At 36.5% G+C, this 72,089-nt stretch overlaps 1 protein-coding gene across 2 annotated transcripts; it reads left to right on the top strand.

Annotated features, from left to right (window-relative positions):
* The first annotated feature begins 24,934 nt into the window (after positions 1–24,934).
* LOC131043992 (pentatricopeptide repeat-containing protein At3g24000, mitochondrial) lies at positions 24,935–29,763 on the top strand. Of its 2 annotated transcripts, XM_057977256.2 has the most exons (5): positions 24,935–28,304; positions 28,463–28,605; positions 28,720–28,751; positions 29,261–29,294; positions 29,408–29,763. In XM_057977256.2, the coding sequence occupies exon 1, from the start codon at positions 25,106–25,108 to the stop codon at positions 28,244–28,246; it is 3,141 nt and encodes a 1,046-aa protein (XP_057833239.2). In that variant the 5' UTR covers positions 24,935–25,105; the 3' UTR covers positions 28,247–28,304; positions 28,463–28,605; positions 28,720–28,751; positions 29,261–29,294; positions 29,408–29,763. The 2 variants fall into 2 exon arrangements, with proteins under 2 accessions (XP_057833239.2, XP_057833238.2); XM_057977255.2 differs by having other exon boundaries at positions 28,720–29,294.
* The last annotated feature ends 42,326 nt before the right edge of the window (positions 29,764–72,089 follow it).

Here is a 72,089-nt window from a genome sequence, read left to right as displayed (position 1 = left end):
TATTTAGTTTCAATTTGTGATGGACAGTCACATATTTGGGAGAAGAATTAAAGGAAATATTTGAAACATTCTTGTGAATTTAAAAGGGGTTTAGGGTAATGATTGTCTTCTCGGTACTTGATATGTTTGTGACATCCATTGAATGATGAAAACACGTGAAGAAAAAGTTAATCATGACAAAATGTAAAGATATGGGATGTATTTGAAAATGACTCTGTTATTCTTAGCTATGAGTGGTTTCAGTGACAAACTCACTTGAATTTTGTTGGACTTTAAAGTGATAGATGAGCTAATCATTGTGAAGGGTTCAAAGTGGAGAAAGGAGAAAAGATAAGTTCCAAAATTTCATTAATTCTTTTTGGGAGATGGTGAAAAATTGAAGAGATAACAAAATGGCTATAGAAGAGAGAAGTTACTTGCATCATGAGCTCTAGTAATGTTACAGATCATGAAGTACTTTACACTAAAGGGTAGGTTCCAAATGCTCCTTGTTTATCATTTTCCAATTTTATACCATCTCAAGTGTGAAAAAAAGATTTATCTACCTTTTTACTTTCTTTTGTCACTTGAGAAGTGTATTTTTGATGTGGTTTACCCACCCTTACACCAAAGGTTGTTTATTGCGCCATATAATTTACTTTGACAGTTATCCCTAAGAATAACCCTATTGCTAGGTAGTATGATCATGATGTGGAGATAAATTTGTTGGAAAATAAGAAAACCAAAAAATAAAATTGTTGAAAGGAAGTTCTAGTACCTTGACTACCCTTGCCCTTGAAAACCATAGTGGAACTATAAAGGATTAAAAAATAAGGGTTCTATGAAGTTTGAACTTGTTGCTATTAATAGTCTTTCTCCCTAGATCTAGAGTTTCAAATTAATGCTTCTAAGTACCATACCTAGAAAAGAAAAGCCTTAAACGTCTTTTAGAAGGATATTCGGGTTGTTAAAAAGACCTTTTCGAGTCTGATGTAAAATGAAAGATTGCTCAAACAACCCTAAAGGAGTCTTTAGGCAAAGACATTATATATATTTTTTATTAAGATGAAAAGGAGTTTTCTAATGAAGGTTTTGAGCAAAGAAAGAAGCAAATCTTGGGAGAAAGAATAGCTTCCAGGCTTGCTAAAGCCTATGGCACTCAAAATTTAGAGGACACAAATGGTAAGCAAATTATATTTGATGGTGAAGAGGATGATAATGTGGATGAGGATTCAATTCCTGAATTTAAAGAGAATGTTGATAATATTGATGAAGAGTAGGAGAATACTAATTAAGAGTAAGAGGATGAAGAGGATGATCAAAAAGTTGAAGAGGGGGGTAAAATAAAGGAAGATAAGTAGGAAGGCCAAGGAGAAGAAGTTAATGAGGAAGAAAGGTAAGATCAAAAAGAGGTTGAGGAAGTTATTTTGGTCTTATCCCCATGTAATGAAAGGTAGGATAATGCTTCTGATAAAAAGGGTGGTGAAGAGAGGATTTAAGAAATATAGAAGAATCAAAGGGGATGACTATTTAGAAGAGGAGGATCAAAATGACATTTTGGACTCCTTAAAATATGATGTTACTATTCTTCAAAGAAGGATAGGAAAATAGAGGGATGAGTATTCTAAAGCGGAGGAAGGAAATGATAATTTAATGACACTATAAACTCCTTAAAAATCTAGTGTTTCTATCCTTCAAAGCGCAATGTTTGAAATTGAAATAAAAATGGAAGATAAGAAATAGTGTAAAGATTGTAAAGATAAAAGGGTCTAATTAGTAAGTATTAGAAAAAAAGAAGAAGATGCATAATGCTCTCGACAACTTGTTAGTATTACTGATGGGATATGAGGAAAGTTATGATGGACAATATTTTTGACCAGTATAAAATTAAGAATTAGAGGAAGAAGTAGGCAAGAATCAATAATATAGAAGATTCAAGAAATCAAAAGAAGACAAAAATAACTCACATGAGAGGGAAACTTGGGAGGAGCCTCTTGTCTCTCTAACATAGGACTAGAAATTTATATGTTAAATTGTCTTTTGTGTTTTAGTGCTACTCTGTGTTTTTGTTAGCTATTATTTTGTTTTGTTTTTTCTTGTAGGTATGCTGTATTGGCCTAAGGGCCTACCTATGTATTCTTTTGATTTCTTTTGTCTACTTTGAAGGAATTATGTAATGGACCCTTGTAATGGGATGAAGGCCCTTTCCTTAGTAATTTAATAAAAAAACTATGATATACAATATATTACGCATCATTTAAAAAAACTATATTGTTATAAAAAAATGCACTTTTACATAGAAAATTAAATAAATTAAATTTCTTGTAGTTGATACTTTCTTTAGCCATTCTTGTTGTTATTAATATTGATAAATGATGATATATTTAAATTCACTACTTATAATTACATTAATCAAAATCTCTTATACTATTAAATATATAAGATTGTTATAAACTAGCACTTAAATGTACTATTCAATGACTCATATGAAATTTTACTTGGACCAAGTGGGATATTAAGAAAGGTAGCCCTACTACTTCTTAGTTGCATTATATTTAGCCAAGAATATAGGTGGGTTAGGTATCATGGACCCATTCACACAAAAAATTTGCCTCATGACCAAATAGATGGACAGAGCCATTGAAGTAACTTCTACATGGAAATAATTAATTAAACACCATATTCATACTACTACAATAAGAGACCCTTGTTATAGACACCTAAAATTGTCTTGTCTAATTAAATAAATATTTTTATTTATTTAATTATTTAAAGCCTAATTCTTCTATTAATTGAATAAATCTTTATTTGTTTTATTAATTCATTTATCCTCTTCTAGCTTTATTTCTCATTTAAATAAATACTTTAATTTATTTAAATTATCCTTCCCCTAAATTAAATAAATACTTTTATTTGTTTAATTGATCCCACTTCTTCTATTAATTAAATAAATCTTGATTTATTTAATTAATTCATTAGCCTTTTCTACCCATGACACATGTCATTCATCTCTTAATTCCTACACTACCCACCCTCTCATTATTTTCTTATTTCCTCTACCTACCCTTTGATCCTTGCGGACCATCTATCTTTTACACCTCTTAATCTTATCCCTGCATTTCCTACAGTGTCTTCTATATAAGGAGATACTTCCTTCATTATCAACCCTCCTAAGAATTCTAGCATTCGAACTTTCATATGCGATCAAGCTATCAACCACATTTCCATTCTTTGTTGAGCTCTTGTGCACACATAAAATATGAGAGCAAATATATCAAGCCAGATCAATGTAGATAGGAAGAATGGATATTCAAACCCTAGTAGACATGCAATGGTATAATATATGTGATTTTGTTGATTTGCATTGTCTTAGGTAATCTGCATATGTTATGGTGGATCTTTGTTGTTGTTAGGCTAGGGTTCTGTGGTTGAATCTATTTTAGTCTTTCAATATTGTTGTTTCCATTTTTTACCATAAACATTTTGGTTTTGCATTTAACATCTTTGTTGCAAATTTTGTGTTTTTGAAGTTGCAGATCTGACATTTTCTGACAACATTTAGACATTTTCGGGTCTACATCTTCTAGAACTGCATTTTTGTTTTTGTGTCACGTCTATGACCTCTGAAATTGTGTCTGTGTCATTGATAATATTTTACATTATTCCAAATTGCAGAGCCACATCTATGTTCCTAAATCGCGTTTTTGATCATTTTAACCACATGTGTTGCAGAGTTGCGTCTGTGTTTCAGAACCGTGTCTGTGGAGTTTAAAGTCACGTCTCTGTCGCGGAACCGCATCTATGTGGGATCTAATCGCGTCTGTGTTTGGTTCTTGCAGTTTTGTTTTTGTTTTAGTTTTTAGGGTTTCATTTCGTCATTTTGATTTCAGATCTGGTTTATTTGAGCTAATATCTTGTGATCTAGCTAACAAATTGGTGCAGCTTGTTCTTGAAGTGAATCGCATTGTCGAAGGCCCCTTTTTAACAAAGTCTTTTGGATCTAAAATTTACCTAACTTGTGTGCTTGCAGGAGGGGTATTATTCCAAAACTACTAACAAATCTTTGTTGTGGGATCTTGGCAAGGGTTTTTCTTTTGATTTTCATTGCTTGCTTTGTTTCCATAGACTAGCAAACACTTCAATTGGTGCACTAAAATTGAACCAGTGTCTTTTGTGTCCTAGGAAATAGGCTCTTTGTGTTTAATCTTTAGAGGGTCTGCCTCCCCATGTGATCATTAGGACTACTAGTGAGGAGGGAAAGACCCAAGTGGTAGCGAGGAAAACCCACCTCTTCCAAACCAATATAAATAATTGTATCCATGTTGAAAGTCATGGGTAACGTGTGTTGATTAGTTCATATCGACACTATGTCTCCCCATAAACTCATTTGATCAAATTTATTTGATCAGTAATAGGGTGTAACCCCTACCAGTTGGGAGCCTTTTGTATTTACAAAGCTGAAAGTGTCGCATGTATGGCCACACGAGTGGATGCCCTTACTAGCACCTTTTTATTTTAGAAAGCCAAAATCCTTCTAGTTGTTGGGGCAGGAGGTCGGACCTCTGGAGCAGCCCATGCACATACGGTTCTTAGTAGAGATACAAAGTTTGCCATAGGGAGTTTTCATGGGGGCTGGTGCTTGGTTTCCCTAGAGAAGTGAGTGTCAAGGGTGGAGCCAGTGGGGTCAAGCATTTAAGTATATATTTTGAATAGCGTAGCCTCGGGAGAAACCCCATGTGGGATCAACAACTATTGTCCTATCCAGCCATAGGAATTGTGCTTGTCTTCTTTTAAACATTCAAACATTCAAGATCAAACATCAAAACATTGTGTCTTTTGTGTCTTCAAGTGTATGCAAAACATTTTTACATCAAACAACACACTTTTCTTTGTCATTTTGAGTCCAAACACTTGCAAACATTGAGTCCTCATCAACATTGTGTCCTCTTGTCACAAAAAAGGGTCAAAAATTTAGATTTGGTCACAACCAACAACTTTACAACTTGGAAAAATTGCACTTAGATTCAGGAAACGCATCTGTGTCTGATAGAAAAACATTTGTGTCTTGTAACCGCATCTGTCTAGGACAGAAATGTGTTTGTGTTATCATAAGAAAAATTACATTCACAAATTCTTGGAAATGCTTCTGTGTAGTGTTTAATAACGTTTGTGTTGGGAAACCACGTCTGTGAAGTATACAAGCACGTCTGTGTTCACTATTGAAAAAAATCTAAAGTCCACCAAACAAGAGCAATCAGTTTCAGAATTCTTGAGCTTCCTAGGTTATTTCTCCGGGTTTTCATCTAGCATTCAACCTATTTTTGGGTCTCACAAAGTTCATCATTGCTTTACACCTTACATTACATTCACATTTGTCTAAAATTGAGTCAAAAGGTCACTTGCTTGTCCTCATCTTGCTTTGTCAACACAATACATACAACAACATTTTTCTAAGTGGTCCCTCATCAAGGTCTATCACCTTTGGGTTTCATTTGGTCTTACTTGGAGTCAAGGTCAACTTACCTCATCAAGAGATCTATCATCTCTTTGGAAGTCACACCTACTCTACTACATACATGCTTGGTCTTACACTTTGGACATTGCAAGTAAACCTCAAATTCATTTACATTCCATCCAACTCTTGGTCTTCCATACTCTTTCCATTTTCATCTAGTCTCACACATCTTGGTCACGACCTAGTTCATGGTTGAAACCCACTCCTAAAAATCTAGGAGAGAAGCTAAAGAGGCTCAAGAGTCTGGAAACATGAGTGGCTATGAGTACGACAACAATATCTTTTTAATTCTGATTGTACCACATTACCTGACATGGACATCTATAGAAACACTCAAAATGTTGAGAACATGGATACTACAAACAACAATGATACACACAATGACAATGTGGACAACATTTTAGTACATTCAGCAGAAGTGGAAGACTCTATTATGGATTCCCATTTTAATAGATTGGTTGAGGAAATCATGAGAAGAGATAGACAATATTTCTTACAAGTGATGGCACAAAGTGGAGCTAAGATACCTCATGATTTTGACATGTCTCAAATAGTAGAAAATCGACCTATGCAAGAAACTCAACTCAACATGGATCAAAGGAGACCTAATAGTGGAGGTGCTAGAGGACCACGTTTCGTGCCTGAGTCACCATCATCCTTGTTTCAAAAACCTAAGGTCCCAAATGCACATGGTCAAGCTTATGATACTCATGAAAGAGCATCTCATGAACAACTCCATCTATGCAGACCATTATGGAAATCTTATGTGGATAAATACACTCAATTGCATACCAATGCTAAGGACCAACCTCCAAAACAATTGGATATCCAGAGGCATGCTCAAAATTTGGACACAAGAAAACCCCGTGTCAAATTTGGGGGCGCTACACAAGAACAAACTCATGACATGCATGTAGACTATGATATGCATGGACAAAGTAGATATTCCATTCCTCATTATGACTCTATACCAAGTGGTTCCTATATGCAGTATCATTATAGACCTCCTCCATATGAACATGTTTACGATCAATACCATCCATATATGAAATATCCTCCTCCTCCACCTGGTGGCTCAAGCATGGGATATGGTCCAAGAAGTCGGTCTCCACCCAAAAACAATTTGGAATAATAGATAAGGGACTTACAAAAGAAAATGGAGGACATAAATACACCAAAGCCAACTTACACAATGAGAGATATATGTCCCTATCCATTTGATAAAAGCATTCCAATGCATCCTTTCCTCACATATTTTGTAACACCAAAGTTTGATAAATACAGAGGAAAAGGAGAACCTAAGGCACATATAAAATAATTTTTCACAACTTGCATTGAGGTAGTAGCAGAAGAAACATACTTGATGAGATTGTTCCCAGAAAGCTTAGATGATCAAGCTATGGAATGGTTCTCCCAACTTCCACATGGAATTAAGTCATAGGGTGATCTTGCATAAGCTTTCATACAACATTTCTCATATAACATAGAGACAGATATATCAGTTACCACTTTGTGCAACACCAAGCAAAAGGATGGGGAGTAATTTTCATCATTCTTACAAAGATGGAGGAATTTAGCCAGCAGATGCTCTTGCGAAATTCTACAAAAACAAATGGTAGAGACGTTTACACAGAATGTCAATAGAGAAATTAGTTATGACTTGAGAAAAGCTTGTTTGTCCACTTTCAAGGACGCCATTGAGAAAGGCTTAGCAACAAAGAAGGTATTAATTGAGCAAGGAGTCATCGAGATATTCAAAGAAAACAAAGAGGATTTTAAAGGAAAGGACAAGCCACGATTTTGGAACAAGAACAAGAACACAGTAAATGATGGCGTTGTCTATGCTAACACGGTGAGACCAAAAATCATTCTTTCTGGATCAAGTTTTACAAACAACCAAGTGAATACTCGAGCAACTTCAAAACCACGAAGGAAATACACCCCATTGGGAGAACCACTTGAATCAACTTTCAAGAAGCTAGTGGCAAACAAGATAATAAAAATTCTAGACAATCCTCCATATGAGTCAAAGGTCAAACCGAATTGGTGGAATGATGATGAGTATTGTGAATATCACAAGAGCAAGGGACATAAAATGGGAAATTGCCATCACTTGAAGAACATTATACAAGATCTTATTGATAGAGGTGACATTGAGATTGAGGGACATACATCCAATCAAGAACATGAGATGTTTAAGGAACCATTCCCTAAACATGACAAGGGAAAAGCCAAAGCCACAGATGAGCAAGCCAACTATACCAAAGCATCCTATAACTATGATTCAACTGTTAATTACATTTCGATGGACAACTATGTTTCTACTATTATCATAAAGGACAAAATGCCTGAAAGTTCTACCCAAAGAGCCAAAGTTGTCCTAAAAGGCATTGGACCTTCTTTTGAATCTACCTCCGAATGTAATGTCACAACTCGTCGAGGTAAGGTCACTTTGCAAGGTGCTCCAGCTAAAACCACTGCTTCCTCATTAGCCAAACCTGAGTACAACCTAGTAGAACAGTTAGGGAGGACACCCACGCTTATCTCCATCCTTGAGATTTTACGCATATCCCCCGCACATAAAGCCATCCTTGATAAAAATTTGAGAGAAACTTATGTCCCCATTGATCTGAATGTGGACCAGTTTCAAGCCATGGTGGGATACCTTTTCGTTCCACATTCTCTTACATTCACTGAAGCTAACGATGCCTTCGTAAGCCAACCGCATAATGCACCTTTACACATTGAAGCCTTCCTCCACAAACATCGAATAAAACGAGTCCTGATAGATGGAGGAGCTGGTCTTAATATATGTCCTTTAAACACAATAATACAATTGGGATATTCAGATAAAGCTATAAATGCTACAAACAAAATTACCATCAAGGCATATGATTATGAAGAGCGTTCATCCAAGGGCATAGTCACTTTACCTCTCAGAGTAGGGTCGGTTACAAAGGATGTGGTTTGTCAAGTCCTAGACCTCGATCTCACATACAACATATTGCTAGGATGTCCATGAATTCATAAGATGATAGCAGTCCCATCTACATACCATCAATGCATTAAGTTTCCTCACGAGTTGAAGTAACAGTTAATGGTGACTGTAATCCATTTATATACTACAATAATTTGAGGCCAAAAGTCGAGACAATAATTCCAATTAATAGAGAGTCTATCCCATCTTCTGCATATATTGACCCTAAATCATTAAAAACATCAACATCAAAGCAAGGTGAGCTTAAAGGGAAATATCAGGATAAGGCATGGGTGAATACACTCTAAATTAAACCATGTGATTGCGACAAGTTATGAGTTCACCAAAAGAATATGGACGACCACATCCTTATAAACGGGTATCTATCATTACGCTAAAATGGGATCCTACTATATTCCAAAAGTGGGGTGAAATGGAAGAAGAAGACTTATACAAAATGTTGTACAAAGACCCTGAAGATGATGCACAAGATCACATCAAGATACCATGTGAAAAATATGGCAAAGGATTCAAGATCCTACAAAAGTTTGAGTATGATGGTAAAAGTCCTCTTGGCTTAAGAAAAGAAGGTATCACTTAACCTTTGCAACCAGAATTGACATTTAAAAATCAATTCTCAAAAGGGCTTGGTTTCATATATTCCAAGGTAAATACTCAAAAATCAAAAGAAGCATTGCAAATCATGATTTTTAATGATCAACAAGAGAACCGCTATTCCACTGACTCTAATGAATGGTAATGGGGTTCAGACAAATCCTCCAATGATTATGAACTCACCGAGACATTCAGAGAACCAGGTGAACCCATAGAAGAAGGAGAATTTTATAGAAAATTCAGAGTTGGTCAAGAAACAACCCTTGAGGATCCCACACAGTCTTTGTTTTTAGGTTCTAGGTCGAAATCATGAAGAATGAGGACACCCATTCTGGAATGTACTTTTAGTGATGACAATTTGGAATCATTCACGATCGAGACAGATGAGGAGAGTGCCAACGATGACCTCGACAACTACCTTGACATACCCGAATATAACTGTATCTTCACCCTTACTCCCACTGACTTTGAAAACATTGAAGGCCTTCCCCTTGTTCACCACCAACTCATTGATTGGGACTATGAAGGACTTGTACAATTCAACACATTCCAAAATGATGAGGGCTTCATCGACTATTTAGGCATACAAGATGATCTTCCTCTTGGGGACCATAAGGCGGGATACACTATAGAACTCAACAATGTGGCATATTTTGGTGAGGGTGTTGGGCCTTCTAGTCGCAAAAATATAGAAATAAAAACAAATCATGGGTTTTACGGTGAAAACCATATTGTGGCACTGTCTGACCCCAAAAAAGTAAAAAGAAAGGACGTATCTGAGGGTGAAAACCTCTCTGAGGCACCCAAAGATGGAAGGCTCAACATTCTCCCAGCATCATATGAAGAAAAATCATCCATGTTAGTAGAGGAGACCATCAAAACAAACATCGGTACATAAGAGATTCCACATAACATATTCCTGGCACAATCTCTGACAAAGAGAGAAAGACCAAAATTCATAATTTTCTTCACAAATTGACAAATCAATTTTGCATGGTCATATGCCGATATGCCTGGACTGGATCCAGATTTAGTAATGCATCATTTGACAGTTAAACCAAGAGCAAAGCCAATGAAATAGAAATTAAGAAAGATGCATCCACAAGTGGCATTATTAGTAAAGGTGAAGCTTGAAAAATTGTTGGATGTCAGATTCATACGACCAATTGATTATCCTGAATAGATCTCCAACTTAGTACTAGTCAGTAAGCCAGATCGCAGCATCAGAATATGTACAGATTTTAGAGACATTAACAAAGCTTGTCCTAAGGATGACTTTCCATTGCTAAATATCGACCTGATCATAGATCTCACAGCAGGTCATGCGATGTTATCTTTGATGGATAGATTCTCTTGCTACAGTCAAATAAAAATTGCATCTGAGGATCATCACAAAACAATGTTTACTTGTCCCTAGGGAACTTTCTGTTGGAATGTCATACCTTTCGAGATAAAGAATGCAGGAGCTACATACCAACGAGTCATGACTACTATCTTTCATGATCTTATGCACATAATTGTAGAAGATTATGTGTATGACCTCTTGGGAAAATTAGTAGACAGAGACACACATTTGGACATCCTTTCAGTTATTTTTGATTGGTTGGAAAATAACAAAGTGAGACTAAATCCCAAGAAATGTGTCTTTGGAGTAACCTCCGGGAAGCTCCTTGGATACATTGTTTCAAAAAGAGGAATTGAAGTCAATCCAGCAAAAGTCAAAGCTATATTAGAAATGCCACCTCCAAGAAATATCAGTCAACTTCGATCTTTACAAGGAAGACTCCAGTCCATACGAAGATTCATAGCACAACTTGCCGATAAATGTCATCCTTTTCAGCACTTGCTACACAAAAACATCAAATTCAAATGGGATGATAACTGTCAATAGGCTTTTGAAATACTCAAAGATTATCTTCTGAATCCACCAGTCTTGATGCCACCAGTCCCAGAACAACCCCTGTTACTCTCCATATCAGCTACACCAACAACACTGGGGGCACTCTTTGCGCAACAAGATGTTGAAGGCAAAGAAAAGATAGTATATTACATCAATTGTACTTTGGTCAATTATGAGCTAAACTACACACCAATTGAGCATGCATGTCTCAATGTGGTTTTTGCTCCACAGAAATTATGACATTACATGCTAACTCATAAAACTAAGCTAGTCGCAAGGATCAATCCATTGAAGTATCTTCTCAATAAGGTGACGCTTAATGGCAAACTAGCCGAATGGGTGATGATCTTGAGTGAATTCGACATTGAATATGTGGATAGAAAGGCAATAAAGGGACAAGCTATCGTAGATCAGTTAGTAGATGCACCCATGATAAATGATGCTCCTCTAATTTCAAAATTTCCATTTGACGACTCGTACACGTAGCACGGTGCAGGAGCTGGCATCCTATTTATCACACCCCAAGGGGATTCCATTCCTAAATCATATCGATTGTCATTTCCTTGCACTAATAATATAGAAAAATATGAGGCATTAACACCTGGATTACGAATTACAGTTTAGTGGAAGATCCAGAAACTTCATGTTTTTGGGGACTCTCAACTTGTAATTCGTCAAGCAAACAATGACTACCAAACAAAGGATGAAAAATTAATGCCTTACAAGAAAATGGTAGATGGCTTCAAGTAATATTTCATAAAGATAACCTTTGAGAAGATACCAATAGAGCAGAATCAAGCCGCAGATGCCATGGCTACTATTGCCTCGCTATTTGATCTACCACAGAATGAAGCCCGCTATGAGTTCTTGGTGGATAACCTTTTGGTTCCCTCATATGAGATCACTCCTACTGAGATAATATGTGTCGTTGGTCCTGATTCCCAGTTATATGGTTCTATTTTCACATACCTTCGTAACAACACCCTTCCTCCTGACTTATCCAACAACCAACGCCGCACTTTCATTCACCAATCTTCTTGATATGTTATTTTAGCTGATATCCTATACCGTCGAGGTCTAGATTGCATGTTCTTCTTAGATGTTTAGAAGGGGACGAAGCTCAGATTGCGTTACACAAAGTTCATGAAGGTATATGTGGTCCACATTCTAGTGGTCCTACCTTAGCCAAGAAACTCATCAAGACTAGATATTACTGGCCCAGTATGGAAAAAGATTCATATCAGTTTGCTAAGAAATGTAAGCAGTGTCAAATTCATGGAGACCTTATTAATGCACCAACACAAGAACTTCAACCGATTGCGACTCCTTGGCCCTTTTGTCAGTGGGAACTCGATCTCATAGGTAAGATTCACCCTCCTTCTTGCAATGGCCACAAATCTATTATCACTACCACAAAGTATTTCAAAAAATGGATTGAAGTTGTGCCTCTTACACAAGTCACTGGAAAACAGATTGCTACATTCATTCTTAACTATATCATTTGCCAGTACGGTATTCCTCTTTCCATCATCACTGATAACAGACGTCCCTTAAAAAACCAGGATGTTCACGAACTTTGTGATCGCTTCCATATTACCCATCATTTCTCCACTCCCTATTACCCCCAAGGTAATGGTTAAGCTGAGGTATCTAATAAAACCTTTCTTAAAATCCTCAAAAAGACAGTTGATGACGTTGGCCGAAATTGGCATATCCAACTTAATCCTGCACTTTGGGCTTATCACACAAGTGTTCACACACCTACAGGAGCCACACCTTATTAACTTGTCTATGGCGTCAAAGCTATCCTGCCTATTGAGGTTGAGTTACCATCTTTACGAGTCTCTTTGCATAACATTATCAGTGATGAAGACTACAAGGTCTCTCGCTTACAAGAACTAGAACTATTGGATGAACGAAGACAAACTAATTTTAATCACCTCAAGGCTTATCAACAACGAATAAGTCGCATTTACAATCACAATGTAAAGCCTCACACATTTTAAGTGGGTGACTTAGTTCTCAAGGAAAATCCCAAAAATTAGCAAGATAGAGAGAAGAAGGGCAAGTTTGAACCAAATTGGCTTGGTCCTTACATCATTACATTAGTCTATGGATTCGGTCCATATCAACTCTCAACACCAGACAAAGAACCTTTGGAAAATTCAATCAACAACATGCACCTTCGTAGGTTTTACACATAGCTCTTCCGAATATCCTAATTCAAAAATACAAAAAAATATATCAAAAATACAAAAAAATCATAAAAATAAAAATTCGTTACTTGGTGAAAACCTGACAAACAGACACCTTGTGACACAAAAAAAAATTGAAAAAAAAAAAGTAAAGAGAAATAATTTCGTCCAACAGTGAAAACCACTTTGGTGGTACCCTGGGCAAGTACCATGGTGAAAACTAGGTTATTGGTGCCGTGTGTAGAGACATTGCTCCTCCCTCCTTTAGGATTCCATCTCATCCTTTCACTCTTGCACACACTCATAGCCTATCCATCCATAATAACCTGACCCACTCCCATCATGGCTTGTTATTGATCTACCTAAGATTGGTTAGCCATTCATAACACTCCTTCCTTTTCACCCCTTTCTGTCCATAATAAATCAACTCCTATCTGTGGCTAAGGAAAATCCTAAGTCCAGTGATGGGTGTGGAACTGAGAGCATCACACGTTCCGAGGAGTACAAATTCTTCCAGTTTTCTTTAGTCTATCCACCCACAATCCACAATAAAACAACATTGCATTGCCGATCTGCAATAAAGCTCCGTCTTCTCCGCAATAAAGTATCAGTTTCACGGATTCAGTCAGTTTCATATGAGACACAACAACAAAAACGGGCTTCAGTGTAATGGCTGCCAAAATACCCTAGAGAAATATAGCTAAATACACATTAATTTAATTTTTTTTTTACAATACAACACATAACATCACTTAAGCAATGCAACGAGCACCCAAAAACATTTAAGTGTGATGAACATAGAATAATTCATTCAAGCTAATCAAACAATTACGCAAGCGAAATACAATATATCATTACTACTAACTCCCTAGGGTATCTCAATGCCATTACTTAGTCTACCCAAAAAGCTTTTGGAGTGAAACGAAACTCACAAAATCCAAATCTGACTGGGAGAATAGTGAAAACACCAAAGATAGGCAGAACAACGCTTTTGCATTGAAGTTTAGCGCTTTTGCATAACAGGTTAGCGCTTGTGTTAAATAGTTTAGCGCCTGTGTAGATAGGGACAACGCTTTTGCACAAAGGACAACACATATACATCGAAGGACAACGCAAATGCAATAACAGACATCACAAATGCATGAAATGACAACGCAAATGAATGAAAGGACAACCCAAATGCAAGAAAAGACAACATATATGCAGAGTCAACACTTTTGCATAAAAGGGACGGAAAATACAAAACTTTCGGCAGAGATTTAAAAATCAAACTTAAAACATAAGGCTTCGAAAAACATATGCACAAAGTCGCCTAGAACGAACAAGTAAGAAGAAATAAATAGAATATAGAGGGAGAGATTCCAAAAGCACATCCACAGCTAGGAGACCCAAAACTCATTCACAAAGACTTCTTTTGAGTCTGAAATACACAGGTGACTTTACCAACAACAGATAAGGCCAAAGCTACAACAAACAAAACTCCAATCACATGATCCAGACAATGATATAGGATCTCACTACAAGCAGTCATGAATCCAGACCTTTCAATACTGTGAACAACAACATACAAGAGACGAGATATTTCTCCAATACATCTATACAAACACCCATATAAAATAAGGTTTTCTCCATATATATAAATCTGAAAACTACAATAAATCAAATATTTCATCCCCAGCTCCCGAAAGACATTTTCAGACACAGAGAATACACAGAGAAATTTTAAAGCTGAAAATAAACAAAGACAAGGAACCCAACCTACACCCTGGGTGATAGATGAGAGTTGAGGTAGAGCTCCATCCAAATCCAAGGCAAAACCAAGTAACTCCAGCAACAATCCAAGCCAAAACCCAAAGAAAATTCTTGCAGAGGTATTTTTTGCAAAAGGAGAAGCCAACCCAAAAAACTTCATGGGAAAGAAAATAAAAAGCCAAACAATAACCAAAAATCTTAACCTCAATCTCAGCTAATCAAAATATTCCAATCGATAATATATTTTACCAACCCCATCATATAATATAATTTTACCTCCCTTATCAAATTCAACCAATCAGAGAAGAGAGTAGGTAAGATAAATATAAATCATGTTTTTACAATTAGGTGGGAACATTTTATTATTTTATTTTAAAGTGAATTTATACAACCCACTTAATATAAAAGTCAACTAATAAATAAAACATAAGCCACAATTAAATAAATCAAACAAGGAATTTAAATTAAATAAACCAAAGGCTCATAAATGAATTAAAGAACTAGATAACATTAAATACCAAATAAATATTAACCCATAGGCGATTAAATAAATAGATAAATAAATAAACAATTAAATACCATTAAAAGGTCAAATCACAAATAAATATAAAACCACAACATAAGCTAAACAATAAATATCAAATCATTAGAATAAATAAACATTAAATGTCAAGTAATTAAATACCCAAAAAGGGCAAGAATCCAATAAATTAAATTAAACATTAGATAATCAAATAATCAAATCGCTATTAATCAAAATAATTAAAATAAACATTATTAGCTATTTAATCTCGCATCAATAACCAATCAGCCTCAACATAATAGGATTAACCAACCAATACTAACATACTCACAACACAGAAGAAATCAAGCTTACTAACTGACATGGTGAATTGCACCAAGACGCTGACGACTCAGAGTGAACAACTTAGACCTCGAGTATGTGAGGGGAACTTGTGCCAACTCCAAACCACATACGATTGGGATTTAAAGACACGCTCAGACCTGTGGAGCCAGGTGGAGTCAGTGTCTGGTACCTGCAAATCCTGCATCCACAAAGAAACTATATGACATATGCATATATATATTATAACAGGCAAGGGTTAGAGAATCGCAACGACACATCCCTCTCGCAATGAGTGATGCGGAATTGTCTCTATCCCGAATACAGTCATACAACCATCAAACACACCATAAGATCAACTCATCATAGATAATCATTAAATATGGTTAGTACATAAAAACATCATCAAGTGCTTGATTAGTATAATTCATGATTATAGTAAGGCATGTAAAATCCATCAACACTTATGCTCATCAAATCACATGATCAATATAATCTTTCAATAGTCAATCACATAATAAGTATATAGTGTCTAATAAATCACACGATCAATAACGATAGTATCAATATCATATAAATCATCTGAAATAGCATATGCCCAATAATGTCTATCACACATGAATTAAAAGTCAACTCTAGTCAAAACAAGTCAAGTCGAGGGTGGACCCTACATTTAGCAAATCAAATCTTTCAACAAACTCAGACAACATTATGGTTCAGTGCTATCTATCCTTTTGTGAAAGTAAGCATTGTGACCAAAATCAAATAGACTTATACAAGTGACAAGAGACGCAGTGGATGTTGGTGTCGAGTCTTGGTTTTCTTTTGATTTTATCTTTTTGGTGACATGTCTTTTAGCTTTTCCGGGATGTCTCTAACTAGAGATTTTATCTCCATGGTGTCTTTGACTAGAAAGGCGAGGATGGGGTATCATCGCTTATTTTTCTTTGTGCTCTGTGGATTGTCTCTTAGTAATGCTATGACTTGTCCAAGGATATGAGGACACTGTGAGTCTAGTGTGAACTGGGGCATTTCTTGTTTGCGATTGTCTGATCTCCATGCAAACAGGTACAATGACTTTTTGGGTCGAACATATATCCGAATTGTCATAGCCTATTTGCCATAATAAAACTCAATGATGATAATAGCACAAGAAGATCTTTCACTTCCATATCTTTTATCTTTCATCCCCCTTTCTTGATTGACCTTCATCGCCCTTCTTGAGTCTGTGTAGCCCGCTATCACATGACTGAGTATAATGACACACCAAAAATATTTGCATTTCATGTAGTTTGCACCTGCATTGCCACATATTAGCATTTCATACATACATATAGATATCACAATTGCACCATATCATGCACACAACACATCTTAGCACATTTTACATTCTTATCATGTAAATAGTTATATTCATTATCCTATTCGTTTGCATTTCATACATTCACATATGCATAACATATTAAAAACATAAAAGAACAAAAATATTGCATTTCATCATGTACATATTTGCATCCATATCATAAGCATCATATAAAAACATGCATCACATAGGTACACATGCATATAGCCGCCGCAAGGATGTTTCAACTTATATATATCCAAAATCATAAGTGTCATGATACAATGATGTCAAAATACATATGGCTACACAATCACCCGAAGGTGTCTACATCGTCACACAAAATGGTACAAAAATTGATACATAGGGAGCCCTCTAAGGCTATGATGAACTCCCTCCCTTGGAGCCAGCTGGCCTTGATGGAGTCTAAGCCCTGGAAGTCCCTGCCCGAGGATCATCTCTCCACCTCGCCTCCACTATCTGCCTCTGCCTCCACCATCTCCACTATCATCTCCACCATCACCCTTTATTGACTCCCCTAGATCTGTCAGTCATAGAAATAGATGCTCTATCCAATATGCACTATACTCAGCATGTCCCTATGTCCTCTACATCTACCCAAATATCCCAAGGCATGGGAACCATATCATGCATCTGTGTCTGATGGGGTTTCTTTAGCTTGCTCACACTTCACCTAGTTGGTGTTGCTCAATTCCACCAACCTTACCAGGTCTAGCTATGCTCCAAGACCTCCAAGTCCTTCCCAATCTCTGCTATGACTTGCTCCTTACCAATCTCAAGGTGTTTGCAACAAGTGTATGACTAAGAACCCTACCATTTCAATGTGTTTCCCATATGCTCAATCTTGCTATCTTGACAACAACTTGTCAATTTCTCACTTTTAACCCCCATATTGTTGTGAGTCATTGTAGAGGTGTGGAGGTGGCATTTACCATGGAATTTATTCCATTTTGTCCATTTGTGGTTTTGCATTCACTATCTTCCTTACCGATGTCATAATTTTGCCTAGAAATAGGGCTACAAGGATGAGCCCCAATTAGGCCTCCTAAATCCAGTTTTTGAGGGTTTTTGGTTTTATGGTCCAAAAGACCTTGCAAAAAGGCTTATTTTTCTTCAATCACTCACCCATCCCTAATAGATTTTGTTGGTTTTAGTCTTCCACCTTGCTGTACAGTGCCCTAACCCAAAAATGAGGGTTTGGTAGGGTTTCTAGGCCTTTAACCGACAGTGATTGTTCAACTTTGTGAAATGGGTATCTAAATGACTTTTCAAGGTTTCTCCTTGCTACTTCAACTCTGTATGGACCTCATGAATCATCCCAAATTATTTGGTTAAGGTATTGTATTCACCCCTGCACTATGCCTTCAATTTTCACCATGTTTTCTCTAGCCGTGTTGCTCCTAGACTCGCCTAGAACAAGGTGGTAACCATGATGAAATCCACTTCCAGAACTGCTCCCTGCATATTTACACTGTACATAGGTTTTCCTTCCATGTCCCAACAGGCCGTGATGGAAGCACAGAGGGATTTTATGGGGCAACCATTTTACATGAATTTGCTATTTACAAGCCAAAACTGGCTGTTTGGAAACAAAACAACAAAAGTACTAACACACACTATCTACAAAGCATGAAATGAACCAAATAGTACTGGAACACACCAAAGAACTACAATCCAAAACTGGATCAATGGATTCAATCCATTTGAGTTCACATTTAATGCAAAATAAGACAAAAACAGTGATAACAGTTCGAAAATGAGTAGTTTCAGATTGTCATTCACAAATTTTAATGCTTCCAACCTTGGTAACCATGCAAGAGGAGGTTTAAATAGTCTTCCCCATGTGTGGAGGCATCTTAGGTCAATATGCTAACCCTAACTCCACCGCTAAGCTCTTTAGGACCAAAGTTGTCATGACAACTTTTACAACTTTTCACATTTTGTCTCTTCAACTTAAGCAACCTATTACAAGTCATTACTCATGACTTTTTAAACATTCCTAAGACTATTCTAAACCTCTCTAATGTTCAAACCAAGTTAAGTGTCTTTTAACTATCAAGAAAGCCATTTACCTACTCAAACTACCACCTACTCACAAAGTGCAAATCTAGAAAGAAACTATCTCACCTAGGCCTACACTTGACTCAAAACAAACTTTACACACACACCTTGACCCTCCTAGAGTCCTTACTAGAAACTTGACTTGGCTAAGGTCAGTACAAGCCAAAATTGTAGAAGGACTATGAGCCTAAGTCCTAGGTGCTCCTGCATCAGTGTCACTACCTGATCATAAGACAATAATGGACCTAAATGAGCATGATCCCTCACTGTCTGTGCATACATCCCTAAACCTCGTGGCATCCGTTGTATCCTACCGAACTACCTACTCACTGTATCAATCAACTGTCGCTCAATAACATATGGTGTCCGCTCGATCAAATACCTACTCCTGAACACATATGGCAGCTCCATTGTGTCATCCTCCCACTCCTTACAATCTCGGTAAGGCCTCCATACCACATTGTCTATCTCATCGATCACTCGACGCCAATACTCTAGCCTCCCAATCCATGGTTGGGAAGTAATCATATCATACTGATGCACATAAATGCGCCCATGTCCCCTGCCTCTAAAGTGTATCGATCATGTCACTAAAAGATGCTCATATGCCCATACCTGTAGTAATGTCACTCCGCACCCCAATCCTATTGATCCATGATATACAAACTGATGCAACTCATAATACAAGTGTGCCAGCAGACACGACCCCCATGCAAACTTGGTGTGCTCAGTCACCAATGTCTCCAAAGTCCTCCCCCATCCCACAACCAACCCTCGTGTCGCCCTATCTGCACATAGGAACTCGCTGATAACTCCTGCCAGCACCGCCGATAGAGCCAATCTTGTTGCTGTCATGGTGTCCCAAGCCACATGTCCTGCCCTCATCTCCAATCCTAGATCTTGAAACACTCATCTCAGTGCATCCCTGTCTCCCTCTCGATCATAAAGAACCAATTCCCCAACGATCGGTATCTGCAGTATCCTGTACACATCCTCCAAGGTGATTGTCATCTCTCCCATCGACAAATGAACACATACATGTCTCTTAGTGCCAGCTCTCAGCTAATGCAGTCAGCAATCCCATGTTCGCCCGAAACTAAGGCATATACATAATGTATCGCAATCCCATGGCCTCAACTGCTGCTCTATCCTCGAATGTCAGCTCTACTCGCAATCCCTGAGTTGAAGGAAATCTCTCCTGTGACTCCAGCATCAATAGGTCCTCTTGCAGTCAAGCAAAATCAATTGTGTCAATCCTAGTAGTACTCCTTGTTCATCACAAAGTGTTGCTTTTTATCCTAGTGCTTATATCTATCATATGTCACTCTATCCTAGTAGTACTCCCTGTTCATCACAAAGTGCCTCTTTTTTATCCTAGTGCTTATATCTATCATATGGCACTCTATCCTAGTAGTGCTCCATGTTCATCACAAAGTGTTGTTTTTTTATCCTAGTGCTTATATCTATCATATGTCACTCTATCTTAGTAGTACTCCCTGTTCATCACAAAGTGCTGCTTTTTTATCCTAGTGCTTATATCTATCATATGGAACTCTATCTTAGTAGCATTCCCTATTCATCACAAAGTGCCTCTTTTATCTTTTAGGGCATCTACTTGAGTGTATCCTATTGAGTAGCTTATCCAATTAACAACGTATGTTCTATCACAAAATTATCAATTTCAGCCTAATCCAATTGACAACGTATGTTTTATCACAAAATTGTCAATTTCTTATGGTACTCCCTATTCATCACAAAGTGCCTCGCTATATCTTATCCTAGGGTCTATGCTTGAGTGTATCCTCTTGAGTAGTTTCCTGATTGGCAATGTATGTTATATTACAAAATTGTCAATCCCAACCCTATCTGCTATCCTAGTCTTCCCTAGAGGACCTGCTTGAGTGTATCCTCTCAGTAGCTTATCTAATTGACAACGTATGTTTATCACATAACTGCCGATTCGACCTTGAAGACATAAATGTGCATTCATGACACAAACAAGCTTACATACTTCAGAGATATTTATGCATTTCACAGACACGCCTGGATTACACAGATGTGCCTTTGTTTTGCATAGACGTGCCTGCCCTACACAGATGCATCTACATTTCACAAATGCGCTCACATTTTCCATAGACGCCTTTGAAATCATAGACGCAGTTACACTCGACATAGACGCGCCTAACCTACCCAGACGCACCTGGCACCAACGCAGACACGCCTTCCCATCTTTTGACCCACTTGACAAGTTTCTTAGACATACCTAATGCGCATTTATTTCCCTACCTAACATGCATTTATGACAATAATTAATGCACCAAGGTACAAGGAGGTTTTGTGGTACTTACCGGCTCTCCTGCATCTGCTGGCCTCTGATATCGGCGAATGTGATCGGATCTATGCACCAAAGTCATCGTTGTTGACTCCACTCTCTACTCTCTTTGCACTCTGATCTCTTAGGTGTGTGGATGATAATGAGGATGCTTTCCCTTAGAGTCTATCTTATAGACTACCCTAGCCCTAGTCGGTCTTCTTTATCCTGTGACTCTGCCACTCTATCCGGTCTTGTCAGTCCTTTCTAGCCTTTCTTTCTTATCGAGAGATTGTTTGCGATCTTTTTAGACATTTTCATCCAATCTCTCAAGGGGGCATATCACTCTCATCTTGGGGTAACTTTGTATCTGTTCATCTTATCTTCTTTGAAACAACACGACAAACTGCATTGTCTCAAAGAGGGGCAAAATGCAAACACCTAAAATTGTCCTGTCTAATTAAATAAATTAAAATATTTATTTAATTATTTTAAGCCTAATTCTTCTATTAATTGAGTAAATCTTTATTTGTTTTATTAATTCATTTATCCTCTTCTAGTCTTATTTCTCATATTTAAATTATCCTTCCCCTAAATTAAATAAATACTTTTATTTATTTAATTGATCCCACTTCTTTTATTAATTAAATAAATCTTTATTTATTTAATTAATTCATTAGCCTTTTCTATCGATGACACATGTCATTCATCTCTTAATTCCTACACTACCTACCCTCTCATTATTTTGTTATTTCCTCTACCTACCCTCTAATCCTAGTTGACCATCTATCTTTTACACCTCTTAATCTTATCCCTCCATTTCCTACAATGTCTTCTATATAAGGAGATACTTCCTTCATTATCAACCCTCCTAAGAATTCTATCATTCGAACTTTCATATGCGATCAAGCTATCAACCACATTTTCGATCTTTGTTGAGCTCTTGTGCACACATAAAATCTGAGAGCAAATATATTAAGCAAGATCAATGGAGATAGGAAGATTGGAGATTCAAACCCTAGTAGACATGTGATGGTATAATCTTTTTGATTTTGTTGATTTGCATTGTCTTAGGTAATCTTCATATGTTATGGTGGATCTTTGTTGTTGTTAGGCTAAGGTTTTGTGGTTGAATCTAATTTAGTCTTTCAATATTGTTGTTTCCATTTTTACCATAAACACTTGTAAATAGGTCAATTAGTGAGGTAAACTCCTTATGGATCCATTCTTTGAAGTCCATGGTCTGCCCTTTTAACCCTATTTGGAGAGCTTGTCAAATCACTTCCAAACGGTTGGTTTGGTATGATCATTTTCTCATAAATGGCCTAAGTTTTGTTGAATCTTTCATTTGGTGTAATCAACTTGTCCAACTTGATAACAAACCCTTGGGGCTTATCTAATATATTAAAGAAAAATATCTTTTTTAAAAATAAATTCAAACTCTTAGAGACCTATTGGATCCTAGTAGTTTCAAATGGAAATCTCGATAGCTCCTCAAACTCTAGTAAAACCTTACTTCTTCTAATAAATAAAAATAATGAATATTTAACAATTGATCTCTTCATAGCTCTATGTAGTCTTCTTTCCATTCACAATCATGACTAATTTAGCAATGACTAGAGATGGACTACCGCAAATAACCTTCATTTCTTCCCCCTTAAGTCTATTTACAAATAATTGATTCCACCTCTCATCATCTCTCCTTGCTTAAACTCACTTTGGAAGTGTTGTTTTTGCTAGTCCAAATGGAATAAACTTAGTTAACAAATTTGGAAAATGAAGGACGATGTCAATCCCAACTCCTGTCTTGGAGGGCCCTTCATGTGAAGCTCGCTGTTGGTGATCATTTCACATTTATTCACCTACTCTTTGTCCATTTTGTGCCCAAGTTGAGTCCATTAAACATGGCTTTTGGTTCTACCATCACTCTAAATAGTTGTGAATTTCTCTCTTTTTTTCACTCCCTGCTCTTTTCTCTTTTGAATTTGGTCTTAGAAAACTACTCTCATGGGACCTCTAAAGTCCATAACCTCATCTCCTAGACTTATAAGCAACTAAATTTTAAACACATTTGGAAATTCACATGTTTGATTTTTTTTTTCTAATACATACTATCCCACCTCCATTGAGCTTCACTTGATTTGTTCCACCCCTAGTCTGCATATGCTAAATTGTATTCCCCATTGCCAAGGCCTCAATCTTGAGCTAGCTAATAATCTTTATATTTAACTTCAAAATATTGAGGATTTGATCACAAATTGTAAACATTCATTGAAGGAACTATTATCTCCCTTGCCCACATGAGTTCTACTTTGGTTATCTTTGGCTCCTCCAATGCTCCAACTCATTGATATTAAGTTTTTATATATTTCTAATTTGCTCCAACTTGGTGCTATCATCAACGATGATAAAAAAATTGATGCTTACAACAATGCTCATGAAGAGATTCAACTATATGCATGTAATGATTTAGAATGACAAAATAGGCTTGCATTCTTAATAGTGCATGTTGTTTTAATCCTATCTTTTTAGCAACCATTGTTTTCAAAAGAACCATTGTATGGGTTATTGAGTTACTATGGCCAAGGATTTAGTTTGTTAAAACTATTTTAGTACAATCACCCAAGATGACAACTACTCCCAAGTCTACAATAGATTCTTCCTAATGGTTGTTTATATAATTGAAAAATGTTGAACAACCAATGTATTCAACTCTGCAACTATTGTACTATGGAGGTTTACTTTTGTCATTTATAGTTCAATTAATTCTTGCAACAACTCTTTTATACATCTAGGGGAAGCATACCAATAGCTGTTATAGCTAACTTCGTGCACCCACAGATTCTAAACGGTGCATCAGATTTTGACGATTTTTTTTAGTTGTCTCCACATGCAACTTAACTGCTTATAGCTATTGTTTTGACTTTTAGGTAATAACGATGCACACTGTGGGATCTATTATGCGAGCAAGGGTCAAAAAGTACACTTTTCAAAGTGTCGCTTGATACCTATTTAAAGATGCCCCAATAGACGTGCACTCACCAATACTTATGCACAAATGCCCTAGTAGTCGTGCGCTATGGGTATCATTAAAAGTGCACAAATGGGCCAATTATGGTCCAAAAAAGCTAAAAAATGAGCGGCTATTAGTATATGTATAATTTATTAATGAGCTTTTAGTTATTTGTTTTTTGATTTTTTTTAAATTGGTAATTGAGAAGTTGGATGTGCAAAAAGTGAATGGTTATTGGAATGAATGATAATTGATATTATTTCCCTAATCATTGATCAATTTTGATTTCTTTTCCTTATTCAATATAATATATATATGTCAAAAACATTACATAAAATAAATTGAAAACATAGATATAGAATGCTTGTCCAATATATCTATTTATATATATGCACTTCTTGGGGAAAGAGATCTTGTGTCAAGCTATGAAGAGCATTGGAAATTATGTTGATTTGGATGTGTAATGACAGAAAATCTGAGAAGGATCAATCATTTGTAACAATGTTCGAGGCAGACAGTAGTCGATCATTTGTTGCGGTAGAATGAAATATAACATTCTTTCCTACAGCTCAACCGTACAATGCCTTCCATTGCCCATGCCAATGTCAAACTGAGAGCATCCTATGCAGAAGGTCGTTTAAAGGAGGCATTACACAGACTGCTTACCACCCACAACCCTCCTGTAAACTTATCAACGTATCTTCAACAATTGCAGACCTGCGTTGCCAAGAAAACCCTTTCAGAGGGCAAACAAGTCCACTCTCTCATCAATGATCGAGGATTTGCATTTCCCTCGGATACGCTGTTACAAAATACTCTGATCAGCATGTATGACAGGTGTGGGAGTTTGGTTCATGCTCGCAAAGTTTTCGACCATATGTCTCAACCGAACGACTTCTCCTGGAATATTATTATTGCAGCCTACAAAAGACATGGCTTTCCTCAAGAGGCATTGAAATTGTTTCACCAAATGCAACTAAATACTGTTGAACCCAATAAGTTCACCTTGTCCACCATTCTTACTGTATGTGCCAATGTGGCATCTGTAAAGCATGGTTTGCAAATCCATGGAAAAGTGATTAGATGTGGATATGAATCTAATGTTTTTGTGATGAACACGGTGATAGGTATGTACTCAAAATGTGGTAGGTTGCATGATGCATGTGAACTGTTTGACAAAATGCCTCAGCGAGATGTGGTATCATGGGCTGCAATCATTGCTGTCTTTACAGAAAACGGGCTTCTTTGGAAAGCCTCGCAGTTTTTAAAGCAAATGCAATTGGTGGGTGTAGAGTCAAAATCGGCAATATATGCGAGTATTCTCGCAGGCTGCGCCAAAGTAGGATCTTTGGGACAGGGTATGGAAATACACCACAATATAACAGAAAGCGGATTTTTGTCAGATATTTTAGTAGAGAATACCCTAATTAATATGTACGCTAAATGTGGAGACATACAGAAAGCGCAAAAAGTGTTTGAAAACATGCCTCAGCGAAATGTGGTGTCATGGAATACAATGATTGTTGGGTATGCACAACATGGACTTTCTGATAAATCGTTGGAAATGTTTAAGCAAATGCATTTAGAAGATGTAAATCCAAACTCAGCAACATTTGCAAGTATCCTTACAGAGTGTGCCAAAATGGAGACTTTAGAGCAGGGTGTAGAAATCCATAAAAAAATAATTGAAAGCGGTTTTCTACCTGATGTTATAGTTGTGACTGCGCTGATCAGCATGTATGCAAAATGTGGAAGTATGCAGAAGGCAGAAGAATTGTTTAAAGAAATGCCTCAACATAATGTGGTCTCATTCAATGCAATGATTGTAGGATATGATCAAAATGGACTTGTTGATAAATCTTTTGAGCTTTTTAGACAAATGCAAGCAGCAGGTGTAAAGCCAAACTCAGCAACATTTGCCAGCGTTCTCCCAGCATGTGCTCAAACTGGAAATTTAGATCAGGGTAAGGAAATCCATAAAATTATAATCGAAAGCCTGATGTTATCAGACATTGTAGTTGTGACTTCGCTGATAGACATGTATGCAAAATGTGGAAGCATGTGGAAGGCACACAAATTGTTTCAGAAAATGCCTCACCGAAATGTGGTTTCATGGAATGCATTGATTGTAGGGTATGCACAAAATGGGCTTGTTAGTAAAACCCTTGAGATTTTTAAGCAAATGCAATTGGCAGGTGTAAAGCCAAATTCTGTAGTCTTTGCCAGCATCCTTCCAGTTTCTGCCAAAATGGGAGCTTTGGAACAGGGTATGGAGATGCATCAAAAAATAATTAAAAGTGGTTTTTTGTCGGATCTAGTTGTGAATGCCCTGGTAGACATGTATGCAAAATGTGGAAGCATACAGAAGGCGCGTGACTTGTTTGACAAAATGTCTCAAAGAAATGTGGTCACGTGGAATGCAATGATTACAGGATATGCTCAAAATGGCGATATTGATGAGGCTTTAGAGATTTTTAAAGGAATGCCTCAACGGGATGTAGTCTCATGGACTGCAATAATTGCTGGATATGCACAAAATGGATTTGTTGGTAAAGCCTTGAAGGTTTTTAATCAAATGCAATTTGGAAGTGTAATGCCAAACTCATCAACCTTTGTAAGCATCCTGCCAGCTTGTTCCAAACTTGGAGCTTTGGAGCTGGGTATGGAGATGCATCGAAAAATAATTGAAAACAAATTTTTGACTAATATGGCTATTACTGCCTTGATTGACATGTATGCAAAATGTGGCAGCATACAGAAATCACATAAGTTATTTGAAAAAATGCATAATCCAGATGTGGCCTCATGGAATGCAATGATTGCAGGATATGCAATGCATGGCTGTAGCAGTGATGCCTTAGGACTATTTGAACTAATGGAGCATTCTGGAACAAACCCTGACCGTGGAAGCTTCATTTGTGTTTTACATGCATGCAATCATGCGGGTCTAATGCCTGATGGCTGTAAATACTTCAATCTCATGAGTGACTCTTATGGCATCATGCCTACAATGGATCATTATGTATGCATGGTTGACCTTCTTGGTCGTGCAGGCTATCTTGAGGAATCCTTACATTTTATCATCAAAATGCCAATAAAACCAGATGTAGTAGTGTGGATATGTTTGCTTGGCACTTGTAGATCACATAAGAATATTAGAATTGGAGAAACTGTTGCAAAACTCCTTTTTGAGTTGGAATGTAAAGATGCTGCACCATTTGTTCTTTTGTCTAATGTCTATGCAGAAGCAGGAAGGTGGGATGATATTTGGAATGTAAGGAAATTAATGAAAGATAGAGGAATTAAAAAGATACCTGGTTGTAGTTGGATCGAAGTCTATAAAGTGGTACATGCTTTTTGTATGGGGGACAGATCACATGCGCAAACACAGGACATCTATTCAAAATTAGAGGAATTATCTTTGGAGATGAAAGCGGCGGGGTATGTTTCAGATACAAGATCAACACTGAATGATGTCGAGGAAGAGGAGAAGCAATTACTCCTCTACCACCATAGTGAAAAATTGGCAATTGCATTTGGATTGTTAAACACATCCCCTGGGACAACCATTAGAGTTGTGAAGAACCTTCGAATTTGTGGTGATTGCCACACTGCAACCAAGTTTATCTCCAAGATTGTTGCAAGAGAAATTGTTGTGAGAGATACAAACCGTTTTCATCATTTCAAACATGGGCAGTGTTCTTGCAAAGACTATTGGTGATGCTATGTGAAGCAAAGGATTGTGGGATAACAAGGTTCATGGTATCAGACTTGCAGTGGTAAGAAGGAATTAAGTTTTATTTTCAGCGTTTCTGACTGTCTACAGAAGTAGACCATACTTTTGACTTGAGAAAACTATATTGTCTTACGTATGTGTCACTTCCTAGATGTATATACTGCTGGGGTATTTTTCTAAAGCTCCGTTTCCTAATACTAGGTATTGAAGGATTCACAACATTTGAGCTGTTCATCAGGAAGCCTGAACAGTTCTGAAGTGAAAAGGTGAGGAAGGATCCAAAAGAATCAGAATTTGAAAGAGAAGAAGTACTTGAAGGAAATTGAAAGCTGCTCAGCAAGCAGGTTAGGAAAGGGTTTATTATCAAGCCCCTGGTTGAATGATAGTTGTGTACTATGACCTTAGTTATCTTATGCCCTCTTTTTCTCTTCTTGATTATGTTATCTTGTGACTGTCAGGTATGCCGTTTGAGACTAAATTATCTATGCAGGTGAGTTTTGTATCGCATACTATCATGAAATACCAGAGATTACTTGCTTCAAATTAGACAATCTCTTCGGTATGTTACCTGCTAATGACCATCGTACTTGAGTGTCTCAGCAGGGGGGTGTTCTAAATTGCAAGATTCTTCTCTCAAGGCTCCATTTTAGCATTTCATGTAAATATAATTTGCAATCTAGGCATAATATTCCTAATGCTTGTAGATTAAAATGGCAAAATAACCAAGAGTCTAAGACATCTCAAATAATGGCTGGAGATGTAGGCATCACAAGAGCAAAATATTAGTCCCTGCCTGCAGCAGGGTTACTAGTGTTTTCATTTTGCTTCATTTCATATTAGTCCTTTCCTTGAACTCCGTGCAGAACAAAAAATTAATCTCCTTCCCAAATGTTGGTGCTTATTTCCTGATTTGATTTCCTTAAAAATAGTTCTAATCTAATTTTCTGATTGGGCTGTTCATATTTTTCTGGTTAAAAAAATGTCCTTCGTTAAAAACAGGGAAAAAGCATCTCCAATTATAAAGCACATCAAGGTAAAATCTAAATCTATTTTGTTATGTATCTGTTGTTGACACCTGGGTAAAATTAAAACTAGTTTCTAAAGTTTGTGTTTTGGTCTTTGGAACTTTTCTGAAACTGGTTGCAGGGCATGTATCGGACAGGAGCAAGCATGACTGTTTGCAAGTGGACAGCTCTTCAATATATGCGCCGTTCTCCCTGTCTCAAGCTTTTAAGCAGCCACTTTTTTGGCTTTCTTCTTCATCATGTCTTGTATACATTCTCCTAATTGCCTGTCTCTGAAAGCTGTACTCATTAAACTGCAAAGCGATCCGGAGATATTTGCATGGGTGCCCAAATTGGTATCGAGACTAAGAGTGAGTTCTGTCCAAAGATTATATGGGTTTTTATAAATAGGAAGGTGTTGTAAATCTAAGCATGGACATGGTTTAGTATGCTTGTCTTCTGTAAACAGAGAGATAAAATGTGCTGCTTATTTTATTTTGTTGATTTTTCTTTTCTGTTATTCTCCTTATACTAATGCATGTAATGTAAATGTTTTTGTTAGCATCAGTAACAAAGCTTATCAGCTATGAAATATTTGTTATAATTGTGTGTAACAAGCCTCTGTATTGCCATGGCTCATATGGAATCCTATACATGACATGCAAGTAAAAAGTGAAAAATTCTGCAGCTCTATGGAAATCGATCAATTCATGCAATGCTGTTTGTTTTACACAATTCTTTACTCTGCATTTGTGTGCAACCAAATCAACCTGCATTTAGAATGACCATGATCTGGTGTGGTCCCTTGATTGTCTGGTTCAACTTTCATTTGCAAATATTTTCACTGCCTCACATATTTTCTCTGTTGTCTCTTCAGTGCCATGACCTTTTTTGTAAATTATGTGATTGCTTATTGAGCTGAAATATTTATTTCCTATTTTCACAAGATTTATAATTCAATCTAATGAAATTGGAGTAACAGAGATGATCCTAAAGTATTGTAGCTTAATATATATTTAGTCTCTGATAGTTTTTCTTTAAATTAGGCATGCCTTAGCATTTACAGGGCAAGTTTGAATGGATAACCGTCACAAAAAAATTGTTTGACAATCAATTCCAGAAACCTGATAAGATGGGATTGTGGTAAGATTGTAAGAGGTTGAGGGTGGGCCATAGTTTTCTATTTGGAGAAAACATTTTCCCCTGAAACAGGCTAAATCAATGAGCTAGTTTTCTTTTTTGTGTGAGAAAAAAATTAACCTTCACATGCTTCTAGATGGCATAAAATTTCCCAAAATTATCTGAGCCAAAGATGCAAATGTATCTTACCAACTCTGCAATAACCACAAACTCTTGTCCCCATAACTAGCTAGCTCCATTTTTATCGTAGTGATTCCTTTTTATTCTTGTGGGACTTTTCAAAACTTGTGAAGGGGCCACCTAAATCTAAAAATAGGAGCGATAATAATCTGTAAATGTGATTTTGTAATGATGATGAATGATTTCAGAACCCAGATTTGGACCTATGTGGCCCATGTTTCATGATTGGCTGAAACAAAAGTTGTAGTTTGTGTATTGACAAACCCTCAATAAGTGGAGTTTTGTGCATGTTGAAGCACACAATGGCTATGCTCCTGAGGTGTCCCCTACCAAATATGATCCCATCTCCCATATGGGATGTTTTGGGCACATGGGGATGGGTATGAAACATCCCCACCTTGTCCTCTATTTTGTTAAAAAAAGGAAACGAACTTGGAACACACAAATTGTTTTATCGGATGCTTGGGTATGTTGGAGGATGGCTAGCCATCCCGAAGATGGTCATGGGATGTCCAGATGTCCCTCAACTATCCTAGGGACAGCTAGTTGTCCCCTAATGTTCCTAGGCACATTTTAGTTGCCTGAGAAAAAAGTTTACAACCTTTGAATGCCTATTTGGTTTATGATATGGCCATCTTAGATTTACCCAAACCCTCCTTAGGGGTGCTACGTCTCAACCCTATTGGCAATTCTGCCCGTCAACCTTGTTGGGGGCATTGCCCCTAAAACCCCACCAAACTATAAGTTTGAAGGAGTAATAGACCAATGATAATCTGATAACAAAATCTATAAAATACATATCCCTTGTTGTAGATCTATACATCTTCACAATTGAAGTCACAGTTAAGGATTATTGTGTTTCATATATTGGACAACTTGTTCAGTGTACAAGGACTGCCACAAACAAAGTTGGCACAGTACAATCATTATACTGTTGAATGCAAGTTAAGTCTTAGTTAGTAGGAAATACCACTTTCATAATGCAGACATGTAGCAATCATGCCTTGCAAAGACAACAAGAGAACACACCCACCTATTAGTATCCTAGTTGAGGTGGAACTGGAACATAACCGTTTATAATTTTACATAATTGTTTTTCTTTGTTAATGAGTTTGATAGCAAACATCTAGCAGTGAAGGCTTTAGGAAAAATTCAATAATAAACCCCTTACCTAAATATACACACTAGCTAGGCATGTCTTTTTGACTCATGCTCATGCTCATGTATGCATGTATATGCGCACGTGCACACACACACATGTATACCTATGTACACATTTATACATATATACGCATGTACACATACATACATGTGTATACATGTGTATGTATGTGTATGTGTGTGTATAGAATATCATAATCCCTATTCAATCACCAATGTTCATAAAGATTCTATAATATCTATGATGAATGAATTTTTTTAAAATCAAAAGAATCAATACCTTGTGAGACTGTGAACACACACATATGTATACATATGTACACATATATACACTTGTATATATATACATATATACACATATACACATATGCACTTGTATATATATACATATATACACATACACATGTATATATATGTATATATCCCTATTCAATTATCCATGTTCACAAATGTTCTATAATGTCTATGATGAATGGTTTTCTTTTTAAATGAAAGAATCAATATCTGGTGAGACCTGTGAAGAAAAGTTCTAATACACACCACTATAACCTCCATTTGCATGAGCTACCTTCCACCCGTGTGGGGGTAAATCCAGGGGAATCAAACCTGTAAAATCTGTGGTTTCCAATGGCTTGACGGTTTGGTCCCCTAAGGGCTACATGATGAATGTTTGATCAATGCTATCATATGGATATTTTAAATTTTCTTTATATTTTAAAATCTTCACCGTTTTTAATAGACATCCCTTGCCATCCCCTAAAAATGGCCCAAAAAAAAGAATCCCAGAAGTGTGTTCCCCTATTCCCTTCTATCCTTGTCCCATAAACTTGGGAGAGCATAACACAATGACAATCTGCATTGTAATCTGTTCAGGAAGTAAATGGGTTCTTTTTGTAGTTGGTGATGAATTTAATGCTAAATTGCCTATCTATTTTTGAGTGCAGCATAAGGGTGTTGAAGTGTTTGTTCTAAGGAATAATTGGTCTATTGAGTTCAATGCAGAGTGTCGTAGAAAGAAGGATGTTTGTCAATATTAAAGAAGGAAATAAATTTGTTTTCAGTTCTCTGGGTCATCAAACTTGTGTATCCTTTATGTACTAATTTACAGATGATCATAGACCATTCTCAATGTTTTGCATGTTTTCATGAATTGTTAAATTTAAATTTAATCTATGAGTATTTTTAATCCGTAACTCTAAAACCAGATCTTTAAACTACTAGATGAAGATATTGCAGCCTCGCTATTACCTACTACACTTAGCTGGGCATAAAGTCAAATGCTTTTTGATCCTGTTAGATGAGAGAGATGGCATAAAGTACCTCAATGACAAGGATCTATTTGTGTCCTTGCTAAGGCTATGAAGATTTCTGTGTTACAACAAATTCATCTTGCCCTGTCTTTCCCATTTTATCAAAGCACCCATTTTTTAGTGAATTGTTTTCAATTTACAAGAGTGCTAGTTGTGAATTGTTTTTTGCGTAAGCTGGTCTATTATCTCTTTCAAGATTTCATGCTTTATTTTCTATTTTGGCATGTGATAATTCAAAGAAACAATGGACATAGTGTCCACCAATGTTGCTCATGGATCAATCTATAATCTTTTTTTTGAAATGCATAGTACCATGGTAGAGCAATAGAATGCCTTGCATGGTAGGTGATTTCTTTTCAAATTGGTTTTACAATATAATCCTATGTAATATACACATAAACATTTGGTGGCTATGTTTACGTCGTTTTCTCATATCTTGGTTTTGCAATTTGAAATCTTTTTGTTGCATTTTTTCTATGTTTTTCTCTAGTGTTTTGCTTACATTTAGGTTATGTGCTCCATCCCAATGATCTTTTGCTTCCTTCAACGTTCTTTACCATTTTAGAATGCTTCTTTAGATTTCTCAACAACCACAACTTTGCCCACAATGTTCAATTTTATTTACATCTACACTTCTCCAATAATCAATGCACTTGAGTATTGCATTCTTATAGTTTGTTGACAAATAGAGTTGTGCTTTTAACCCATAATTGTATGTCCCTCCGAGCAATTACTCAACACAACTCAGTGGTACTATGTATGACTAGGAACATAATTGCCCAACACACAGTAGCGTATTTTAGTCAACTTGTAAACAAACACCCAAGGATGTTAAATATGGTTAGTGAGTTTGGTTTCACACCTGTTAATTGTATTTGCTTCACATGTTCATGCAACCTTGGTAGGAACTCCAACTCCACTGCAACCCTTGTTTTTAAGTAAGCTAAAATGTTTCTTACAATTTTTATTTGATCTATTTTGATTTCAATAAGCTTTGTCAAGTCGTTATGCTTTTTTATGTTTCAACTTGTTAGAAGTTAAAAAAGAAAAACTAATCAAAACTTTATGTGTGAATGATGAGAGGATTTGTAGGTGCCTTTTCACAAGGTTGAAAAGGTTAAGATCATCATGATATTAATTAAGGTATGGACAAAAAAGTTAAATAGACTAATGTTATTATGAGTCTATCAAGTTGTAGTAATATAATTTATTATCTGTAATGCACAAAACAATAAAAAACTTAGACAAGACTAATATATAATACAATTTATTAGCAATGATTCTAGTAGGATAGGTGCTTCAAACCATTTATTATAAGCTCACATTTCTATATCATTTTAAAATACAATACCTCTAGTAATAAGGCCATAAATGAAAAGGTGAACATATCATTGAAGTTTTGTTTCACCTCATGAGAGCCAACTTTCAATCCAATAAATATCTCTAAATATCTTGATCTCCTTAATTTACAAAGTCTTTGTAGAATTTCTAACCAAAGCCAAGGGTTTCTTGTGCAAGTAAATATCGACTCACTAAGATTTTTGAACTTGATAGGCTGTGTCAAACCATTTAAAGACAACTGATTTGATGACAATGTGTTTCACTAGCTCCATTCTTTTAGTAATAAACTAAGATAGTGAGTTATTATTCAATAGAATAATATGTCTTATATAGGAAGGAAAGAAAACTGTATTTTAGTAGGATGTGAATAGCTTCTATGACAGTTACAAACACATAACTTAGAGCTTTATGACAATTAAAAACACATAACTTAGATCATGAGGGAATTCTTCTCTATAATTTTTTTATGTGGTCTAGGATCATTAAGTTCACCATTGACCTCAACTTTAGTAGAAACATCTTGAAATTGACCAATGACCATTCCAATAAATTAGTCACCCAAACTTTTTCTAACCATAAGTTCAATAAATACCCATTTAATCTTGTCACAAGGCTTCTCAAAGTCAAGCAAAGCCACTTATATCTAATCCAATTTGACTCAAATATCAAAATAGGAATAACTTTTGTCTACTGGCAAATTCTTTATCAACAATCTTATATGACATTAAAGAGCCTCACATTCCTCCATTTTTTTCTTTTATAGGAAAGTTGTCAGCCTCTTTAGGGATTAAATTAATGACTTGTTGAGCTTGTTTATGTGTAGGGTGTGCATGTGTGGTAGTGTCTTGGGTCTTGCATAGACTATCATCCACGTAATAGAGGAGAGACACTACATTGGCTTATCACACAGGTTTAAGAGAACTAAAGATCTCACTTAAGGCACAACAATTCCCCTAGGTCCCTAGAGTCCCTTACTTAGAGATGTAGAACATAAAGACATAACACATATGAATGATTACTAGCATGATTATTGTTTGGATTGTGCATAATTAGTCATTCACGAGATTACTAACAAATCCATTCATTCATTCTTAAAAGACAAAATGAACAACTAAGTACTAGGATTAAGCATTTGCATTAGATTATTCATCAAAATTCTCTCATTTGTAATGTCTTACACTCTAAATTCTATGAATGGTCATATAGAGCATATATAACACTATTCCTATCTTCCATGTTCTCTTCTCCCTTCTTGGCCTCATCCCCATCTACTTATAGTTTTCTCAATTATAGATCACGTGGTGGATATACCAATTTACTTTTATTTACCTACATAAGCTAGCTTCTTTAGTTTTTTACTAGAGATTGTTGATAATGACCAAAATGTCAAGGGCATATGAATTATTTCCAAGAAACTATTTATATGTTAATCTACTTTGATTCTCTTTTTGTTTTGTGGATGTAAATGAAACACCTCTCTTTCTCTCCTAGAGAATGGAAAGCTATGTTTGTTGTTGGTTGGGACTGCAACTCTTGTCTCAAACTAAAAAAACATGTTTTAAATGGGTTTTAGTTTATCAGTTTATTGTTGGTTATACAATGGTAAATTTTGGTTTTAGTCTTAGATCATACGACATATGAGATTTTTTATTATAATACATCACCCTAATTTATTATCTTTTTTAATTTAGTTGCTAAGAAAAATAACCTTATTGGCTAGTTTCTTTGGGATAAGTTCTTTATTTATTTGGAGGGCATTTGGACTAGATTTGTTAAATTTGTTGGCTCTTTAAAAATTAAGAAACAACCTTTTTTGAAGAAAAAAGGCTTCTAACTTCAACTTTAAGTATTGGGGGTAAGTGCACAAAGATGGGGGACCATAAAGGGGTTTTAAGTGGACACTTTCTTCCGCTCCCGAAATTAGCAAAGGTTAATCTTCGTTGAAAAATTGAAGATAGTTATGTTCAAAATTTGAAGATTCAACAAGAATAAGAGTTGTATTGCTTTGAATCTATTTTCTAAACTGCAATTTTTTTTATTGGAAAATGAGTTTAAAAAGGAGGTTGATGCAAAGTGCTCCCATTCTTATCAAAAAACATAACATAACGTTTGGTGTTATCCCTCTAAAATGTTAAATTAGGTTTAGTATTTCAAAAATCTCTTCAATGAAAAGTTAGCTAACATCATGTAGTTTATGCTTGATTTTTTTGCTAATTTTTTAATGAATATATGATTTTTTTTATTAATTTTCAAAATGGACGCATCTTGAAAACTAAAAATTTGAGTGTGATCCTCTCTAGAATTTTTGGAAACTAATTGAAATCAATTTTTTTGAGTGTGTAGAATTGAGTCTAGTTTTAAATTTTGATGAACAAGTAAAAAAAGAGACCAAACATACTATACACAAGATTTTGATGAAAAATGAAGACACTAGCAAAATAAATCAAATATGAAAATCTTAGCATATTTAAATTGTGAACAAAGTTATATGGTTAGAAAACTAAGAGAGATTAGAATGTTATTGCGATATTTTTTAAGTTTGCACTGGAAGATGTGCAAACTTGTTGGAGAGCACACTCAACATTGTGTCACTTTTCTAACATTTGTCATAAACACGTTTGCAATCATTGAAATTTTAGTCCAAGCCATTGGGTTGGATGCCAAGGAAAACCCCCAAAAAAGGTTTGGAATTTTCCAAAGTAGCTAATAATGCAAGCATATTATAATGTTCTCATGTTGCTGGGAACAAAAAGTGTGCTCTCGCACTCTTCGAAGTCTCTTCATAGAAACATAAGCACATAACAACACGCTCGTGTTTTTGTGAATAAAAATACTCTCTCTCTCTCTCTCTCTCTCTCTCTCTCTCTCTCTCTCTCTCTCTCTCTCTCTCTCTCTCTCCTTTAATTCACTCACACTCTTGTGAACATAAACACTCTCTCTCATTGAGATGGATGCATGATATTACGAACTTATGATGTTTGAGATATTAATATCGATGTTGAAATTAAATGACAACATGATTTAGACCAACTAAGTGCAATACTATTATATATGTGATATTTGAACTTATTGGGTGATTTTTCTATGCACTTCGGCTAATATGACCATGCATAGGTACACTTAATGTTTGTGGAGTGATTACAGGTATAAGAAATTTCTTCATTAGCTCCATAGTTCTAAGTTACCCAATAGTGATTATAAAATATAAAAAAGAGAAATTTTTGAGCTTTCTACATATAAATAAATTCATTGGTAAGTTAAAGAGGGTTTTATGGTTACTTGTTTAAAACTCAAATAAAAGATTATCACACACACGTGTGTGCATACAAAACATCTAAAGAAAAAAATCTAAATAATAAAAATAATAAAAATATTTTAGTATATTTTAATACCAAAGGGATATTTTTTGAAATGTAGAAAATAAAATAAATAAATAAAATAAAAGTTAAAAATTGATAAAATTAAAATGTAGGCGATAGGACCAAGACCCTTCCACCATGGAGCTTGACCCAAAACGAGCCATGGTCCCCATGGGCTTAGGCTAAGAGGGTCCATAGTCTCCATGGGGTCTTTGACCCCATTATGGGAATGACTTAGGCTCATGAGCCATAAGAGGGTTGTGGCAAATGGAAGGCTATTAATGTACCCTTATGGCTTAAACCCCTTTTGTAAATTTCTTTTACAATATTTTAAAAATATAACATGATTATATTTAAAACAATATCATATTTATTTTAATTTATAATTATTCCTCATATGTAGTGTATGTATAAAAATAGAGCATATATTTATTTATTTATTTATGCACACATACATGCATACATAATTCCTCACATATATGTATGATTATTTAATATATATAAAAAATACAACATAATGTATATATATAAATTCAAGAGTGTATGAATAATTTTAAAATATCTAAACATAAATAATACAGTTTTATAAGTATAAGTTAAGTGAAACATATAAATAAAATAAAATAAAATAAAATCATTCACTTTTGGTTTTTGGGAGAGTTGGGCTTCCAACTTCCATACCTCTATGAATCCTTGTTTTTCCTCCTCAAACTTGAAAAAAATGTTAGGATGATTTTTTTTGTCAACTTACCTTGTACTTTTTTCAACTAAGTGTGATGTCATATAAGGTAATATTGTTGAGCATTATTTGAATTTTCTAGAGTTAAATTTGGACATTACAATTGTAGGCTCACTTTGACCTATTTGTCTCCATAAAAATGACTAACATACAAGTGGTGTATTCTAAGGTGAAAGTTGGTGAATCTAAATGAGTTCAAGTAATTAAACCATCTAATCTAGACATCTGGAAGCTCTTATTTCCTATTTGCATCATCACATAATGAGCACAATCAAAGCATCACCATTGCATCATTTGCTTATATTGACATCTAAGTATATTGCAAGGTTACAAGTTTTCTTTCATTTTTAACCTTCTGATTAACTCAATAACAAGGATTTGACCTAGAAAGAATCCATATTCCTAGAAAACTCCTCAATATTGGCTATAAACATCTTTTTTTTTCCCTTTTTCTTTTTAAGATGTATGTTGAAGACATCAAATTAACCGAAATAAATAGATCAACCCATATAAAAATTATATCTCATAGAAACTTGTTCTACAATCGATTTGACATCACATATAAAATAAAAATAAATCAACATATCAAATAAAAATTGATATTTTTAAAAATATTAATTTCACATTACATAAAACACTGTTAAATTGTCAAACTAATTCTTAAAAAAATTAAATATAACATACTCTCCATTAAATATAACATTGAGATTTTTTAATTTTTATTTAATTATTAAAAAAATAATTTCATTATCATTATGAATCAGCTTCAACAAATGAATTGTTTGTTTTCTTAATTATTATTAACCTTAATATTTTATTTGAAAATATTATTTAGAAAGTCTAAACATTGACCTCACTCTGGAAGATAAATGCAATCGATAATAGATTTGTTTCTTAAATACTCATTGTTTGGCCACAATTAATTAACCATGAAATCTAGATGCCTTTATTAAAGGGTTGTCCATTTACAATAATTTTTTTTATTTGTATTTACCAAAATTTCTAAGGTTGAAATGGTCTTCCCTTGGAAAATTAGGGGAAAAAGACATCATAAGTGTTGTTGAATAATTAGTCTTTGTTATAGTAATATTTTCAAATATAAAAAAACGTGTTTTAAATATTTTATTTGTTTGAATTTTATATAAGTCTTGTTCATGTATCTATATAGATAGCATTGACACATTAAAATAAAAGAAATATTTATATATAAATTTTTTTTTATATTTCATATTTAGCTTATTAATAATTAAAAAAATATCTCAAATTTTCAAATTATATTAATTTTAATTATATTGTCAAGATGTTTTTTAAATAATAGAATCATATTTTGAAGGTCATTAACATGACAAAAGTCTATTAATTATCACTTTGGTTATACTAGACAAGTTTTCTTAGATAAGAATCAACAATCAATAAAATTTTAAATATTTTTTCTAGGTTAATGTTCCTACCCTAGACAAAAGGGTAGTAGAATCATAAGCACTAAATGTTAAGAGATTTTGTAAAGTATGGTAATATATAAACTAGTTATTTGGTTAATTTATGTGCTATTTGTTTAGTTAAGATTATATTTTTCAATCAAAAGTCTTATACAATACACAATATTTTTAAAAAATATATATAGTGGATATCCTTGTTTTATAATAGTGATAATAGTCTTGACTGCATATTTTTCTTATTCACTAACAAATGCTTGATTTATTATATTAGAAATTTTTTAATTGTAATATTATTGAAAATGGCATACATATTTATCATTTTTTAAAATAGAAATGAGATATTTATCACCAAGCAATGCATGTTGGAAGTGAAGTCCAATAGACTCCTTCCATTTTACCGCCAAAACCTTTGGTTCTTCATCTTCTGTTTGTAAAGCTCTTTAAGAGTTGGTTGAATATCATTTGTTGTGTGTATTCTGAAGCTGCTTGTAGCTGTGTATGAACAAACCAGAATTGGTCATCAATATAATTCATTCCCCTGCTTTAAGTGTGGACGTAGGCAATCTACCGAACCACGATAAATTGTGTGTCTCATTTGTCTTTGCCTGTAAATTCATTGTTTAGTTCTTCTGCTCTTCTAATTTCCTTTTAAATCCTAACAATTGGTATCAGAGTGAGGTTAGATCACTGTTAAGATTTCGGTGGTGGAAATTCCGGAATCATGGAAGAAGCGAAGATAGAGAAGTTCTCTGGTCAGAACTTCGGGTTATGGAAGGTGCAGATGGAGTCTTTGCTGATAAAGCAAGACCTTTCACTTGCGCTTGAAGGGAAAGCAAAGAAGCCAACTACGATGGTTGATGAAGAATGTGAAAAATTAGATAAGAAGCCAAGAGCGACAATTTTTCTCTCGCTGTCTAACAATGTTCTCTTCAATTTCACGGGTGAAGCAACAACGAAAGATGTATGGGATAAACTCACAACCATGTATGAAATGTCGTCGACTGCCAATAAAGTCTTTATCATGAAGCGGTTGTACAATCTTAAGATGAAGGAAGGTTGCACAATGGCAAATCACATCAATGAATTTAATACATTGATTAGTCAAGCAACTTCGGTGGGGATGACACAAGATGATGAGAGAAAGGCTATTCTTTCATTATGCTCTTTACCAAGCAGCTGGGATGGCGTTGTAACAATAGTTAGCACATCGATATCCGGTAAAAATAAGTTAGTTTTTAATGATGTAGCAACTACTCTTCTCAGCGAGGATTTGAGAAGAAAGAATGAAGAACCTTCATCCGGTGAAGCCTTAATGGCGGTAAGCACCGAAAATAGAGGTAGGAGCCATAATAGAGGCAAAAAAATTATCATAGACATTCAAAATCAGCAAGGAAATCGAAGTCTAGAAACAAAAATGGTGATTGTTGGTTTTGTGGCAAATCTGGTCATGTAGAGAAGGATTGTAGAAACTACAAAAGGGCACAAGAGAAGGTGCGAGACAATGAAGCAAATACAGTCTACGATAAAGATGATAGTGTACTAATCCTTTCAACAACTGACACTACTCCGGGTTCATGGGTGCTTGATTCTGGTGCCTCCCATCATGCTACCTTATGTCTTGAAGCGTTCATCAACTACAAAGGTCATTTTGGAAATGTTTTCTTAGGAGATAACAAAGCTTGTGAAACTACAGGCAAGGGTGATGTGTTGCTACCATTAGAAGGTGGTAAAACATGGCTTCTCAAAGATGTTCAACATGTCCCACAATTGAAGCGGAATTTAATATCCGTTGCACAACTCTTTGATCAAGGTTTTAATATGAATTTTCTTCCGGATACTTGGAAGGTAACTCATGGTACCATGCTGATTGCAAATGACAATAAATTGGGTAGTCTATATATATTTAAGATTCGTGGTGAAGTGGGAGCTGCAATGGTGATTGAGGACAACAAAGCGGATCTTTGGCATCAAAGGCTTGGGCATATTAGAAAGAAAGGGCTCCATGTTATGCATACAAGAAATCAACTTCCGGGTCTCAAACTTGTCGACTTAGCCTTTTGTGAACATTGTCTTTATGGCAAACAAAAGCAAGTCAATTTTTTGAAAGGTGGGCGTGATACGAAGACAACACCGCTGGAGCTTGTATACTTGGATGTTTTTGGGCCTACCGAGGTAACCTCCATTGGAGGAGCTAACTATTTTGTCACCTTTCTTGATGATTGTACAAGAAAAGTATGGATTTATATGCTCTCTAAGAAATGTGAAGTTTTTTCAAAATTTAAAATTTTCAAGGCTTTAGTTGAAAATCAGATTGGGCATAAGATTAAGTGTCTACAAACAGATAATGGTGGAGAATTTTGTTTACATGAATTTGATGATTTTTGTGCTGATAATGGGATTAGAAGAATTAAGGTTGTTCCTTTCACTCCTCAAGAAAATGATGCAGCCGAGAGGACGAATAGGACAATCCTTGTAAAGGCACGATGTATGTTATCAAATGCAGGTCTAGGCAAGGAATTTTGGGCAGAAGCTTGCAACACAACAATATACCTGATCAACCGAAGTCCCTCATCTAAATTAGAATTTGGTATTTTGGAAGAGGAATGGCAAGGGAAGAGGATTTCATCCTCGCATCTTCACGTGTTTGGATATGAAGCCTTCTCGCATATACCCAAGGAGAAACGAACCAAACTGGATCCCAAGTCATAGAAGTGTATTTTCGTTGGGTATGACGAAGAGAAATTTGGTTTTAGGTTGTGGGATCCGGTTCACAGAAAAATTATTCGCAGCAGGGATGTAATTTTTCATGAGACTTCTTTCCCTGCGCTGCAAGGTTCAAATAAATCAGATAAAGAGTATGTTCCTCTGTCTCCATTTCAAGATTATTCTACATCTATAGGTGATCTGCCACATATCTCTCATCAAGTGGGAGTCCCTATGTCCTCCACCACGATTGAATTTAATTCTCAGTCCTCTGACCAGACTGAGAATGATGAAGAGAGTGCTTACAATGGCTGCTCTCCGTTTAATTCTACAACAACACACTATGGTCGAAATTAAATTATACAATGTGAACCTGGGGGTCTGCAAAAAAGAGCACGTCTTCCACGGGTTAGCACTCATGTTGCATAAGATGTCCTCACACCGCCTATAACACTGCCTACATGGGTGGAGGAACATCCACAGGTTGAGCATATTGGCTCACATACTCACCGTCACGATGGGCATTCCTCACGGTGGCCTACATCATAGTCACCACAACATGCTGCGAAGTCTTCATGCCACGCAACACAGTCACCACCGCTCACTGGGCACTCACCACTACTTGCTGGGCAAACCACGCGGTTGCCCCCAAAGTCTTCCTCCGCAGGCACATTGCAGGTGCATCTTCCCATGTAGACCGTGAAGGATGCTTCTACAGCTGCATACGCTTCCTTGTAGCGTAGACAATAATCCACATGCCTCATGTGGACTTCATCCTCCCAACCTCATGCAAAATTCTGAGGTTGAACGCCCCGCAGAAGGTAAAATTCACTGTGGGCATCAATCATTAAATGTAAGCAACATTGATTTGCATAAATAGAGAACAAATGAATTGAATGATCCCACTACTCCAACAGAGAGTCAATTGAGAAAATCTACCAGGTAGAGGCGACCTCTAGTTAAGTTCTTTGACTATGAATTATTATTTTGTGAAGAAGCTGAGCCCACTTTGTTAATCTCTGATCAAACAGAGCCTGCAACATACAAAGAAGCTTGTAAAATTGCAGATTGTGATAACTGGCACGCTGCAATGTGTGAAGAAATGGATGCACTATTGCAAAATCAGACATGGGATTTGGTGCCACTTCCACTTGACAGAAAGGTATTACGAAATAAGTGGGTGTATAAATTGAAAGATGAAGCTAGTGGTCGGAAAAGATCTCGAGCAAGACTAGTTGTCAAGGGATACGCTCAGCAACAAGACCTCAATTTTAAAGAAATTTTCTTGCCAGTAGTCAAAATGACTACCATCCAAGTAGTATTGGGATTGGTTGTAGCCTGGGATCTTGAGCTTGAACAACTGGATGTGAAGATGGAATTTCTCCATGGCGACCTTAATGAGGAATTGTTTATGCATCAGCCTGAAGGATTTATTAAAAAGGGTCAGGAACATCTCTATTGTAGATTGAAACGGAGTTTGTATGGGCTTAAGAAAGCCCCACGACAATGGTATCTCAAATTTGACAAGTTTATGATTGATCACAAATTTATTCATTGTGAGTCTGATCCTTGTATCTATTTTAAAAGGCTTCCTAATGGCAAATTTGTCATACTTCTCTTTTATGTGGATGGTATTCTAGTGGCCGACACAAGCATGAAGATTGTTCGTGAGCTTAAAACTCACTTAGCTAATGAGTTTGCCATGAAAAACTTAGGGACAACGAATAAAATTCTTGGGATTAACATTTTTAGAGATAGGAAAAAGAGAGAACTCAAACTATCTCAGCAAGACTACATTAAAAAAGTATTGGACAGATTTGGTATGGCGGATGTTAAGTCTGTATGCATCCCCTTAGCCTCTCATTTTCAGTTGTCTTCTCAATTGTGTCCAAAAATACAAGAAGATAAGGATTTTATGGACAAAATTCCATACAAATCTATAGTTGGAAGTCTTATGTACGCTATGGTGTCTACTCGTTCGGATATTGCTCATGCTGTGGGAATGGTGAGTAGATTTATGGCTAATCCGGGCAAACCAGATTGGGAGGCGATCAAGTATATTTTGCGGTATCTCAAGGGTACTTCATATCTTTGCTTATGGTTTGGGAAGGGCAAGGCACACTTGCAAGGGTTTACTGATTCTGATTTTGCCGAAGATTTAAACAAAAGAAAGTCTACTTCAGGTTATGCTTTCACATTTGTTGGGGCAACGATTAGTTGGGCTTCTAAATTGCAGCATACAGTTGCTCAATCAACTGTCGAGGCTGAATAAATAGCTCTTTTTGAGGGAGCAAAGGAGATAGTATGGTTGCAACTCTTGTTCAGCGAGTTGGGTTTGAAGCAATCAAATTTTGCCTTGTTTTGTGATAATAACAGTGCCATCTTTATGACTAAGCATCAGATATCTCAGCCTCGATCAAAACATGTTGATGTTCGCAGTCATTATGTTCATCACATGGTCGAAGAAGGCAAGTTTCATGTAGATAAAATTCACACCGAAAAGAATCCAACTGATGTGCTCACTAAAGTTGTTAAGTGGGAGAAGTTCGATTTCTGTCGAGCTTCTCTCGACCTTTCAAATATTTGATAGCAGGACTGAGTGGGGGAATCTACTTGTTGCAGCAGTTCGTTGGCCTTCAAGTGGGAGATTGTTGGAAGTGAAGCCCCAAAGGACTCCTTCCATTTTACCGCCAAAACCTTTGGCTCTTCATCTTCTGTTTGTAAAGCTCTTTAAGAGCTGGTTGAATATCATTTGTTGTGTGTATTTTGAAGCTGCTTGTAGTTGTGTATGAACAAACCATAATTGCTCATCAATATAATTGATTCCCCTGCTTTAAGTGCGGATGTAGGCAATTTGCCGAACCATGATAAATTGTGTCTCATTTGTCTTTGTCTATGAATTCATTGTTCAGTTTTTATGCTCTTCTAATTCGCTTTTAAATCCTAACAATGCAAGAGCATCTGGGTCTAAGGCAATCTTGCGTCACCTTAAATTTTATTTTTTCTCAATTTTGGTTTGTGTTAGTGGTTTTAGGAATCTTTCAACATCAAAGAACCTTTGGTTTGGTCAAATTGTTAAAATTTCATATTTCCCTCTGTAGCGTCCTAAAATTGCGACACTTGCAATTTCGACTGCATTTGGGTCTTCACGATGGCGATGCAACACGGAACCTGAATGGAGACCCCGAAACTTGTTCATGACATCAAAAACTGCATTTTTCTGCACCCTGGCCTGATCCCTCCTTGCACCCTGCTGTCCCGGGAGGTGGGACCATGGCGCCCAGCGCCCTGGTCCTTCAGGACTAGGGTGCCCAGCGCCCTGGTCCCTAGCCCTATTTTGGGCCTGGTCTCTTATGGGGCTTCGGGTCTTTAAGTTTGCAAATTGGAAAATAATCTTCCTAGGTCAGCCTAAGGTCGGGAAAATCAGTCTATCAGCCCTAATTGACAAGTATATAAACTACATTTCCTCTCTCAAAAAGGGAGGAGGACATAGAGGAAAAAAAGGCGGAAACGATATTCAAGCATTCAAACATTCAAGCATTCAAGCATTCCTTCAAGCAATTGATCATTCTAAGTCTCCATTCAAGGCTAAGTGTTGCATCCAAGACAAGGATTCAACCATTGAAGAGGAGATCACATACAACACATTACATGCTACATACATTACACCTTCGCATGTAAGAATACAAACATTCTTACAACAAGGTATCAGTACTTGTTTACATTACAAACATTTACATTTACAGCATTCTCATTTCTTGGTTAATTCCAAAACCGGGGTTTGACCTAAAGGCAAACCCCTCATCCCTAACCCCCCAATCATCCTCTCTTTTTTGTGTGTAGGTTGCAGGTATGCGGCTGTAATTGAAGATCTGGAATCCTTGTGCAGAGACGAACAGATCCCCCTTCGTTTTGCGGATTTTTCGGAGGACCATGTGCACGTCGGGCGCCATCGTCCCGTCAACTTTCGCTCAAATTTGCAAAACAGCACCGTCTCGACATTTTACTGCTAATTCCAGGTCCGCAGCTTCATCCCATATCCCTATCTCTGTTTATAAGCGAATATTTCCTACTTTACATGCATTCCTAGTTCAATCTTTCTATCTACATTTCTTTACAAAAGAGGGTATCCTTGATGTCTTAACCCTTGAAACTCATTAGAATCCAATCTTGCATTGTGTGGGATTGGATCTTGTGGGTTTCAACCCCTCTTTTGAATGTAAAGTCTCTCCTAAGTGAAAACCATCAACCCTAGTGACCTCCCTTCTCTCTCCTCGGAGTTGGGAGGGGAGAACGACTAGGGTTCGATTTTTTCGCTTTACATTTTGGTGAACCCGACATGAACATCCTCATTCTGATTATTCATGGTTAGATCTGAAAATTTTGCTTCCCTAATTACATTTCCATGTTTGATCTTTTGCAAATTTTAGAGGCTAATTGCATAAAAACCCTAAAATTTTCTTTTAAGTAATTAAACTTGTGAAATGTTTAATTGTTAATGCTTGTTTCAGATCTACCCTTCTATTGCAAATTATCAATTCATATTTGTGCTTTAGTTCTGAAAATTAAGTGGTTAAGTTTCAAAACCCTAATTTTTAAAACCTTCTTGATTCAACCTTTGACTGATAATTTGACTGATCAAAACACTTCCAAATCGGCTGTAACTTTGGATTCCGCAATAAAATCACAATATCTTTCATCCCTGAAAATTTGGAAAAAAGTTGCGAGGACCGTGTGCACCCCGAGCGCCATCGTCCCCGACATTTTTTTCGAAATTTCGGGAGCTAGATCTTACTGTATTTTTCTGCTAAAATCCAGAAATTTGGCTGATTTTATCAAATTTAACACTTTCAAAATTAAGGTCAAATTTGGTCTAGTGATTGCTTGGATTAAGGCTTCTAATCATTCAAAAATCATTGAAATTGAAATTCATATCAAAATTGTGTTTCTTGCTATCCTAAATCTGAAAAGTGTGTTAGCATTCATTCAAAATTTCAGTGTTTTATTCAAATTCTTGCAATTTGTGACTTTTGAAATTAAGTGTTTAATTGTAGCAACTTTGATTTCCACTTTCAAAATTTGAATTTTGCATGAAATCGAGTCAACTTTTAAATTTCAAAACCTGCATTGCTTTCAGTATTCCTTCTAAAATCATAAAATTCAAAATTTCAGTTTCCCTCTCTTTTTCAAAATTCAAATTTTACATTTTTCAACAATCTTGGTAGGGTTCAATTTTGAGATTGCAACTTTAATTTGGCCTATCTACAGATTGTAAAATCACTCAATTTTTTCAGATTAGCTTTAAAATCATCATAACTTTCATCCCTGAAAATTTCGAAAAAAGTTGCGAGGACCATGTGCACTCCGTTCACCGCGGTCCCGGACATTTTTTCCGAAATTTCGGGAGATTGTCCTGATTGCATTTAACAGCTTAAATCTAGGAGATTGGCTGGTTTTATTGAAATTTGCTACCTCTAAAATTCAACATCTTCTCTCTTTCTTTAGTGTATGAGTTTTACAACAATAAGCCCTACTTACACTATTCCCGTTAGACGAAGCCTTAGAATTAAGTCCTTCCAAGGTGTAATTATTGAGGAGATGGAACCTAATTTGAATGGCCTTTTTAACGAGGACATGGGTAATTCCTCTAATCCTCTTAATGATGAAGAAGCTCTCCATGAGGTTTCTGTAGAACAACTTTCAAAATTGGATAACCAGTTTGATGATTTTCGACAATGGATGTCTCAAGAATACCCCGATAGCGAAGCTCTTTCATTAATTGAGGGTCTAAAACGTATGGTTCAAAGTGATAAGAATGGAATTGATATTTTGCGTGGTATTGCACACATTGTGGATTCGAATGTGATGCCTATGAAGAGTTGTGCCGAAACTTTAGGTTATACACAACCTCCTACTCAAGTCAATCAGTCTATTCCTTTGACGACTCCTATTGCTAGTACTCCTACTTTTACATCAAACATAATGACTACTTCAACACAAGACATTCCTCCTATGATCACCAGTCATGGGGGCAATCCCTCTTCTTCAATTAACCCTCTTCCTTCATTCAATCCAACCTCTTCATTCATTCCTTCAATAAGTGTTCCTATTATATCTCCACAAATGAACATGACGCAAGGGGGCAATTCGTTTAATCACTCCATTCCTCCTTGTAGTGTTCCTCCTTTTCAATCATCTCCTATGACTAACTATCATAGTGTCCCACCACCTTACTCTCTACCTTCTTTCAATAACATAACACCTCCATCACAATCTAACACGTCTAATATGAATTCTTCGACTGAAGCGACCATTAACATTCTTGCACAAACTATCTCTTCCTTACAGCAACAAATTGCCTCTATGAATCAATCTAAGTTTAGTGTGCCCACATTTGATGTTGCGAGCCCACTTTCTCTTGACATTGTTTGAGCTATCCCCCCTAAACATGTTGAAATTCCACATTTGGAGCTTTATAATGGTAAGGGTGATCCTCTAACACATGTTAAGACCTTTCAAACAATATGTACCGATTTTGCTTATGACCAAAGGTTGCTTGCAAAACTGTTTACTAGAACATTAAGAGACAAAGCCCTACAATGGTATTGCTCGTTGCCTTCCTATTCTATTACTTCTTTCGAACAACTTGCAAGTGCTTTTATTCAACAATTTCAAAACAATATAAGTCCTAAAGTTACTTTGATTGATTTAATGCATTGTAAACAAGGTGTTAAAGAAAAAGTGACTGATTTCATTGGTAGATATAAGCATTTGTATGCTCAAATTTCTTTTCCAGTGCCTGACAATGATATTGAAAGAATATTTATTTCTAATTTACAAAAAGATATTAGAGAAAAACTCCTGTTTTCTGAGTTTACTTCTTTCCAACAGTTGTGTGCGACTCTTCACAATTATCAACTGACTGTGAGTCAAATGGAACAAGCAAATCCTATGACTCCGAGTGATAAGGGTGATAGTAGTCAACAACCATTTGGGAAGTTTAAACCGAACAGAGAGTCCATTAAATTCAATGAAAACATCATCAACAACAATGTGAATGCGGCATCAGGTGTGCCTCCTATTTCTAAATTTTTCAAGAAAGAAAGAAAGTTTACTCCTTTGAATGAATCATTGCATAGTATTATGAATAAGGTATTGGAACAAAATGTGCTTACTCTTCCTCCTATAAGGCAAATAGATCCTGCAAAGATTAATTCACCCTATTTTGATAACAAATCTTTTTGTCAATTTCATCATCATCCTGGGCATGATACTGAATGTAAAGCGGAAAAATTGAACCCTAGTCGTTCTCCCCTCCCCAACTCCAAGGAGAGAGAAGAGAGAGTCACTAGGGTTGATGGTTTTCACTTAGGGGAGACTTTACATTCAAAAGAGGGGTTGAAACCCACAAGATCCAATCCCACGCAATGCAAGATTGGATTCTAAATGAGTTTCAAGTGTTAAGACATCTAGGATACCCTCTTTTGTAAAGAAATGTAGACAAAAAGATTGAACTAGGAATGCATGTAAAGTGGGAAATATTCGCTTATAAATAGAGATAGGGATATGGGATGAAGCTGCGGACCTGGAATTAGCAGTAAAATGTCGAGACGGTGCTGTTCTGCAAATTTGAGCGAAAGTTGACAGGACGATGGCGCCCGGCGTGCACACGGTCCTCCGAAAAATCCGTGAAACAAAGGGGGATCTGTTCGTCTCTGCAAAAGGATTCCAGATCTTCAATTACAGCCGCGTACCTGCAACCTACACACAGAAAAGAGAGGACGATTGGGGGGTTAGGGATGAGGGGTTTGCCTTTAGGTCAAACCCCGGTTTTGGAATTAACCAAGAAATGAGAATACTGTAAATGTAAATGTTTGTAATGTAAACAAGTACTGATACCTTGTTGTAAGAATGTTTGTATTCTTACATGCGAAGGTGTAATGTATGTAGTATGTAATGTGTTGTAAGTGATCTCCTCTTCAATGGTTGAATCCTTGTCTTGAATGCAACACCTAGCCTTGAATGGAGACTTAGAATGATCAATTGCTTGAAGGAATGCTTGAATGCTTGAATGCTTGAATGCTTGAATGCTTGAATGTTTGAATATTGGTTTCGCCTCTTTTTCCATCTGCAGGAATGGGAGACGAAATGTAGTTTATATACTTGTCAATTAGGGCTGATAGACTGATTTTCCTGACCTTAGGCCGACCTAGGAAGATTATTTTCCAATTTGCAAACTTAAAGACCCGAAGCCCCATAAGAGACCGGGCCCAAAATAGGGCTAGGGACCAGGGTGCTGGGCGCCATGGTCCTGGGGGACCAGGGCGCTGGGCGCCCTAGTCCTGAAGGACCAGGGTGTTGGGTGCCATGGTCCCACCTCCAGGGACAGTGGGGTGCAAGAAGGATCAGGCCAGGGTGCTGAAAAATGCAGTTTTTGGTGTCATGAACAAGTTTTGGGGTCTCCATTCAGGTTCCGTGTTGCATCGCCATCGTGAAGACCGAAATGCAGTCAAAATTGCAAGTGTCGCAATTTTAGGATGCTACATTTAGCCCCCACTTTAGCGGGAGTATAAGCGTACGCTCATACTTCCGGTAAAGTACAAGGAAACAACATTGAAAAGCTTTCACCACGTCAAGGCAACAAGATACACCAAGCCCCCAGTGAACTAAGGATCTTACGACTTCGATTGTCAAAGTAAAAGGGAAGATCATGAGGGAGAACCATGACTATCAGTAGTAAGGTTCCCTCACTATGAGTCATGCAAGAAAGATATCAAAAATTTTCAAGGCAAAGCTAAATTTGTCAAGAAATTTTCAAGTATCTTGAAAAGATATGGACGGGATGTATGCCCCCCTATGTTAAAGAGATCGCACACGCCTCACCTGGGGTGATTGCTTTAAGGTAGTGATACATATAAGAAATGAGAAAGGAGAGGAGGACATTATCACAAGGATTTAGCCCCCAAGTATGAGATAAGCCCAAGGATAATAGACACAAAACACAAAGCACAAGGTGACTTTGCTTTCCTCGGGGTCAGTATGCTGTATGATAATTCATGTATATCATATGTATGTATGCATAATTGTTCTTCATTCCCCAATCAAGGAAGGTCACCTAGAAGAAGGGAACACATGTGTCTTTTGAGTCAACATGAGAGAGACCAAGAGATCTCAATGCTTTGCATCGTCCTCAAGTAGACAACACCAAGGACAACAAATAGAAGAATGAGAATAACACATAGAAGAAGTAACGAAAGAGAGGAGGGGAGAATCTGCTATGCTAATGAAACTAGTCTAGCACGTCATCTACCCCCCAATCTTGTTGATCAATATTTCGGGAAGGTAGGAAACATGCTAGAGGAGGAACATCCAACACAACAGATGGAGCTATCACAAGATCCAAACAAGGGCTATGTTCATATCCCAAGCCGCGGTGTTCTTGTCTAGGAGATAGGATAAGTGCTTTAGAAAATGCGTTAGATAAATGGTTATCAACATCAACATATTCATATATACTATCAGAATGAATAGGAGTAACATTTTCATCATGAATAACATTTTCATCTATATCATCATCAAGATTTATAAAAATAGGATCTTTAACTCGCACAGGATCAAGACCATCATGCATCTTATGTTTAGGAGATTTTGGCTCAATTTTCGGCTGAGGAGAAAATGGAATAATACTGGCTGAAGGTGTTTTTGGGGATTGCAAAGGTTGAGAAGCAATTGCCTGAGCTCTAAGACGACGCTTTCATCGGTGTTCACGTGCAGAACGATTTCGTCTAGTCTTAGTAGGGAGTTGAGAAGATTGAGGAGGAGGAATGTTCTCATCCTTTTCACTTGGGTATTTAGGTTGTGGTCTCTTAAGTTGAACAATAGGAGAAGAGGAAGCTCTCTTCTCTCCATAAGAGGAAGGAGGAGGAACTGCTCCATATAAGGGAGGAATATTTGGTTTAGGAAGGAGACCAAGCCCATCATGACGAGGAGGGATAGGTCTACCTTTAGAAAGTTTATTAGACATAGGCATAGTTACATCCATAGGGATGGGTTGGGAATCTTCTTGAGGAAAGACATTGGTTTTATCTTTCAAAGGAAGAACTTCCTTCTCAAGAATGATAGGAATATCAAGTTTGGGTGTTCTAGGTTCACTTAGAGATAGGATCATATCTTTTTTCCACTTTTGATAAGATTTGAAAAGATGATCACTTCGCGGAGGAAGAGATTGGAATTGTTTAGGCCAAAAATAATCAATAGGAATGCTAGAAGTTCTTTCAGCTGGTTTAAAGAGACTATGATTGACAGTAACAACTTCACCATTATGGGGAAATTTCAAGCACTTGTGAATAGGAGAAGCAATAGCTTTCATGGAAGATAGCCAAGGATAGCCTAGCTTCACACGAAATTGTTCGGATGATGGAATAATAGCAAAGTCCACATCAAGGGATTTGTTATGGACCTCAATAGGTAATGTAATAGAACCAATTGCAGGAGAAGAAAATGCATCAAATAGTTTCACAACCACATTTGTTTCATCATAGATCACTTGATTCAATTGCAAAGTAAAAAGAAATTCTTCAGTAATGACATTAATCATACAAGAAGGATCAATAAGCACTCCACGGCAAGGTGTATTCTTGACTTTTGTAACTATATATAAAGGACCATCAGGTGCCCTGATAGTTTCACCGAAATCAAAGGTGATGGAAGGTTCTTTAGGGATTTTTTGCTGCTCCACAATGTTAATCACATTAGGAGTCATAGACACAAGATCATCAGGTGAGACAGAGGAATCAGTAGTGTCAATCGCATTAGAGGTATGAGAAGGCAATGGATCAGTAAAAATCTAAAGATTTTGGTTAGGAGGAGCTATAGATGTGTTGCCTTTATCATTCACACCAGAAACAGAGATAGTAGTATTATCAATCAAATCTTGAATTTTCCCCTTTAAAGCAAAACATTTTTCAGTATCATGCCCAGGATGTCGATGAAATTGACAAAAAGATTTGTTATCAAAATAGGGCGAATTAATCTTTGCAGGATCTATTTGCCTTATAGGAGGAAGGGTAAGCACATTTTGTTCCAATAACTTATTCATAATACTATGCAATGATTCATTCAAAGGAGTAAACTTTCTTTCTTTCTTGAAAAACTTAGAAATAGGAGGCACACCTGATGCCGCATTCACATTGTTGTTGATGATGTTTTCATTGAATTTAATGGACTCTCTGTTCGGTTTAAACTTCCCAAATGGTTGTTGACTACTATCACCCTTATCACTCGGAGCCATAGGATTTGCTTGTTCCATTTGACTCACAGTCAGTTGATAATTGTGAAGAGTTGCGCACAACTGTTGGAAAGAAGTAAACTTAGAAAATAGGAGTTTTTCTCTAATATCTTTTTGTAAATTAGAAATAAATAGTCTTTGAATATCATTGTCAGGCACTGGAAAGGAAATTTGAGCATACAAATGCTTATATCTACCAATGAAATCAGTCACTTTTTCTTTAACACCTTGTTTATAGTGCATTAAATCAATCAAAGTAACTTTAGGACTTATATTGTTTTGAAATTGTTGAATAAAAGCATTTGCAAGTTGTTCGAAAGAAGTAATAGAATAAGAAGGCAACGAGCAATACCATTGTAGGGCTTTATCTCTTAATGTCCTAGTAAACAGTTTTGCAAGCAACCTTTGGTCATAAGCAAAATCGGTACATATTGTTTGAAAGGTCTTAACATGTGTTAGAGGATCACCCTTACCATTATAAAGCTCCAAATGCGGAATTTCAACATGTTTAGGGGGGATAGCTCAAACAATGTCAAGAGAAAGTGGGCTCGCAACATCAAATGTGGTCACACTAAACTTAGATTGATTCATAGAGGCAATTTGTTGCTGTAAAGAAGAGACAGTTTGTGCAAGATTGTTAATGGTCGCTTCAGTCGAAGAGTTCATATTAGACATCTTAGATTGTGATGGAGGTGTTATGTTATTGAAAGAAGGTAGAGAGTAAGGTGGTGGGACACTATGATAGTTAGTCATAGGAGATGATTGGAAATGAGGAACGCTACAAGGAGGAATAGAATGGTTAAATGAATTGCCCCCTTGCGTCATGTTGATTTGTGGAGATATAATAGGAACACTTATTGAAGGAATGAATGAAGAGGTTGGATTGAATGAAGGAAGAGGGTTAATTGAAGAAGAGGGATTGCCCCCATGACTGGTGATCATAGGAGGAATGTCTTGTGTTGAAGTAGTCATTATGTTTGATGTAAAAGTAGGAGTACTAGCAATAGGAGTCATCAAAGGAATAGACTGATTGACTTGAGTAGGAGGTTGTTTATAACCTAAAGTTTCGGCACAACTCATCACGTTCGAATCCACAATGTGTGCAATACCATGAAAAATATTAATTCCATTCTTATCACTTTGAACCATACGTTTTAAACCCTCAATTAATGAAAGAGCTTCGCTATCAGGGTATTCTTGAGACATCCATTGTCGAAAATCATCAAATTGGTTATCCAATTTTGAAAGTTGTTCTACAGAAACCTCATGGAGAGCTTCTTCATCATTAAGAGGATTAGAGGAATTACCCATGTCCTCGTTAAAAAGGCCATTCAAATTAGGTTCCATCTCCTCAGTAATTACACCTTGGAAAGACTTAATTCTAAGGCTTCGTCTAACAGGAATAGTGTAAGTAGGGCTTATTGTTGTAAAACTCATGCACTAAAGAAATAGAGAGGAATTTGAATTTTAGAGGTAGCAAATTTCAATAAAATCAGCCAATCTCCTAGAGTTAAGCTGTAAAATGCAATCAGGACAATCTCCCGAAATTTTAGAAAAAATGTCCGGGACCGTGGCGAATGGGGTGCACACAGTCCTCGCAACTTTTTTCGAAATTTTCAAGGATGAAAGTTATGATGATTTTAAAGCTAATCTGAAAAAATTGAGTGATATTACGATCTGTAGATAGTCCAAATTAAAGTTACAATCTCAAAATTGAACCCTACCAAGATTGTTGAAAAATGTAAAATTTGAATTTTGAAAAAGAGAGGGAAACTGAAATTTTGAATTTTATGATTTTAGAGGGAATGCTGAAAGCAATGCAAGTTTTGAAATTTAAAAGTTGACTCGATTTCATGCAAAATTCAAATTTGAAAGTGGAAATCAAAGTTGTTGCAATTAAACACTTAATTTCAAAAGTCACAAACTGCAAAAATTTGAATAAAACACTGAAATTTCGAATGAATGCTAACACACTTTTCAGATTTAGGACTATAAGAAACACAATTTTGATATGAATTTTAATTTCAATGATTTTTGAATGATTAGAAGCCTTAATCCAAGCAATCACTAGACCAACTTTGACTTTAGTTTTGAAAGTGTTAAAATTGATAAAATGAGCCAAAATTCTGGATTTTAGCAGAAAAATATAGTAAGATCTAGCTCCCGAAATTTCGGAAAAAATGTCGGGGACGATGGCGCTCGGGGTGCACACGGTCCTTGCAACTTTTTTCCAAATTTTCAGGGATGAAAGATATTGTGATTTTATTGCGGAATCCAAAGTTACAGCCGATTTGGAGGTGTTTTGATCAGTGAAATTATCAGTCAAAGGTTGAATCAAGAAGGTCTTAAAAATTAGGGTTTTGACATTTAACCACTTAATTTTCAGAATTAAAGCACAAATGTGAATTGACAATTTGCAATAGAAGGGTAGATCTGAAACAAGCATTAACAATTAAACATTTCACAAGTTTAATTACTAAAAAGAAAATTTTAGGGTTTTTATGCAATTAGCCTCTAAAATTTGCAAAAGATCAAACATGGAAATGTAATTAAGGAAGCAAAATTTTCAGATCTAACCATGAATAATCAGAATGAGGATGTTCACGTCGGGTTCACCAAAATGTAAAGCGAAAAAATCAAACCCTAGTCGTTCTCCCCTCCCCAACTCCAAGGAGAGAGAAGGGAGAGTCACTAGGGTTGATGGTTTTCACTCAGGGGAGACTTTACATTCAAAAGAGGGGTTGAAACCCACAAGATCCAATCCCACGCAATGCAAGATTGGATTCTAAATGAGTTTCAAGGGTTAAGACATCTAGGATACCCTCTTTTGTAAAGAAATGTAGACAGAAAGATTGAACTAGGATGCATGTAAAGTGGGGAATATTCACTTATAAACAGAGATAGGGATATGGGATGAAGCTGCGGACCTGGAATTAGCAGTAAAATGTCGAGACGGTGCTGTTCTGCAAATTTGAGCAAAAGTTGACGGGACGATGGCGCCCGGCGTGCACACGGTCCTCCGAAAAATCCGCAAAACGAAGGAGGATCTGTTCGTCTCTGCAAAAGGATTCCAGATCTTCAATTACAGCCGCGTGCCTGCAACCTACACACAGAAAAGAGAGGACAATTGGGGGGTTAGGGATGAGGGGTTTGCCTTTAGGTCAAACCTCGGTTTTGGAATTAACCAAGAAATGAGAATACTGTAAATGTAAATGTTTGTAATGTAAACAAGTACTGATACCTTGTTGTAAGAATGTTTGTATTCTTACATGCGAAGGTGTAATGTATGTAGTATGTAATGTGTTGTAAGTGATCTCCTCTTCAATGGTTGAATCCTTGTCTTGAATGCAACACCTAGCCTTGAATGGAGACTTAGAATGATCAATTGCTTGAAGGAATGCTTGAATGCTTGAATGCTTGAATGCTTGAATGTTTGAATATTGGTTTCGCCTCTTTTTCCATCTGCCAGAATGGGAGAGGAAATGTAGTTTATATACTTGTCAATTAGGGCTGATAGACTGATTTTCCCGACCTTAGGCCGACCTAGGAAGATTATTTTCCAATTTGCAAACTTAAAGACCCGAAGCCCCATAAGAGACCAGGCCCAAAATAGGGCTAGGGACTAGGGCACTGGGCGCCATGTGTTAGGGTTTCAAGCAGATCCAAAGAAAATATGAACTAACAATTATATGCAGATTTAAATACAAAAGATAAAGAAATAAAACAGGACACAGATAACACAGAGATTTAACGTGGTTCACCCAGAATGGGTTACGTCCACCATACACAGCCGTCCAATCTTTCTTATTATCCAGCAAAAATAGTACATCAACCTTACAGTACTTTGCTGATCATTCGCCACATTTCAACAATCTCCCACTTGGAGACTGATCAGGCTCCACACCGAACAATCTCCCACTTGGAGACTGATACTACACGACACCACTGTACATGCAACATCCGCTGGATAAAACACTAGGACTTGACTGGTATAAATTCTACAATTATCAATCAAGAAGACCAACAGAAACTGATGAAGAAATCAGCTTCTCTTGTGGAACTGCCTTTGTGGACATATCGACAGGATTCTCACTTGTGTGAATCTTCTCAAGCCGTAACTGACCCTCCTCCAAAATAGTCCGCATGAAGTGGTACCTGAGCTGAATGTGCTTTGTCCTTGAATGAAAAGCAGAGTTCTTCGCAAGATGAATGGCACTCTGGCTATCAGTATACAATGGGCTATCCTCTTGTGTCTGACCCAATTCCTTCATAAAACATTGCAACCAAATCATCTCTTTGCTGGCTTCTGTAGCAGCAACATACTCAGCTTCAGTGGTTGAAAGTGCAACAACCTTTTGCAGCCTAGAAATCCAACTGACTGCAGTTCCCCCTATAGTAAAAACATACCCTGTAGTACTCCTCCGTGAATCAATATCACCTGCCAGATCAGAGTCAACAAATCCACTTAGAGCAGCGTTAGATCCTTTGAAACATAATGCCTTTGTAGTAGTTCCTTTCAAATACCGAAGAATCCATTTCACAGCATTCCAATGTTCCATACCCGGATTACTCATAAACCTGCTCACAACTCCCACTGCATGTGCAATATCTGGCCTTGTGCATCCCATTGCATACATCAGACTGCCAACAGCTAATGAATACGGGATGTTAGACATTTTATTAACCGCTTCCTATGCCTTTGGGCACATCTCCTTAGTCAATTTGAAATGACTAGCCAAAGGTGTACTAACTGCTTTTGCATCCTGCATGTTAAATCTTTTCAACACCTTCTTTATATACTCACTTTGGGACAAATTCAAGGTTCTATTTTTCCTGTCCCGTGTAATCCTCATACCGAGAATTTGCTTAGCTGCACCCAAATCCTTCATAGCAAATGACCTGGCTAATTTCTGTTTAAGATCATTTATATGTTGCATGTTAGACCCAGCAACAAGCATGTCATCAACATAAAGCAACAGGATAATATAACTGCCATTATCAAATCTCTTAAAATATACACAATGATCAGAATGACATCTATGATAACCGTGTTCAGCCATGAAACTATCAAATTTTAAATACCATTGTCGGGGTGCTTGCTTTAGGCCATATAGACTTTTCTTCAACCTGCACACCAAGTTCTCCTTACCTTTGACCTCATATCCCTGTGGTTGCAACATGTAAATTTCCTCCTCCAAATCTCCATGGAGAAAAGCTTTTTTGACATCTAATTGTTCAAGATGTAAATCATCTGCAGCCACAAGACTAAGTATAGTTCTAATTGAAGTCATTTTTACAACTGGAGAAAATATTTCATCATAATCTATACCCTTTTTCTGTGCAAAACCTTTTACCACAAGTCTGGCCTTATATCTTTTCTGACCTCCTTCCTCCTCTTTCAGTCGATAAACCCATTTGTTAGGCAAGGCTCTTTTTTCTGCAGGTAAAGGGACTAAGTCCCAAGTCTTATTTTTCATCAAGGAGTCCATCTCCTCTTTCAGGCCTAGCTGCCACTGTTGTTTGGCATCCACCTGCATTGCTTCTTCATATTCTTCTGGTTCACCAGAATCCGTTAATAAAATAGAATACAAAGAAGGAGAAAATCTTTCAGGGGGTCTACTTGTCCTCGTAGAACGTCTAACACTTGCAGGAGTTTGTGGGACAATCTGTTGTTGCTGAGCATCAGGTACCTGTGGCATTTTATTTTCAGGAATCTCATCCAACACCACATATTCTTGTTTGTCCTGTTCATGCTTCTTTTCCTGCATCTATTCTTTATACATAACCTTCTCGTTGAATATAACATCTCTACTTCTAATTATTTTCTTATTTTCAAAATCCCATAACCGATAGCCATATTCATCTATCCCATATCCAATGAAGGTACATTTCTGAGATTTAGCATCAAGCTTGGTTCTGTTTTCTTTATCAACATGGACAAAAGCTTCGCAACCAAAAGTTTTTAGAAAAGAATAATTTACCTTTTTACCAGTCCATGCCTCCTCTGGAATACCACCATCCAAAGGGGTTGAAGGTCCTCTATTTATCAAATAGACAGCAGTATGTACAGCATCTGCCCAAAAATGTAAGGGCAATCCAGCATGCAATCTCATGCTCCTTGCACGTTCCATGATGGTCCTATTTATTCTCTCTGACACACCATTTTCCTGTGGAGTTCCTGGAACTGTCTTCTGCTTTCGAATCCCATTTAAGGAACAGTAATCTTCAAATGCTTTGCTGCAATACTCACCTCCATTATCCGATCTGAGACACTTCAACTTTTTTCCTGTCTCATTCTCAACCAAAGCTTTCCATTTCTTAAAAGTTTCAAAAATATCTGATTTTTGTTTTAGGAAATATACCCATGTTTTTCTGGTTGAGTCATCAATAAAAATAACATAATAATAAGAGCCACCAAGAGATGATACCTGAGCCGGTCCCCATACATCTGAATGTACAAGCTCTAACTTCTCACTCTTCTTCTCTTTCCCAACCTTGAGAAATTTGACTCTTTTCTGTTTACCATAAACACAGTTTTCACAGAACTCTAAATCAATCTTCTTTAGTCCTGGCAATAGATTTTTGGAGTGAAGGATTTTCATCCCTTTCTCACTCATGTGCCCAAGCCTATGGTGCCACATTATCGAATCTGTTCTTGCAACATTTATTGTTGTTGTCCCTGCAGTAACTTTATCTGTAGCAGCTAAGGTAGAGTAAGTGTTACCAGTACACAGATATAATGTGCCTACCTTTGCACCTTTAGCTACTACTAATGATCCTTTAGTGACCTTCCACATACTATCTGAGAAGGTAACTATGCAACCTTCACTACTTAGTTGCCCTGCAGAAATTAAATTTCTTCTTAAATTAGGAACATGTCTTACCTCCTGCAGAAACCAGTCATTACCATTCTGCAACTTGATCTTTATCTTTCCTTTTCCAACAATTTGACAGGGCTCATCATCGCCCAAATATACTTGTCCAAAATCACCTTGAACATAATCTAGAAAATATTTTCTATGGGGTGTTGCATGAAATGAAGCCCCAGAATCTATTACCCAGGAATCATTAACATTATCCAAACATAAGATTAAAGCATCTTGTAAAGTATTACTTGCAATATTAGCTTCCTTACTGTCATTTTCATTTTTGTCTCCTTCTTTGTTTTTCCGAGACCAACAGTCTTTCTTTAGATGACCAGGCTTTCTACAGTACCAGCAATCTTTCTTTCCTCTAGATTGAGAGCGTCCTTTCTTTGACTTCCCTCGTGACTTCTCATTCCCAGGGCCTTTTCCTCTTTCCTTTGATCTTCCTCTGTTCTCCACATTCAAAACACTACCCGATGATGTTGGAGTCTCACCTGTGCTTTTCCTTCGCATTTCCTCGCTTAGGATAACACCAACAATATCATCAAATACCAAAGTATTTTTACCAGAGACAGAGTTACTTACAGCCATAACCAAGCTATTCCAGCTTTCTGGCAAAGAACATAAAATCAAGAGAGCCCTAACCTCTTCTGCAAAGGTAATTTTTACCGAGGACAATTGACTGGTAATTGTATTAAATTCATTTAAGTGCTCCGCTACAGATCCTCCCTCACTCATTTTCAAATTAAACAAACGCTTCATAAGAAATACCTTATTCGAAGCCGAGGGTTTCTCATACAGCTTAGCCAATGTTGCCATCAAATCTACAGTCATTTTTGCTTTTGTTATATTGAATGCTACAGACGCCGCAAGGCACAATCGAATGGATCCCAGTGCCTTTCTATCTAAAATGTCCCACTCTTCATCTGATATTGTGGTCGGTTTCTTTGCCTTTCCTTCCAATGGCCGCCACAAATCCTTTTGATACAAGTAATCCTCCATCTGCATTTTCCATAACTGATAATTCTAGCCGTTAAACTTTTTGACCTTGAATTTGGAATCCTCCATTGCTCCCACTCAAATCTGAAAGTCTTGCCAATTTACAGAAAACCTCGCTCTGATACCAATTGTTAGGGTTTCAAGCAGATCTGAAGCAAATATGAACTAACAATTATATGCAGATTTAAATACAAAAGATAAAGAAATAAAAGAGGACACAGATAACATAGAGATTTAACGTGGTTCACCCAAAATGGGTTACGTCCACCATACACAGCCGTCCAATCTTTCTTATTATCCAGCAAAAATAGTACATCAACCATACAGTACTTTGCTGATCAGTCACCACATTTCAACACCATGGTCCTGGGGGACCAGGGCGCTGGGCGCCCTAGTCCTGAAGGACCAGGGCGCTGGGCGCCATGGTCCCACCTCCAGGGACAGTGAGGTGCAAGGAGGATCAGGCCAGGGTGCTGAAAAATGTAGTTTTTGGTGTCATGAACAAGTTTCGGGGTCTCCATTCAGGTTCCGTGTTGCATCGCCATCGTGAAGACCAAAATGCAGTTGAAATTGCAAGTGTCACAATTTTAGGACGCTACACTGAAAAATGTTTTGCTTTGAAGGGTAAAATTCAAGATTTGATTGATAATAATACTATCTCTATTTCTGGTGTGAATGATAAAGGCAACACATCTGTAGCTCCTCTTGACCAAAATCTTAAGATTTTTACTGATCCATTGCCTTTTCATACCTCTAATGCGATTGATACTACTGATTCCTCTGTCTCACCTGATGATCTCGTGTCTATGACTCCGAATGTGATTAACTTTGTGGAGCAGCAGAAAATCCCTAAAGAACCTTCCATCACATTTGACTCCAGTGAGACTATCAGGGCACCTGATGGTCCTTTATATATAGTTGCAAAAGTAAAAAATACACCTTGCCGTGGAGTGCTTATTGATCCTTCTTGTATGGTTAATGTCATTACTGAAGAATTTCTTTTTACTTTGCAATTGAATCAAGTGATCTATGACGAAACAAATGTGGTTGTGAAATTATTTGATGCATTTTCTTCTCCTGCAATTGGTTCTATTACATTACCTATTAAGGTCCATAACAAATCCCTTGATGTGAGCTTTGCTATTATTCCATCGTCCGAACAATTTCGTGTGAAGCTAGGCTATCCTTTTCTATCTTCCATGAAAGCTATTGCTTCTCCTATTCACAAGTGCTTGAAATTTCCCCATAATGGTGAAGTTGTTATTGTCAATCATAGTCTCTTTAAACCAGCTGAAAGAACTTCTAGCGTTCCTATTGATTATTTTTGGCCTAAACAATTCCAATCTCTTCCACCGCGAAGTGATCATCATTTCAAATCTTATCAAAAGTGGAAAAAAGATATGATCCTATCTCTAAGTGAACCTAGAACACCCAAACTTGACATTCCTATCGTTCTTGAGAAGGAAGTTCTTCCTTTGAAAGATAAAACTAATGTCTTGCCTCAAGAAGATTCCCAACCCATCCCTATGAATGTGATTACACCAATATCTAATAAACTTCCTAAAAGTAGACCTATCCCTCCTCGTCATGATGGGCTTGGTCTCCTTCCTAAACCAAATATTCCTCCTTTGTATGGAGCAGTTCCTCCTCCTTCCTCTTATGGAGAGAAGAGACCTTCCCCTTCTCCTATTATTCAACCTAAGAGACCACAACCTAAACACCCAAGTGATAAGGATGAGAACATTCCTCCTCCTCAGTCTCCTCAACTTCCTACTAAGACTAGACGAAATCGTTCTGCACGTGAACGCCGACGAAAGCGTCGTCTTAGAGCTCAGGCAACTGCTTCTCAAACTTTGCAATCCCCAAAAACACCTTCAGCTAGTATTATTCCATTTTCTCCTTAGCCGAGAATCGAGCCGAAATCTCCTAAACATAAGATGCATGATGATCTTGATCCTGTGTGAGTTAAAGATCCTATTTTTATAAATCTTGATGATGATATAGATGAAAATGTTATTCATGATGAAAATGTTCCTTCTATTCATTCTGATAGTGAATATGAATACGTTGATGTTGATAACCATTTATCTAATGAATTTTCTAAAGCACTTATCCTAGCTCCTAGACAAGAACAACGTGGCTCGGAACATGAACATAGCCCTTGTTTGGATCTTGTGATAGCTCCATCTGCTGTGTTGGATGTTCCTCCTCTAGCGTGTTTCCTACCTTCCCAAAATATTGATCAGTAAGATCGGGGGGTAGATGACGTGCTAGACTAGTTTCATTAGCATAGCAGATTCTCTCCTCCTCTCCTTTGTTACTTCTTCTATGTGTTATTCTCATTCTTCTATTTGTTGTCCTTAGTGTTCTTTACTTGAGGACGATGCAAAACATTGAGATCTCTTTTGGTCTCTCTCATGTTGACTCAAAAGACACATGTGTTCCCTTCTTCTAGGTGACCTTCCTTGACTGGGGAATGAAGAACAATTATGCATACATACATATGATATACATGAATTATCATACAACATACTGACCTCGAGGAAAGCAAAGTCACCTTGTGATTTGTGTTTTGTGTCTATTATCCTTGGGCTTATCTCACACTTGGGGGCTAAATCCTTGTGATAGCGTGCTCCTTTCCCTTCTCATTTCTTATATGTATCACTACCTTAAAGAAATCACCCCCGGTGAGGCGTGTGCGATCACTTTAACGTAGGGGGGCATACATCCCGTTCATATCTTTTCAAGATACTTGAAAATTTCTTGACAAATTTAGCTTTGCCTTGAAAATTTTGATATCTTTCTGGCATGACTCATAGTGAGGGAACCTTACTACTGATAGTCATGGTTCTCCCTTGTGATCTTCCCTTTTACTTTGTCAATCGAAGTCGTAAGATCCTTAGTCCACTGGGGGCTTAGTGTATCTTGCCTCCTTGACGTGGTGAAAGTTTTTCAATGTTGTTTCCTTGTACTTTACCGGAAGTATTGGCGTACGCTTATACTCCCGCTAAAGTGGGGGCTAAATGTAGCATCCTAAAATTGTGACACTTGCAATTTCGACTGCATTTGGGTCTTCACGATGGCGATGCAACACGGAACCTGAATGGAGACCCCGAAACTTGTTCATGACATCAAAAACTGCATTTTTCTGCACCCTGCCTGATCCCTCCTTGCACCCTGCTGTCCCGGGAGGTGGGACCATGGCACCCAGCGCCCTGGTCCTTCAGGACTAGGGCGCCCAGCACCCTAGTCCCCCAGGACCATGGCGCCCAGTGCCCTGGTCCCTGGCCCTATTTTGGGCCCGGTCTCTTAAGGGGCTTCGGGTCTTTAAGTTTGCAAATTGGAAAATAATCTTCCTAGGTCGGCCTAAGGTCGGGAAAATCAGTCTATCAGCCCTAATTGACAAGTATATAAACTACATTTCCTCTCTCAAAAAGGGAGGAGGACATAGAGGAAAAAAAGGCGGAAACGATATTCAAGCATTCAAACATTCAAGCATTCAAGCATTCCTTCAAGCAATTGATCATTCTAAGTCTCCATTCAAGGCTAAGTGTTGCATCCAAGACAAGGATTCAACCATTGAAGAGGAGATCACATACAACACATTACATGCTACATACATTACACCTTCGCATGTAAGAATACAAACATTCTTACAACAAGGTATCAGTACTTGTTTACATTACAAACATTTACATTTACAGCATTCTCATTTCTTGGTTAATTCCAAAACCGGGGTTTGACCTAAAGGCAAACCCCTCATCCCTAACCCCCCAATCGTCCTCTCTTTTCTGTGTGTAGGTTGTAGGTACACGACTGTAATTGAAGATCTGGAATCCTTGTGCAGAGACGAACAGATCCCCCTTCGTTTCGCGGATTTTTCGGAGGACCGTGTGCACGCCGAGTGCCATCGTCTTGTCAACTTTCACTCAAATTTGTAGAACAGCACCGTCTCGACATTTTACTACTAATTCCAGGTCCGCAGATTCATCCCATATCCCTATCTCTGTTTATAAGCGAATATTTCCGACTTTACATGCATTCCTAGTTCAATCTTTCTATCTACATTTCTTTACAAAAGAGGGTATCCTTGATGTCTTAACCCTTGAAACTCTTTAGAATCCAATCTTGCATTGTGTGGGATTGGATCTTGTGGGTTTCAACCCCTCTTTTGAATGTAAAGTCTCTCCTAAGTGAAAACCATCAACCCTAGTGACCTCCCTTCTCTCTCCTCGGAGTTGGGGAGGGGAGAACGACTAGGGTTCGATTTTTCCGCTTTACACCCTCAAATGTAATTTTGGAGCTTTGTAGGCTATTTTTAAGAAGACAATTGTTTTGAAAAATATTTGAAGATGGGTTAAAATGATTTTGCATGGATATTCTTTAATGTATTTTGTCTAAAATGACAAAGGTTTCATGGCTACATTCTTCATCTTTGGGATAATTTATTTTTCTATGTTCTATTTTGTTTGTTTAAAAAAATAATTAACTATTAAGATTTTTAAAATTTAGAGAAAAATATTTTATTGGAGATCTTAAGGAGGTCATTACATGCATCTTGACTAGTTATTAGGTGAAAGAGAGCTTCTGTAAAAAGTTAAGCAAAGTATACATTTTTAGGCTACTAGCATAAGTTAAGACTTTCAAAATATAATTTTCTTAAATTTTTTTTATAAAATATCCAAAAGAACTTGAAAACAAATAATTTATGATTTCTAAATAAGGTGAGATGATTAAGACAGTGCAATAATATCATTTTCAAAGCCATTTTACTGATCTAATTGCCTATATCGATAGGAAATAATCTTTCATTTGTAAGGGTGCGGTCTCATGGAGGGGCTTGAGCTTCTAATTTTTACGAAGAGGAGGTCCCATGAAGAAAAAAATTGCTACAAGATTATTTGGAATCTTTTTCTAAAAAATAGAAGCTCCTACTTTTTAGGCTTGCATATTTGAGTGGGTGAAAATGGGGTGAGGCTAGAAATTGCCCCACCAGCTTAAGGATGTTATGTGCCACTTGTCAAACATTTAGTTTAGATTTCATGGGACCAACAACTTAAAATTTTTCCTAAAAATCTCAACAGCTCGAACTCTATTTTTTAGGAAGCCCCCCTCTATAAGACCTTAGTCTAATAGTTTTCTTCAGCCTCCTATTGGAAGTATTGAAGACTAAAGTGGTAATTATTTTATGGAATTTATAATTAGTAAAAGAATTAGTTTTAAAGAATAAAGGAGAGGACAAGGATAAGGGAGAAGATATGAGTGGAAGTAATTACCCCATTTTTAGCTTTTAAAATCAACCAATAAAATAAATATGCTTCGAAAAAGGGCCGTGCTCCATTCTTTTGAAATGTAAAAGTAAAAATTTAAAAGATATTAATATCGACTTTAAAAGGAGGAAGATAGAATTTAAGAATAGTGTAGAAAGGAGTGGAGAATGGGGGTGGGAAAAGAAGAGTAGTGGGGAGTGACGTTAGCCCATACTTGGGGATGTTCGAATAACAATGGTATTTTTTTAAAAACAAAAAATTGAAACATGATTGTTGTGTACAATGAAAGGGAGGTAGTTTGGATAGAAAGAACGAAGAAACGTGTGGGAAAATGTGAGATTTTGCCAAGATCAAGAGGCAATGGAAAGCACAAATAAGAGAGAACAAAATAGAATGACAAGAACAAAACTGTATTCTCATCAGTATGCAAATGATCAACTGGATTAACCAATACAATGAATATAGGCTTGCTTATATAGGCAAGGCCATATGGATGTACGAGCACACAATTATGACATGTGGCTCAATGAGAAACAAGGGTATGTAAGAAATACTAGGGGTAGGTAGGAGAAATAATATAATATTCCACAAGAGGTGGATGACCCACCGAATGTGGAGTGTAACAGCAAAATAAGACCACAAAAGGTGGAATTTCTCCTACAAGCTCTATCCCTATGTGCACACTTCCCTAAGTGTCTCAAATCCAAACTACGAAGAGATGCATTGTCCTAAGTTAACTTAAGTAAAGCGTAATAATTTACACCAACAGAAAATAAAAGAGCAAACCATTCTTAAAGCTATTTATAAATATTAGTAGAATATATTTGGAATAGAAATCAAGAGCTATGAATTGTTACCTAAGTTGTAGAAGATCCTATGTTATATATATTTTATTTATTGTATATATATATATATATATATATATATATATATATATATATATATATATATATATATATATATATATATATATATATATATATGAATGAAAAGAATTTAGCGTGATTGAGGTTAAGAAGTAAGATTTGTGATCAAACTACATTTGTTTTTGGAAAAATAAGAAGAAAAAATAAATCTTCTACCCTTGTAACTGTACTAGAAGGAGGAGGATATTCCTAAAGATATTTATAGGACATCTAAAGAGAAATGAAGAGAAAATAAGACTCATGTAGATTAGGCATGTCCTTTTCATAAGGATACCACACATATATTATTAAACTCTCCTTAGTTTGACTTACCATAAAGATCAAATATATCTTATTAATAGATTATCAAGTTACACATGCAACTAGACAAGAAAATTAATATAAAACCCCAATTGTAACCCTTTATAGTTCGCATTGTATATGTAACTTGGGAACCCAAAACATGCATAACTCTTTGAAAATAGATAACAAATGTTAGATATCAATATATTTAAGTTAAATATAAATGTCAAATGAGATTGTACAAGATGGTAGGATAGGATATACATCAATTTTATAAGGACAAAGAATGATATTAACTATTCAACATGATGACTTTACCAAAAAGGATTGATGTCTTAGTTCATTATCTATAGAGTCACTTAATGTGAAGAAATAAGTAAACACATTTTTTTATATAATAATAAGAGAAAGATATGAATCAATAAAAAATAGAGAACTAGTATTGAATTCAATATCCCATTAGTCTAGAGCTATAGTTTAACTTAAGTGTAATTAAAAAAGTCAAGGAACTTCACATAACTAATCATTCTTTACTCATCCATAAACTAACAAATAATCCTATATGATATTTTGAAAAGGAGTTCATAAATTATTTCAACATATTTTACAAATCCTGCAATTGTTAAAAATAAATAATAGGAACATGCTAACAAATAGAACCCTAAGGTACAAATGATTTTATTATCCCTTAAAACTCCCTAACAAATATAGTGAGATCCAAATCATAGAGAAGAATTTCTCTTGATAGTATTTTCCTTCTCTGTATTTTACAAAATAATGAATAACACAAGACTTCTTACTTAAACTATAACTTAGACACTAAATGTTATGCTTACCAAAGGACAACCTATAATTTTTTTGGATGAGACACACAAGTTATAACAATCCAAAACTTCAAAAAAGAGCATCCATCTCAACTTGATAAAGAGGACTTACATTTATATCTAACAATAATGCTCTATATATACTACAATACTAACACTTACTCCAGTCTATTGCACTTAAAATTGAGTTCCCAATTGAACCTAGTGTGAAAGAACCTCTATGCCAAAGCATTTACTAACACAAATCAAGTGACTCACTCTTTAGATTTAGCAAGAGAGAATTAACATAATCAAAATTGATTGCATGCTACCATTAGTATTTATACAATGACATTCTCTAGGATCAATTTTTCTTGTTGTTGGCAACAAAAAGAAGGAGAACTGAGGTGGGGGGTGAATCAATTTTCACCAGATTAAATCAATTAAGCACAATCTCAAATCTGATCAACTGCAGAAAAAAGAAAGATAACAACAATAAAAATAACACACATAGAACCAATATTTTTGACATGGAAAACCCGGTTAAGGGAAAAACCATGGTGGGAACCTACCCACAATGAGATGATACTATGTAGTAGTATGTGTAAATATTACAATGGGGAATGCACATGCATTCAGATAGATTGCCTAGAGCTCAATGCTCAAATTACAATGACCCAAAAGGATCCAACCCTCAGGGAATGACCACTACCTTACAAAAAGATTCAGACTATGATCCATAAAGAATGAACTACAAAAATAGCATCTGCTAATGCCTGATGACAGTTCCGGTTAAGCTCAAATGTCTACCCTTCACCAATTTATGCTCAACACACCACACCGAAAGATGATTTCACTTTTTCGCACATACACCACTCTCTAATAATGCATAATCAATACCTCCTACCAATCACATGAATATTACATACAAATCATCAACCTTGATTACAAGGTCAACAAAACCCATAGCACCTAATTACCAAAATTACATCACACGATACATAAATCAACCACCATACCAATACAATGCCACATATGACATAGCATGGACCTAAATCAACTCCTCAAATACGCACCACCACTAGAATTATCACCAAGATCAATCACAACATGTTACACCACCAAAATATCGCATAACACGAAGAATATCACCGGACAATGAAGATCATCAAGAACTCGCATAATAATCAATGCGGACCACCAAAACAAATAGGAAATGATTAGGAAACACCAACAAGTACATTAGAATCATCCACAATAGCTGCACTGTAGGGTAAATAAGTGGGAAGAAATGTAGATTAAAAAAAAGGAAAATAATAAAAGGGCATATATTTATATGCATATAATGAATTAGGGTATAATTAAAAAAGAAAGAGACAAAAAAAAAAAAAAGACTTTATTTTATATTAAATTTTAAGTTAGGGTTTTGCATGAAGATTTTTTTTGGAGATATGGGGAAACTTCTATAATAGTTAAAATATATCTTTATATATATATTGAGTTTGAAAAATCTATAAGATTACGCAAATTTTGGGTTAAATAAATCATTAAGTAATTTATTATAAATGTGTTTTATAATCAAGAGGACCAATATTGTTGTTTTTATAAACCTAAGAGTATTTTAAAAGGATGATGTTAAAATTGAATTGTTATACTTGAATATAGGTTTAGGAGATTATTCTTTATGGAACATATGCCATTTTAAATTTAATTTACAATAATATTTTGCTCACTTGAGTTAATGAATTGAGTTAACACACACATAGTTAAGACAAAACATGTTAGCATGTTAAGTGTTAGCCATTATATTGTTATCTAGTTGCTATTTAAAAAAAAAAAATTATCCTGTTCTTACCCTAAATTTTGGGCATGACATTTTGGTATCAGAGTCAGGTTTCCACACTAGGAACCTTACTCCACTTATGTTTCGCTTTATATTATTTAATTTATTTTATTATATTGATTTTTATAAGATACTTAAATTTAATTGATTAAATATTTTTCTAAAAGAACTTAGTTATTTAATTTATTTTATTTTTCCTCTTAGGATGCCTCTGATGACGTGACAAGCTCGCAAGTGTGGAAGGGGTCCTAGGTGTGTGTGCATAGCACGCGAAGAGGTAGCTAGGGAGGAATCAGTTCTAGAAGAGAACCTAGAAGCACCTCCCGAACAACCAAATGATCCTAACCGAAACCTCTTAGAAGCAATCCAGAACCTAATTGGCATAGTTCAGGAAAGGATTCCAGTAGAGAACCCTCAGGTTAGAAATCAGGACTCTGGGAGTCATAGATCAGTTGAGAGGGAATGAAGCAGGAGCCCAGCTCCTATTCCTGTAGAGAGTCAGGGTGGAAATGAGCTAGAGTCTGTGCACATACCAGGACCACCTCCAGTGGTGGAGCCAGTTTATTTTGAGAGAGCTTGTCAAGATCCAAGGGATCTTATCAGGGAGGTCATGCGCCTCCAGCCACCGTCTTTTGGGGGCTCTACTGACGGGGTAGAAGTTGAGGCATGGCTTTTGAGCCTTGAGAGGTGCTTTGCGTTGTGCTCTTACGAGAGCAACCTAAAAGCACATGTCGCAGTCCATCTGCTGAGAGGAACGACCTCCAGATGGTGGAGGCAGGAGGAGTACAAATGCATATTAGTTCCTGATACTCTCACTTGGAAGATATTCACAGAGAGGTTTAGAGAGAGGTACCTATCAGAACATTTCAGACAGTGTCAGATAGACGAGTTTCATAACCTCCAAAAAAAGGGCTTATCAGTAACCCAATATGAGAGCAAATTCTTTGAGCTCTTGCCTTATGTGGATTATCTAAAGGATGAGAAACTTCTCGTCAACCACTTCATTAGAGGGTTAAATGCCGGTTTAGCTGGGCCATTGAGGATGTCCGCTTCAGAGAGCCTTCGGGTTGCCGTGGAGAAGGCACTGATAGCCGAGGAGATTTAGGTTAGACCACAAGACACTAGGGATCGGTTTCAGAACCAAAACCCTACACCTCAGACTTATGGATTTCAAAA

This window comes from Cryptomeria japonica, chromosome 5, assembly GCF_030272615.1.
Source record: "Cryptomeria japonica chromosome 5, Sugi_1.0, whole genome shotgun sequence".
Lineage (NCBI taxonomy): Eukaryota > Viridiplantae > Streptophyta > Pinopsida > Cupressales > Cupressaceae > Cryptomeria > Cryptomeria japonica.
The sequence above is the reverse complement of the archived record's forward strand: the minus strand, read 5'-3'. Positions and strand labels throughout refer to the sequence as shown.

Bases quoted from the DNA above. Each gene is read 5' to 3' on its own strand.
- LOC131043992 (XM_057977256.2), top strand. From the start codon at position 25,106: ATGCCTTCCATTGCCCATGCCAATGTCAAACTGAGAGCATCCTATGCA.